We start from the raw sequence: 72,089 nt of genomic DNA on the forward strand, positions 1-72,089 counted from the left end.
AAGCAAAGATTTACCAGTGGTAAGTGGAGTGGCCCCTTGGGCATGGGCTTGTGCACTTCCAGTGGAAAATGTATTATTTCAGTATTTCTGCCCCTTACTCCCATGGGGGGCAGTTGGGAAAATACCCTGATCTGCCCTCCTAGGGGAGGGGCAGAAAACCCACTAAACACAAGGGTTTTGTTTTCCTATAAAAAAAGTATAGAGGTGGGCACTGCCCATCATGGGCACGGCCATGCCACCAGCCCAAGTAAATGGGCAACAGCCCTTAACCCCCTGGGGGCAGATGGGGTAATTACCCCTAATATGCCAAATGGAAGGGCAAAAGCCCTAAGGACTCCTGAGATTTTTTTAAATAAAAATATTGGGAAGCAGCTTTCCAGAATGGGAATAGTGATGCCGCTACCCAAAGTAAATGGGACAACAGTCTTTCAGCCATGGGGGCAGATGTGGATTGTTTTTTAAATATAGGTGTGGGGGCTACTAAGCATGGGCATTGCTATGCCCCCACCCAAATAAAATAGGGCAACACTCTTTCTGTCCAGGTTGGGGGCATATGGGGTAATTCCCCCCATCTATCTCACAGGGGGACAGAAAGCCCACTAGACACCAGGGATTGTTTTTTAAGTAAAGGGGTGGGGGCTACCCAGCATGGGCATGGCTATGCTACCACCCCAACCCAACCCAATGGGGCAACAGTCTCTCTGCCCCATGTGAGGACAGATGGGTCTGAATTAATGCAATATTTTTTGTGGCGGAGGCCCCCCCTCTCGGAGAAGGGCCCATGCTCCCCCCAACCAACTTGATACAAGGGATTTCAAACAGAACCAAAAAAAAAAGAATGAGGCAGCATCACTTTGGCATTGATGTGCACCAGTGAGATCAATAGTGTGTTTCTGCCCTCTGAAGGCAGATAGGATGCTTGTCCTAATAGGGTATGTTGCCCCACAGTTGCTCCCTGGGAAGGAAGAAAAACCGCCTGACACCAGAGATTTTGCCTCTGTGGCAAAAGAAAGTTGTGTAAGTGTTAAACTCTGGCAGTGGCCATACCCCACCCCACCCCACCCCAAAAGGGAGACACTGGTTTTTTTTCCTGCCAGGGGCAGACAGGAAGTGTGCCTCCAATTTGCCCCTTTGGGGCTAAAAAGCCCACTAAAATATTAAGATGGGTCTTGCTCATCCAAAAATCATCACCCTCACCCCTAAAACCACAACAGTCTTTCTGCTCCCCTGCGGACTAAAGCATCCCATCCTAATGGCAAGCAAGAGGACATTTGATGTGTTGGGTGTTCTTTTTACATACAGGCAAGGAGACTGTGGCTGACTACCATTATCATCCCACTTGCAATGGTGGATGGCTACACTTTTTGCGCTTGGGTAGGTTGCCACCTGAAAAAACCTAACAAACTCAGACAGTTCTGAAATCTAGACATCCGGGGAAGACCAGGGTGGTGTACTCTGCATGAATCACACAAAATGTTCTTACCCACAATGCTGGGCAAACTTTAAACTTGAAGAAAAATCTGTGTGTAGCAAACCACCCTGTACTCCCCAGATGTATATTTTTAAAAAATGTGCAGGTTATTTAGGTTTCCCTAGGTTCTGCCTGAGCTAGGGTCCAAAATCCACAGCTACCCACTTTGCAAAAGACAGGTCTACTTTTAGTGGGAAAATGTGATTTATTCATGTTGCGTTTTGGGCCGTTTCCTGTCACAGGCACTACGCCTACCCACAGAAATTAAGTACCATTTTTATTGGAAGACTTAGGGGAATGTTGGGTGGAAGTAAGTTTGTGGTTCCCCACAGATTCCAGTACTTTCATTCACAGAAATGTGGGGAAAATGTGTTTTTTTGTCTATGTTTGATATTTGCAAGAGCTTCTGGGTAATAAACCTGGTGAGAGCCACACAAGTCACTGCACCCTTGATTCCCCCATGTGTCTAGTTTTCAAAAATGTACAGGTCCTCTAGGTTTCCCTAGGTATTAGCCGAGCTAGAGACCAAAATCCACAGCTACCCAATTTGTAAAAAAGGGCAGTTTTGAGATAAAAAAGTGTCATGTATCCATGTTGAGTTTGGCCCGTTTCGTGTTGCGAGCATTAGGCCTACACACACAAGTGAGGTACAATTTTTATCGGACGACCTAGGGGAACACTGGGTGGAAGGAAGTTTGTGACTCTCCAAAGATTTCAGAGCTTTCCTTCACAGAAATGTGAGGAAGAAAATGTGTTTTTAAGTGAAAGTTCATGGTTCGTAAGGATTCTGAAAACATGGTGAGAGCCATGCAAGTCACCCCACCTTGGATTCCCCTATTTGTCTAGTTTTGAACAATGTACAGGTTTCTAGGTTTTGCTAGATGCTGGCTCATCTAGGCCTAAAAATGCACTGCTACTCACTTTGCAAACAAAGGGTCAGTCTTTAGTGGAAAACTATGATGTATCCATGTTGAGTTTTGGGCCTTTTTCTGTCGCAGGCACTAAACCTACCCACACAAGTGATGTACCATATTTATCGTAAGACTTGGGGGAATGCTGGGTGGAAGGATGTTTGTGGCTTCCTACCATTTCCAGAACTTTCCAACAATGAAATGTGAGGAAAATTGAGGTTTGCAAGGAATTCTGGATAAATAACTGGTAAGGTCCCCACAAATCACCCCTCCCTGGATTCCCCGAGGTGTTTAGTTTTTAAAAATGTATAGGTCTGCTAGGTTTTCCTAGGTGCCGCCTGAGCTAGGGTCCAAAATCCACAGCTGTCCACATTGGAAAAAAGGGGCCAGTTTTCACTGAAAAAATGTGATGCGCCCATGTTATGTTGTGGCCCATTTCCTGTCACAGGAAGTAGGCCTACCCAAATAATTGAGGTGCCATCAGAAGACATGTGGGAGCACAGAATAGTAGAACAAACTGAAAATAGGTTGAGAGCACAAAAATGGGAATAATGGGTTACCTCTTGAAAAATGCCAAAACTGTGGTAAACCAAATAGGTTTTGTTAGAAATTGGGTTACTGGTTGACTGGGGTGTGAGCTCTGGTCAAGTACCAACCACAAGCCTAGTCAGGGTAAGACACAAGCAACCCCCAAATTAACCTGTGCTCAACCCCCTGGTAAGTTGGCACAGAGCAGTCAGGCTTTACTTAGAGGCAATGTGTAAAGTATTTGTGCAATACTTTCAAAAGTAAAACAGTGAAAACACCACACAAAATGAACCCACACCAGGTTAGAAAAATAAAGCCTAATTTAATCATTAAAACAAGACCAAAAAGAGAGAAAGCCAATCAGTAAAACCAGAGATATTGAGTTTGAAACCTTTTTAGCAAAGATTAGTGCCTAAAGGTGTAAAGTGGCAACTGTAGATCTGGTTGTTCTGGACTGGGGCAAAGTCAGATGATCAAACTGGCCGTGATGGAGTGCGGGCCAGCTATAGGGTCCCAGTTAGGCCAGCTGAACAGAGTACCCTAAACCCTGGGTTGCAAAGTGTTACGTGGAACTGCGTCAAAGATGCATTGCACAGCAGAGACGATATGTCAGTTCTGAGATGCGGGAGGCTGCAGTGTGAGATCCTGTTGTGTTGACATTAAGAATTTCATCAACGGGGTTTACAGTACGAAGCTGAGGATGTAACGTGCAGTCAGGGAAAGGTGTTGGTTCCAAAGAGCCATAACATCGGCGTTGAGGCTCCCGTTGATGAGAAATGTGAGGGCCTACTCCCAGGATAAGTTTATTGGTGATTCCAAAGGTAATGCGGGCTGCAGTGGTGATGTGGATCTTTGTAGCAGGTCCAGTACACGCAGCAGTGGAGATGCATCAGTTCTGCGCAGGGTTGCACCTCACAGCAGAGGTGATACGTCAGTTCTGCTGGATCCACAGAGGCTGACAAAGCACCTTAAGCCCATTTCCTAAGGTCCAGGACTGGGGTGGCACCTCTTGGCAGGGTAGACTCACAGACTGCAGAGTCCAGGTGCAGATGCAAAGTTGTTGGAGGTTTGCTGTGAACCTTAGGATTCAGATCAGGAGGCCAGTGAAGTAATCCTTGGAGTCACTCTGGATTCTAGGTTCAAGTAATGCAGGTCCGGTCCTTCTCACCCAGGCAAGAGGGCATCAGGCAGCAGATCGGCACCGCAGAACAACAGATCCTTAAGAGCAGCAGTCCAGCAGAGTGGCAGTCCTTGTAGCAACACAGCAGTCCCTCATCCTGGCAGAGGATCCACAGGTCCAGAAGTGTACTGAAGTGAAGGTGTCTGAGGTCCTTTTTTTATACACAGATATGCTTTTGAACAGGGGAGAAGCTTCTAGAGGTATGACTTTGAAGTGCACAGATGCCCTGCCTCCAGACTAACTACTGGAAGTATGCAGCCCTTTGTGTAGAGACAGGAGACAGTCTACTCAGGTGTAATTGAGGCTAGGCGCAGTCCCTCCCTCTCATCGTTGTGGTGATGGCCCATCCAGTTACACCTAAGCTCCCATTGTGTGTGGCTATCTAGGAGGAAGCCACAAAGACCCACTGCCACCAACACCCAGTCATGTGACCAGAGAAAGGCTGCAGGCACCAAATGGCTAAAGCAAGAAAATGCCAACTTTTTAAAAGTGACATTTTCAGAATTGTAATTTAAAACCTAACTTCACGATAAGTTAGGATAGTAAATTAGGATTTCAGATGCAACAAATATAAACCAGTTGTGTCATCCTATTTGGAAATTACACTTATAAAATGGAATGAGGCACCTCCAATATTATCCTATAGAAGAGATCGGCCTTGAAGAAGTGAAAAACAAATGTTATGTAAAACTTAAAAGTACACGTCTAACTTTTTAAATACACTGCATCTTGCATGTGGGGCTGGCCAGGGCCTACCTTGGAGGTGACTAATATGTATAAAAAAGGAATGTTTGAGCCTGGCAAAAGGTTTATTGTGCATGGCTCTACTGGCAGTTTAAACTGCACACACAAGCTCTGCAGGGGCTACTTAAATGGGTGACACAATAAGTGCTGCAGGCCCAGTAGTAGCATTTAATTTACAGACCCTGGGCACATATAGTGCCACTTTACTAGAGACTTAGAAGAAAATTTAAAATGTCAATTGGGTATAAGTCAATGTTACCATGTTTTAAGTAGAGAGCACAAGCACCTTGAAACTGGTTAGTGGTGATAAAGCGTTCAGAGCCCTTAGGCTAGCAAAAACTAAGTCAGCAATTAAACAGATGATCTGAATGCAAAACGTTAGGGGGAAACCACGCCAAGAATCCCAGGTCTAACACATTTTTTATTCAGCTCTGTATGTTCCTGAAAGCTTGGAAGGTGGTGACTTTACCACAGCAAACTGTTAGTTGATGCCATTTTTAGGAAAACACTTTTATCCAGAGCACCTTTTTCCTATTTTTTCCCCCAAAACTCAAAATGTAGCTATATTTTGCCTATTTTCCCAGTCCCCTGCAGGGTAATCGACAACCCCTGGGTACCTTTAGAATCCACAGAATGTTGGAAGAAATTGATGCAAATTTGGCGTGGATACTTAATGCGGAAAAAAGGCTTTGGAACCCTAAGCACAAACTACACCAAATAATCAAAAATGGGTTCAGCACTATGGGGTGGGAGGGGGTGAGTAAAACCCAGTCATTCATCAAAAAAGGTTTGTGAGTAGGGTACAAATTGTGTATCTTATTATATGTGTATGCATACTATAACCAACCACCTGTAGCAGTCTGAGCCTAATATACTCTAGTTGCCCTTCTATATAAAAATAATGCAGACCATGGAAAATAATCGCCACAGATACTTTGCACAGCCTGGTACTTTTGAGGAGTGATAGCAAAAGAACTCTTCACAAATTAACATCAAGATGAAATTTAAATCTTTCAGTCTGTCTGTTGGAAAGTGAATTATTCGTAGGGGAAAATGTAGGTCTACCACTGGCACTAAGACCACTAACACATGATAGGACTCGGCATCGGTCTTAGAAAATTATTCCCATGCTCAACCCTTTGTAGCTTGATTGTGAGCAGGCAGGCTTAACTTCAAAGACAGGTATGTAAAGCATTCGAAAACACCAATTCAGTAAATAATTAGGACACAACACATATTAAAAATCCAACACCAATTAATAAAAATAGGAAATATTTATATCTTTAAAATGACACCAAAACGACAAAAATCCAATGTAGGGAACCGGAGATATGAATTTTCTAAAGATGTATCACTTTATAGCACTTAGAAACATAGAGCACCATGTTGGGATATCTGGTTGCGATAGACCGGCTCAAAGTCAAAGTTTCAGGCCGACCACGATGGAGCCCTGAGTGGCTAACCCTCGTGGTAGGTCCCGGTCACAGTTTTTACCTTCAGACTTAAAAACTTTTCTGGAGCTGTTTCTCGCAGGGTCTCTCGATGCTCTTCACCAGGCCGGATTCGGTGAGGGTTCCCCGGCCTCGGATTTCAGCCAGGTCGCTGTTGAATGTAGGCGGCTTGACTAGCCAGGTTGAGTCAGTCCCCCTGTGTAGCTGTTTTCCAAAGTTGCTCCAAAGTTCTCCAAACTTCTGGAACTACTTCCTGAAGTTCTCCAAAGGGTCCCAAAGTATCTCAAACTCACTCCAAGGGTCTAGAAGCTCCAAGATGGTCCTTGAAAGTTGAGGACTTCAGTTCCCAAAATGTACTTGGACAAAACCATTACAAATCCACTGGTAATTCTCCAGGTTGAGGATCCTTGGTGGTGATGTTCCAGTTGAGCTCTGTTAACCTGTAGCTTGCAGAGAGTCCACTCTCTGCAAGACCTGCTGACCTTCAGTAGTGCGCTTTACAAATGATATGATTGATTGATTGATTGATTGATTGATTGATTGATTGATTGATTTAAAGCAAGGTAATCCACAGGGCTGTAGTTTCAGCTGGTGCAGTCTTCAGAGGGCAGGCCTTAGAATTTGCACCCCAACTTCTCAGGATGGCAATATCTTGCTTTATTAAGTTTCAAGCAGCAGATCTGAGAGACTCTGGCCCTCTCAGATACTTATTCCAAGTACTCTGGGTCAAGCAGGAGGTCACTCCTGACCAATGGGAGCAGGGCAACTCCCCAAGGTTATGACCACATTCTCTAGAGTGTGGCATTATTTTTTCCCAGAGTGCACCAAATCCTCCAAACTCATAATGGCTGATTTTCCAGCAGGGAGGTAAGAGCTGGCTAAACACACCCCTAGGGTCGCTACGTTAGACTCTCCCCCTTGCATCTGTGCATTCTTTTCCTAAGCCTAGCTCTGGCTGAGGTGAAAAGTTTAGAGTTGTAAATGACACTGGTTTCTTCCCTCCTCTTTGAAGTCCATGGTTTACGACTCGTCCCCCTGCCCTGGCATTCATGGTTAGCAGCACACTGGCCTCCCAGAAGAGCTGGTTATCCCCAGGGGGTCTTTATCACCTCTTCAAAGCAGCCTGGCTAATCCACTTAACTCTGAACAATCAGGACAGACCACTGGAAGGCTGAATCTGGACTTACAAACAAGAAAGTCTTATATCTTCTTGTCTGTACGTTTTAGGAGAAATTTGACAATATCATATTGTTGGATTTAAAACTACCATTCCGTGAAGTCTTTGAATGGAAGTTCTATCATTCTCCTATCAGGAGTTATTAGTTAATAACCTATTGCCATGTTAACCTATGTGGCATGGGATTTGCAATGGGAAAAATGACTTAGGCCATTTTTCCAGCACCAGGACTTACAAAAACATATTTTATAAGTACTTCGCTTATATCTACAGGACCTCCACCCCATGGTACAACTAGGGGAGACTTTAAGGGCTCTGAATCTGTAGAAATATTGCAGATCCTCCCTCCACAGTGCTCCTAGCATCAAAGTCTAATTTGGGCAGCACTTTATCACAATGTGGGGGAGTGAAATGTGAAATTTCACAACCCAGGGCATCTATAACTCATTTTATAAGGGTCCACCTTATAAATACCTGACCCCCTACCCATGGGACACCTAGGGGAGGCCCTGGGGGTTCCTAATTTGCCAAAACATTGTAGGTTATCCATTTATAAGTGCCCTAAACACAAAAGTTGAATTGGGGCACAATTTACTTTTTAAAAGAGGTCATGGAACCCAGGGCCGCTTTTAAACTGACCTCAGGCTTCAGCAGTGCACACATGCAAGTGCAGAAAAGGCTGCTGGCCTCTAAACTGCCATGCCCTACTATGTACTAGGGAATGATAGGTAGTTTCAATCCCCCTGCCCTATTATGTACTAGGTCCCTGATAGGGTAGGTAATGCCAATCACAGGGGTACCCCATCCCATAGTGTATCCTAGTGTATGTAGGTGTTTTCACTGTATTATAAGTGTTTTCAGCATAGCACTGGCCCTAGGCATGGTTAGGCAAAGCCCAAGGTCAGTGAGAGTCAGTTACCACCAGTACCACCCAGCAAAAAGTTGGGGGGAGCCCAGGGCACAGGCTGACTTTGCAACACTGTCCATTCTCAGAAATGTTAATTACAGCTCAAGACAAAATTACCATCAGAAGACGTCCATAAAATCACATTCTTCTCCATGGCATCTTGTTGGGTATTTTTAGTGCATCCCTGAGTCTGTATATAAACTTCAGTATGTCAGAAATACCTTTATGTAACTACAGCATTGAATTTTTAAAGAAGAAATCATAAAAAAATAAACTCTTTCCTATTCAAGGTCAATTTTACTTTGGGTGGAAAATAAATATTTATTTCTACTAAAGAAAGTGTGAGTCAGAAAGGATCCAACACAGTGTTCGACTTTTAAATGTTTTATCAGGTAGATATTGTCTTTTATAAAATGCAAACAGAAAAAAACCAGCAGAGGAATGATTCTGAAGTAGTCCAATTAGCCTTTGAAAAGCGCACTATTTCACTATCGCATAATAAATATTACATCTTACAACATTCCAAAATTATTCTGACATATGTTTGCCGCTACTTTGAGTGTAGGAGTCATGGACTCAGGCATGTTTCTTTTGACAAATTGCTGCTGGATTGAAGCACACAGTTTTATTTAAAATATATATATATATATAGAGACGAATGAGCTGCTACAATGTTGACGCACTTATCTGCACTTGGGTAAAGTGTTGTTAAAAGTCAAATTATTTAGCCTATCATTGAGAATATGGTGGAATGAATTACAGGGTATGGTGGTAGGATCCTTGAGGTCAAATGAGCAACCATGGACTGCCAAATGTGACATTGATGGTGTTGCAGTGCCAGGGCACGAGGTACTCAGACTGTGACAGAAAGGTGACCCCTCCCTCCCCCAAGTCTCCTTGACTTTCAGAGAACACGTGGATAAGAAGTCAATTTTAAATTCAAGGAAGATAGCATAAGGTTGATCAGGCTGAAGAACAAACCAACAGTAAAACTATAGTAATAGCAGTATTATGAATAAAAATACTTAGGTGTCTATCATGATGTAGGGTGGATCGCCACCGCCCGGATGGAGGTGGCAATCTGCCCTACACCTTACCCCACCTGCCACCCATTTCCCCCATGCCATATTAGTATGGCAGGGGGGACCCCAGCGGACGGAAAGACCGTCCACCGGTTTTCTGCCGTTCGACCAGTCAACCAGGTGGAAAAGGGTCTGGATATGGTAGCGGTGTCTGCTAGACACCACCATCCATATTAGCATGGAAGCGGGAAGCAGCCTTTCTGTGGCGGCGTTGCTGCCATGGAAAGGCATGCGGATTTTGCTTTTAGGGGCCCATTGCGGGCCCCCGGGGTATTGGGGAGGTGTGCATGGGGGTTACCTATGGTACCCCCCTACATTGTCAGGGACAAGGTGGCAAGCACCACGCGGTGCCTGTCACCTTGTGCATGACAATGCACAACGTACATTCCCAGCATTGTAGCAGCCAGTGCTGTGAGCCTCGCCTGCTACAATGCTGGTGGTGGCATCCTAATTGCAGGTGCGGGACCGCCACACCACTGGCGGCCGGTCCCAGCACTGCTAGGGTGGCGGGCGGACTAAAGTCTGCCCGCCATCCTAATAGGCCCCTTAATATTACCACAAGTAGTAGTTGTTTTAGTACTGATGTGGCATTTTTATTTGTAATAGTAGTATTCATAGTAGTATTACTAGCAGCATTATCATTAGTGTCATTGTGCTTACTGTAATAAAAATAGTAATAATAGCAGTAGTAATAGTAATAACAACAACAACCACAATAATAATGATAATAATATTAATAATGATAATAATTATTATTATTATAATGAGAGTTATGATCATAATAGTAATAATAACAACCGCAAGTCTGTAATCTTTTGCACAACCAGTTAAAAAAAAATATTGTATGGATAGCTTTAGTTCAAGACTGTAAAGTAAATATTGACTTTAAAAACGTTTGAGTTGTGAGTTGGGTAAATGAACCTGTTTTAAAATGCACTCAAGACTGTTATAGCATGCAGAGACATTTTAAGGCATTGGCCATACAGCCCTTGCTTCTAAAATATCCCCACATGAAGTGATTAGACAGTAAGTAGACTTGATTTTCCCTTTCTCTATCACAACCTTCTCTCTCTCTCTCTAGTTCTGCCTCTGACCCCACCTGATCATCTTTCATCTCTTTCTCACTCTACTTTGCTTACCCCTCTTTACTTCTCTCTACTTCTACCTCTCCCTAATGTACTCTCTGACTACCTCTCTCTATTTTGTTTCTCTTTCTACCCCTCCCTGCTTAAACTAGAGACATATCCCCCCCTTGCACTGTATCATTTCAACCCTTTGTAGTTTGGCACAGAGCAGTCAGGCTTAACTTAGAGGTATTGTGTAAAGTATTTGTGCAACACTTCAAACAGTAAACCAGTTAGAACACCGCACAAAAAAGGATCCCACACCAACTTGGAGAATTAGAGCTGAAATTAATAAATAAAATAAGAAAATAATGACAAAATTCCAATCAGTAGAGTTATGAATTTTAAAAGAATTTAGTTAAGAAAGCTTCAAAAAGCACAAAATGCCAACATGGGCTAACTGGTCACGCTGGACCAGGTCAAAGTCACACCTTCAGGCCGACCGTGATGGAGTGCAGGTTGGATGCAGTGTCAAAATAATTCTTAGGCAACTCATCATTCACAACACATAAAATACATCATAACATTACTGAGGGGACATAATTCAGTGACCAGAGGGCCATATGTATAGATACAAAATTAGCTATGTTTATTATTCAAGAACATAGTAGTCTATATATACTTTAAAATTATATATATAACTCTTATGTCATCTAAAATACATCACAACACTGCTTGTCCTAGTCATTTCAATCATCCCATCTTTCATACCCTTAAATCCATCCACAACATACAACATAACCAAAGCAAAAAATGTATATATTTAAATGACATAACTAATCTGACAATCCCAGAAAATACATATACTATATAATATGTGCAAAAAGGAAGAAATCTCTAACAACTTTTCTTGCTAAATATTTCAGCAAAGCTAGTTGTTCATGCAGTTCTCAAGCAGTGGCTAATGAATAAAATATTTTTTTTGGATTGGATACAATCACCAGGTTACTCCTGCTAAAATTTACCTTCTCAAGTTTTGTGCCAAGAGTCCCATTCATATTGAGGAGGAACGCAAGGAGCTGGGAGATGTTCGCGGGAGGCTGTTGGCGAAGAGTGAGTAGCCAGCTGGTGTCACAGGCATGCACTGCTGGAGCTTCGCATTGGAGGCTCCTGTGAGTGATCGATACGGATAGAGCTTCATGCTGGTATGTGGTGTGAGTGATGAGTTCTTGGTGCGAACGTGCCTGCTTACAGTCACAAAAAGCCGAAAAGCTTGATTTCAGTGCCCTTGAGCCACACCAGACGTCCAGGATCTGAGAGGCACCACTTGGAGGTCAGGAACTCCCTCCAGATGGGTCTATGGTCTGGTGTAGGATGTTGGGGAGCCTTTTATGTCCATGAGGCTTATATTTGGAGGTCAGTAGACTAGCTCTTGGAGTCACTCTGGGGTCCTGGGTTCAAGATGGAGTTGCCGGACCAATTCTTCTTTCCTAGTCAAGAGGGCAGCAGCCAGTAAGTCTGCATAGCAGGGCCATAGTTCCTATAGATCAGCAGTCCAGCAGACTGGCAGTCCTTGAAGCAGCACAGCAGTCCTTCTTCCTGGTATAGTATCCACAGGTCCAGAAGTGTACTCAAGAGGTAGTGTCTAAGGTCCAGTATTTATACACATATTTTTAAAGTGGGGAGTAGCTTCTAGAGGCATGCCTTTGAAGTGCACAAATACAGTGCCTTCCTAGCTATGGCTCCAGACTAACTACAGGGGGTTTGCAGCCTAGTGTGAGGAGACAGGACACAGCCTATTCAAGTATAAGTGGTACTGGGCCCTGCTCCTCTCACCCCTCCTGCCAGTGATGGCCCAACCAGACAACACAAGTTCGACCACACTGTATTGATTTCATGTACCTTTGAATTCTGTGAGGACTGTATACGATTGTCTTATTGAGTTCTGGAATTTCAGCATGTGCATAGGCTTGCCATAATCTTTTGTTGACCTTAGGGTCTGTTTTGGAGGGCTTAGGGGTTCTCCCTCACCTGTTTGCACCACTTTATTTGCATCTGACAAACTCTACGTACACTTGATTGGCGCCATCTCATGCCACACATAAGAAACCCCTTTTTTTGTATTTGCTCCTGCCAGTGATGGCCCAACCAGTCACACCTAAGCTCCCTATTGTGTGTGGTGGTCTAGGAGGAATACACAAAGCCCAACTGTGAGTTTGACACAGTCATGTGACTCAGAGATAGGCTGCAGTAACCAAATGGCTAAGGCAGGAAAATGGCAACTTTCTAACAGTGGTATTTTCAGAATTCCAATTTAAAATCCGAATTCACCATACTTAGGACTTTCAATTGTGATCCTAGAGACACCAAACATGAACTGGCTAACTAATCCCATTTGGAAATGACAATTATAAAATGTAATAAGGTAACTCCAATGTTATCCTATGGGAGAGGTAGGCCCTGCTGTTGTGAAAAACATTTTACTGTCTTTCACTACCAGGACATGTTAAACTTAAAAGTACATGCCTACTTTAAATACATTCCACCCTGCCCCGTGGGATGTCCTGGGCCTACCCTAGGGGTACCTTATATGTATTAAAAAGGAAGGTTTGGGTCTGGCAAAAAGATTATTTAGCCAGGTTGAAATGGCAGTTTAAAACTGCACACACACAGTCTACAATGATAGGCCTGAGACATGTGTACAGAGCTACTTAAGTGGGTGGCACAATCAATGCTGCATGCCCACTGCTAGCATTTAATTTACAGGCTCTGGGTACATAAAGTACCACTTTACTAGGGATATATAAGCCAATTGGGTATAAGCCAATATTTCCATGTTTTAAGGAGAGAGCGCAGGCATTTTAGCACTGGTTAGCAGTCCAAGAGTTCTACAGCCAACAAAAACTAATTCAGCAAAAGGTGGAGAGCAAAGACAAAAACGTTTGGGGTTGACCCTGCAGAAAGGGCCAAGTCCAACAATGTTACTCCTGGAAATTGACCAATGTGTCATGTGTGATGCTGCTGCCAGTTGTGGATTATTATCTGCAAACATTGCGTTCTATGACTTTTTGTTTTGCTTCAGCATTATAGGTAAATGCAAATGCTAATTTGTTTTTACCTGCGCTGGTCGTCAGCTATCCAATCCCCCAGGGGGCTCTGATTGAGCAGAGATAGCTGAAGCAATTGTTTTTTTTTCACTTCCTGCTGCCATGACTTTTGTGCAGTTGGTGGTCTAGTTCCTAACTCCACTTATGTTTGTAATCACATGCAGGTGCAGACGCGCAGTGGATAGTTATCGCTGGCAAGTTCTGCTGCACATGCTGTACCTGTTTCAATGAACATTAATCTGGTAATTACCACATTTTAAATTGGTTTTACCTGTGCCGGTCTTCAGCTATCTGGTCAGCCTCGGGGCTCCGATTGAGGGGAGATAGCTGAAGCAATTGTTTTTATTCTCTTCCTGCTCCACGACCTCTGTGCAGTTGGCAGTCTAGTTGCTAACTCCAATTAAATATTTAATCATATGTAGGCGCTGACACGCAGAGGACATGCACAGCAGGTGCACCGCTAGTTTGCCAAAGGCAGACCTAAGGTAAATCTATTCGTGCCCGACCATCGCCAGGAGCCCTGCTCATTCTACCCCAGAGGTTAGTCATTCATTCTGCTCAAATCTCTTATTCCTCAGATACTCTGCACAGCCTCAAGGATTTGCTTAGGACCACCTGTCACAGAGTGTCACAGTGCACCTGTTACTGCCCACATCTTTCAGAAGGCCCAGTAGCCTGTCGAGATTGCAAGTTCCAATGCCCTTTCATCTCACCTAGTGGGGCTACTCCCATATCAGCTGATTCCCACACGAATATCCACAGAATAAACCTTCCTTTTGTATCTCCTCCTGCCACTAATTGCCTTAACAACTTTCTATGTAATACCGGATCTGTGCCAAAGCATGTAGTGGAAATATGGAATTTGCTGTCATCATCTTTACCCGAGATCGGGTTTCTAACTGAAACCTGCCTCAGTGCCACCAATTCACCAGGAATCACATTGGAACATTATCACATACTAAGATGCGATAGAGAAGGCAGGACGGGTGGTGGCATTGCCACTGTGTTTAAGAACTCAGTTAAAGTCTCTATCATAGATAGCCTCAGTACTGATTGGGTGCAGCGATGTATCTTTAAACTTCTCCAAGGACTGCTGGAAAGATGCTTTAGTATACTGTCCTATAAGTTCGAAGAAAGATTTTAGCCATCGCCTCATGGAATATATTGCAGCCCATGTCCTGTCATCCCAGCAGTTTTTCCTACTAGGTGTTTTTAATTATCATGGGGAAGATCTAGCCGATACGGACGTTTCTCAACTCCTCTATGATTCAGAAGCACTTGGGCTGTACTAAAAAATTAAGGGTCCCACCCATGTAGCTGGACATATGCTTGATCAACTTTTCACTAACTCTGTAACCCTGAGCTGTCAATTTCCTCTACCTTTGGTCTGGACTGATCATTCTCAGACAACCTTCTTGATTTACATGACCAAAAAGACCAGAAATTCAACAATAGCAAATGGAAGAAGGTAACTCCTAACTACTTTTTTACAGAGTTTGAGAACTCGACGATCACTAAGGACTTGGGAGTCAACTTAGTGCTAGCAGAGTATCATGAAGCCTTAAATACCGCCTTTGACAGCATTGCCCCCTTTAAACTTGGTGGGAAAAACAAGCATGGTTTCCATGCGCCTTGGTATACTACCGTCTTATGCCAAGAGAAAGCCTTTTGTAAAAAACTAGAGAGACATTGGCGCGTGCCTTATAACTCAACCGATAAACAGCCTTACACATCTGCCCTTACCAGTTATCACCAGAACATCAAAGTTGCTCAGAAAACCTGTATCTCCAACCAAATTGACCAGGCCATTAACTCATCGAAGGAGCTATTTAAAGCACTCAACACCTTTATTAATCCAGGTGCCTGCTCCCAAGACATTAAGACTTTGTGAGAACTATGCGACCCTCTAGCAGATTATTTTGAAGACAAAAACAGTGCAATCTATCGTAATTTCTCTGACTCTCTCAATCAGACATATGAGGAGTTATTCGCAAACTCTCCCTCTTCCAAGGGTGTATGCAGCTTGGGAGAGGTTAAGGATTTCTTGCCTGAGAGCATTCAGAGGTCTTTGGAAATAGCCAAGTCAGGCTCCCTTCTTGAAATCTGTCCCTCTAGGATTACAGCATAACTTTCCAAACAGATTGCCCCTGCAATTTGTTTTTTGTTTAACCTATCAGTAAATATTGGGAAAATCCCTCTGGTGTGGAAAGCTGCTCAGGTAACACCAATTCAAAAGAATATGGCGCCCACCAACCTTACAAATCATCGGCCTATCTCATTACATCTTCTACTTGACAAATTGTTGGAGGGACAAATAAGTAACCAACTCACTGAGCATCTCAAAGACAGGATAATTCCGGACCCATCTCAATCGTGGTACAAGGCATCACATAGTACAAAGGCAGCCTTGGTGACTGTCATGGACCACATAAGACTCTCTCTGGATGCCGATATGCCCATCCATGCTGGTGCTACTGGACATAAGCGCAGCTTTTGATATGGTGTCCCATCCCAGGCTTCTCCAAAGGCTTCTGGAGATCGGAATCCAAGGACAGCCTTGCAATGGTTCAGTGATTTCTTAACCAACATTACTCAAGCTATCTCTATAGAGATCTATAAATCGTGTACCATGTTAATTGACAAGGAGGTTCAACACATCTCATGTTTAAGCCCCATGTTGTTCAACATTTATGTTGCACCCCTGGCTAAAATTGACAAATCTTTCGAATTCGTATTACTGTATTACTGTCCTATGCAGATGACATGCAGTTGGTCTTCTCCTTTGTTGAAGATCTGGCCAAAGTAAAAGAACGGTTCTTTATGCTGATGACTGCCATTGCTACCTGGATTAGCAATAACTGCCTTCAGCTGACTGCAGAAAAAACTAAAATCATACTGTTTCAGAAGGCCCAACAACTCAGGTCCCCAGATTCGTGGCCTCTGGAACTAGGTTCTGCTGCTGCAGGTAGTCAAGAACTTGGGCATTCGTTTGGACCAAGCCTTGACTATGGAAGAGCAGGTCCTTGTCACTATGGGCACCTGTTACCATGTTATGCATCTGCTGAGGAAAGCCCTTCCTTTCCTTCATTTCTTGGCAAGGAAGACTCTGGCCCAAACACTTATAATGAGCAGATTGGATTACAGCAACGTGTTACTCGCCTCTGCTAATAAGACACTGCTTGCCAAATTGCAAGTTGCCCAGAATACAGCTGCAGTTCTCATCCGCAACCTTCCTTCGGGCTACGCTTCTACACCCTTACTAAGATCTTTACATTGACTGCCTGTCAAGAAAATAAATATTCGTAAAATCTTTGTTATCTTACTCACTAGGGACTGTTGGGCAAAGGCCCTCTCTGCCTAATCTCTAAGCTAAATTTTTAGTGACCAGCTAGGCGCCTTAGATCAAGTGACAAAGCTTTGCTCGCTGTACAGTGCATCAGAAATTCTAGGACAGGAGGAAGGTCTTTTTCCTACTTAGCCCCTCTGTATTGGAACACGTTACCTTACCGCATGTGCACATACTCTGATCATCTGAAATTCAGGAAACTGCTCAAGACATAGTTGTTTCGATCTGGTGTTTGCTTTGCCTGTGATCCTTCTGTGCGCTGAGATTCCCCTCTCGGGGTGATTCACGAGCTATATAAACTAAATTGACAATAACAATTTCAGCCCCAAACGTTAATCCTATCAGTGAACCTCACCCTTAACTAAATTGATATGCCTTTTCTAATCTTAAATAAACTTCAGCAAATGAAACAAACCCTAGTCTATGTGTAATGCTAAACCTACTCATTATCTTCAATTACATTAATTTAAAATTAAATGAACATTAACTCGGCTCATAGCCCTAGATTAAATTACCTTTAAATAATATAAAATTAATTAATTTTTAATTCCATTTAATCACCTTGATTGTATTAAATTAAATGGTACCCTCGCCAAACTAGAACAAAAGTAAATCAAACTGGCAAAAATAACTACTGCTTATGTCAATTTTTAATGCTAATTTTCCTTAAAAGATGAAGTCCACTGCTTTAATTTAAGTAAATATATGTCTCAGTAATAGCAGTGAAATCAGCAGAGTAATTTAAGTAAGCTGGCAAGTTAGGTCTTGGAGTTAAACACTTCCTATTGAGTTATGCAATGTTCTGCAGGTCTTAAGTTCGATTCTGAGCAAGAAAGACTCATGCTTGCATTGAGTACTAATACTTGCAATTTACAATGGTTAGAAGTGGCCGAAGTCTTATAGAGATACACGTTATTATTAACTTCACTCAGCACTGATGAGGAAAATTGTAAAGTGGCAAGCAGCAATAAGGAAGAGTGTGAAAATTGTGGTACTGAAAATTCTGGACCCGTGTTATAAACATCGTCGTATCATGACGATTTTGGTATCAGCAGACCGAGAATGATCAGAATACTATGCACAAGCATTTTCGTCATATTCGGGTGACGAAATCACCCTGAAATCAGAGTTTCCGTCCTGAACCCTCGGTTTCCATTGAACGGCAGCCATTTTGTGGTTGCCCTCACATAGGCCAATGACTAAGGCCAAAAATGAGTCTGAAGGACATATGCACCTTTGCTGACTCCTCTGTGACCTGGGCAAGCTGACTCCACTGCCTGAAGCCAAACCTGTTTGGCCAGTTCCTTTCCCAGTGGCCGAATGAGATTAGTAGTATCAAGGCACAACATATCATAAAACCTTTCATCACACACAAACCATGCCTAATCTTACACACACTTGTCCCTGTTTCTCTCTTTATGACTTGCTTTACGAGGAGGAGGTGCCCGTTTTTATTAGGGGTCCGTCGATATCTGATGAAAGTACTGAGCCTTGCCAGATAATTGATTGAGGGCTGGACAAACTGAAATATGGGCTTGTCATCATGACTCTGCTTTTTCTTTGTAGTGAAAATATGTGAATAGTCAACTGTAAAATAAGGAATGTTTGCCTAAAGCATAATATTTTGTATAAAAAGAGAAGGCTGGCTTTGTAAGTTGAGCAGTCTCCTGAGAATATACATCGTGTTGTACTTCTAGGATACCTGTTACTGGCTGCAGCCAATAAATACGATCTTTGACTTCACCAAGAAGACTCTGTGTTTCTGTAGTCTGAAACACGAAGGACTCGAAGTCATAGGGTGTGTTCCCTGGCACCGCTGGATTCTGAAAAACCCAGTACTTCAAAATGATGCAGAAGTTCTAATAATGTCCATGGGTGAACAAGACTGGGTTATGCCCGACATGGTGGGGGGAGTGGCGAACTGGCTGGATAGGACAGAAGCGCTATCTAACAACAACGTTAGCAGTAGAGACCACACAAACAGTGTCCCTTCGATCGCAGAAGGTGGGAATCAAAGTACTGATTTTGTCAACCAAGATAACCACAATGAAGCAAACCTAATACCTTAATAAGCAAGAACGTCAGGGGATCATATCAAATCTGCATTGGCCTGGATTGTGAAAAGTGATAAGATAGTAAAGGCAGCTCAAATTATAAACAATTTTTGCAATACATCAAAGACAGTTACAGATTGTGTAATAACGGATGTCTCACCTGTAGTAAGGCCTAAAGTTTGCATTCTTTAGCTATGGTGCATTAAATATTCAAATCAGGGAAGACACAAGACCAGCACAAATATTAATTGTTGGTCAAAATCACCTATGCCAATGAATAAGGAAAATGGGCAAATCATATCTATCCCTAGTCTTACCTTATAACTAATCAAGAATACTAATACAAAGAAGAACGAGAAAATGCTAAAAGCCAGAATTTTAACAGCAGTGATGTTGACGGTCTCAATAGTCCCCAATAAGTGAAGGTTAGAACGTGAAACAGATTCGCTGTACAACCTCCATATTGTCTGTTTATTTGAAACTCACCTTGCCTATTAAGACAGAAAGGTCCTTATGCAACTGAGTGTCAATTTAATTGCATGTACATCCCAGCAGATGTCAATTCAAGGGGGTTAACTGTTCTGGCTAACAGAAAAACTGGAATACACCTGTTTAAAATTTGGACTGATTCCCTTGGGAAATGAGCTGTCTCTCAGATATTGGTTAATAATAATATTATCATTATTTGAGTAGGTTATGGGACACATGTGGATGGACAATTTTTTGGCAGTAGAGTTGGCTGATATTTACTTAATTGTTCATTTTACTTACATTATGGACTACAGATTAGACTCTACCAGTAGATCATCTACCGCTAGAAAGAACAGCATTTGCAGTGTGATTTGACAGTTTATACAAATATATTGTTTAAGAGACATATGGCGAATTTTGAAAACTGATCAAACTGGCTTTAGCGATTATTTGCCAGTGCACAGACAATCTACATCTGTGTCTATTGATACATGCCTCGTGATTCTATCTGATTATAATTCTTTACTATTACAGAATGCAATGGGTCATGAAGAGCGTTAGACTTTGTATCCTTGACGTGGTGTACCCTGATTTTTGCCTCTACTTCCTGCACTTTTGACTGTGTACTGGATTTTGCTTTTGCTGGTTTAGATGCTTTGGGCACTTTGCCACTACCGATCAGTGTCAAAGTGCAAGTGCTCCCTGTGCAATTGTGATTATAATTGTTTATCCATAATTGGCATATATTGATTTACCAGTAAGTCCCTTGTAAAGTGCACTGAGGGTGCCAGGGACTGTAAATCAAATGCTACTAGTGGGCTTGCAGCACAGGCTGTGCTACCCATATATGTAGCCCTGAATATGTTTATCAGACCTGCCACTGCAGTGTCTGCATGCTCTGTTTTAAACTGACATTTTGACCTGGTAAGTGCAACCACTTGCAGGCCCTAACCTCCCATTTTATTACATGTAAGGCACCCCACCAGTAGGCCCAAGGTGCCCCCATGGGCAGTGTGCAGTGAATTTGAAAGGAAGGACATGTGCCGGTGTGTTTTACTTGTCCTGATAGTTAAACACTGTGCATTTCTTTTTTCACTATTGAAAGGCTGTCTGTCCCATAGGTTAACATTGAAGCTGCCTTGTAGCTATCCTACTAGTGTAACTTGCCTTTGGGACTTTGATAGAGAAATTGAATTTAGGTTCTATGAACTCAGAATGTAATAACACACCTTTTAGTAAAGGTGGTTTTTAAATCATGTGTTTGAAAATGCCACTTTTAGAAAGCGGGCATTTTCTTTTTTAACCATTCTGTGTGCCTCTGCCTGTTTGTGTATTCACAGTCTGGTTTTGGAGTGACAGGAGCTGGGATTTGCATTCAATCTAGGCAGTCACAAGGGGGTTGAGGTGTGTCCTGCCTTGCCTGGGTGACTCATCCCTAGGCTGAATAGATCTGGCCTGCATTTAGAGTACCACCTGAATAGGCTGTGTCTCCTTTGCATAATGCTGTCTCCACACCCTGTGGTCAAGCTGGATCAGGGAGGACAGAAATGGTTTGTACTGAGCTCAGAGACTTTGAAGCAAAGTGAAAAATGAGAACATGGGGTATAAGTATGAGACTTTAAACCCCCGGACTTTAGATCACTTCTGGAAACAAGAGGGCCCTGCCAAGAAGAAAAGCTGTGCAAGAAGCGCTACCTTTTCTGTGTATCAGGAGTGGGTTGACCTGCAGTTACTACTTCTGTCTGTGGCGGAGGAAAAGGACTGACTCTTTTTGCCCTGCTGTAGTATCCTGCTTGTGAAGACTCTCCAAGGGTGTGTGTGTTCTTGCCTCCTATTTTTGGAAGACTCAAGGACATCAAAGTCCTCCTTATGCTTTACGAATGACTCTCCAGCATTGCCAGGCAACTAACGCGGCTGTTTGGAGTTCCCGGCGTCACCCAGCAACACCCCCAGAAGCGCTGCAGTGCCTGGGAAGAAGGCGCGGCGTCAGCAGCTGGCCGCACAGTAAATAAACCAGCACCACTGAGAAGAGTCCCCAATATGAGATGGAGCATGATGCTCTCCATGTGACAGGAGCAGGAGCGTCGCCCTCGCTGTGCCAGCGGCAGGGGAACAACGTGCTTGTGCACCACTAAAAGGAGCACCGCCTCCCGTTTCTGGAAACCAGGGAGAGCATCCTGTGAGTCAGATGTCGTTCCGCTCCCAACCCCTTTGGTATACCGTTGGTGGCATTTTGTCCTTTTTTGGCCGCACTTGCTCTGGGCAATGGCCAGGCAGCCTGATAAACCTGCAGAACCAGCAGAGCACAAGAATGCCGTGCTCGGGGGTTATTGGAACCAAGGAGCCAATAAAAATGTGGTAATCCAGGTATTTTCCCTCACTGAACGTCTTGCTTGATGATAGTGATATATGTTATTTTCCTGTTTCTGTAGACTATATGACAAGTGTCCATTTTGCAGGACCGGTCTAGTGTGTGCAGTAAAAGTGATAGGGATTTTATGGCACAAGCAAACTTGAAGTGTTTACCTGTGATGTTTATAACATCTGCCTAGTTGGCAAACCGGTTGTGATTTATGTGATTGTGGTCTATGTGTTTATATACAATATAAGTGATATTTTTTATTTAACCTGGCATGGAGTCTCTTTTGTGGTGTATTTAGTGTGTCACTGGTGTGTGCGTGTGTTGAGCAAACGCTTTACACATTGCCTCTTGGATAAGCCTGACTGCTCTGCCAAGCTACCAAGGGGGTGAGCAAGGGTTATCTTGGGTGTGTAACTCCCTTGCCCTGACTAGAGTGATGGGTTCTGCCTGGCTTAGGTGCATACCCTAGCCAACCAGAAACCCCATTTCTAACAAAGAAGTAAATTTTTAAGATGGATTTTTGGTAGGACTTTGCCTAAAGGCCAGTCCTATTGTCATTATGTGATGTCCTTGATCCCGGAAATGTTCTTCATAGTGCATCAATATTTGTGGTATGAGGATGCTCCAAGGGCATATGTTCATGGGATCACTATACAGTACTTGCTGTCTGAACAATGTTATTAGTAATGAAGAAGGGATATTGCAAATAGATATTAAAACGTTTAGGCACTTATGAACAAAAAGTGCTGCCGCGTATTCAGCTAATCAAGGGCTGGAGATCGAGTACGGTGAAGTAACTGCACAGATTGTTGCTCATAAAATCAAAGAAAAAGGAAATTATGCAGAGAAAGATGCGATCAAGGGTGAATTAGCTTCTGCTCTTCGCGACACAGGGTCTGATATAGCTGAATTCAAAGAAATGTATCAGAAATTATTTAAGCAGGACAATTGACTTGGTATATCAGCCATGCATACATTTATAAACCAAACAGAGCTACCACAATCAGAACAGAGTCTGATGCAGAGAAACTCGATGCACCAATTAATTTGAAGGTTAATTGATGCTGTACAGGCTCTACCCTCTGTCTGTTGTAGCACGAATTATCTTTACACTGGGGGATCAACCTCTGTGGAATTCAAACCATTCATTTTTACACCGCATTTTGGGCACGTATAATGTCACCGGCCTATTTGTTCACATGTTTACAGGTACCTGATTATTTACGCAGAAATAACGGGGTTAATTCCTAACTTGAAAGAATTGAATTTTTTGAAGCAATCAAACAAGAATATTACAATTGGTGAGCTTTACACCACGTTTCTTGTTATCCTCGTGGATGGCTGGAGCGCCAAAAGGCCAGATAAACTTTGATTCTATATTAGGAAAAAATGACATTTTGAAGGCTAGTGATACAGGGTATTAAACAATGAAGGATGCTAATTTACAGCTTTGTCAATTTAAGTTCAAAAACATGATGTATTCTACTCTTATAAAGTTGATCAAATAGAAGTAGACACAATTTCATTTAGTATTACCTCCCAAAGGGGTTCTGCTTGCTCCCAAAGCGACTGTACCTGGCAAATATGAATGTGTTGTGTTCAACGCAATTGTCATTGTCGGAATATGTGCAGCTTTAGATTGGATTTGCCCTTTATCACCGAGTACTGACAAAATAGTGAAACGTGTTATATTACACGTATGAACGTGAGGTGACATTTCAGTTGTTTAAAAGCCTGGGGCTACAAGCTTCTGCTAAGAACTGGGGTCCACTTGAAATGTTTCTTGTTAAATATGGATGCCATCTAATCATTGGCGGATGCATAACAGGATTTTCCGGATTCTTAAGTGTAATTGCTTCACTTTACATTTGTTAGGATTCTATTTTGATGTTATAATATTTATGTAAAGTGCATTGAGGAATGAAAATGTGTGTTCACTCATTATCTTCTCTAAGAATTAAAATAAAGAGTAAGTGATAGCAAGGAAGTAATGGCCAAATGAAGCGAGGTTGCAGTAATAGTCGGACGCCCTTAGATCTAAGCATTGACCTTTGGTTCCTATGTAATACATCTCCCATTAAAACGAGAGCAGGTGTGAGACCAACCGGCCGACCATCTCCTTGTGCCAAAGCGCTTCAAAGAAAACATGAGTCATGCACTGCCCCCTGAGTGCATAGAAGGATGTCAACATAGTACGCACACGCCTTCCTTGAAGCCGAAGATGACATACAATTCTACATTGCACCCTGGTATTATAGCCAGCTGAGAAAAGTGTCCTCAATTACCGCACAGAACCTGCGTTTTAAACTTTCTTTCTTTAGATTTGACATCACACAGTGGCGGGTAAGTTTTATTAGATGTTCCATGCAGGGCAGTAAGTGGGATGAAAACACTGTGTGGGTCTCTCCAAGGGGCGTGGCAAATGTAATTAAGGGCGTGGCTTAAAACACTTGAGATAAAAATCTGTGCTTCGAATAGTGTGCAGCTCCGACTGGTATTTTGCTGCCTCTGTCATTGACTCCAGATATATAATACAACAAGCACCATTACACCTACAACAAGAGAGGACTATTGGTTTTGTCAATGGTTGTTAGTTGCGTAAGATAAATAAGCAAAAACTATTGCTTCGTTACATATAATATTAAAAATGTCCCAGTTCTGATATTATCAGACTGTGAAAGAACTATATCAGTCCCTGAAGTTACCTCAAAGGTAGTGATGGGTGGTTCTGCCGCAGAGTTAAGATTTTTTTAATCAGCCTGAGGGTGAGGGCAAAAATGTAGAGCCTGAGAGAGACCCGCCTCAGCCTCTGCTTTTTAGAACTGCCTGGAGGGGCAGCTCCTCTGCTATGATGAAGGAGCGTCGCCCCACTGCTTTTAAGCAGTGAGAAGCATGAAATGATAACTAAAACTATATTACTTAGAGTTATTGTCATGTTATGTTTCCTGTCCTGCTGCTTTGCGGCAGGTGGGTGGGCGGGGCTACTCTCCGAGCAGGGCAAGGGAGGAATGGTTTGCCCACTCCTAAGTGCACAATGACTGTTTGGTCGGCCCAGTCATCCGTATTTCCCGGCTCTCTATGCAGGCTGCATTATAGCCTGCATGGAGAATATGCCCACCCCTCCAGCCCCTGGCTGAGCGCGTGTCATGGCACTCAGACCAATCCCAATGCTGCGCTGTGATTGGGTTAGGGGAGGGAGACTGGCTGCCTGCTTCCTGTTCCTGTTGGAGGCAGGAGAGGAGAAGACGCGGGACCCAGCCACGAGGTAAGTTTTTTTTAATTGATGTTTTTTAATTCCAATCCACTCACAGCCCCCGACGCATCACACTCCCCCCTGCGCCGGCCCCACCACCCGTGAGCCATGCAGGCAGTGAGTACCCGGCCTACATAAAGGCCTGGGTCCATGTATTTTTTGTACTTAAACGGTTTGAGTTTCCCTTTCTCACTCGCTCTAAGAGGCATATTTACAACCCACATGAGCTGCCGACGCGTCACTTTTAACATGGGAAACAGTGGAGTAAAGGCAACCCAAGGGGCATGTAAATAAGCCCCTAATAAGCCCCTAAGCGTGTTGATTCATTTCCAGAGCAGCATGCAGTTTTCCCCGTTCTTTCCATGAGATGTCTGTCACCAGCATTTGCGATGAAATAGATGAGATCTGACAAAGATAGCAATGTTGACAAGGCACCAGCCCATAAGCTGCCCCCCAGCCGCCGGCCATGTTTTTATGCGCATCTTGAAGATCTCGTTCTCTGCGAGGTTATTGCGCTCGAAGAGCCCAGCCTTTGTCTTTTCAGACTCTGGGCTCCACAATTTAAAAAGAGAAACACACACACAGCACCAGTGCTCACAGAAGCTGGGCATCGTGTGGCACACCGCCTCTTTTCGAAACACCTGGGTCACCGTGATTCTGAAACTAAAGAAATAAAGTTTAAAGCGTTCTCAAAGATGTAAAAGCGCTTTTGAAGTGAGAGCTGCAAAGGGTTCTAGACAAAAAAGTATTTTTCTCAGCAGGATATGAGACCATGCTGAGAAACAGCATCGTGACTTTTACCTTCAACAAGGAGAAGCAAAACCTTTTTAGCCACTTATCCTGATGGCATTGCGTCTCTGAAACATGCCTTACAAAATTATGCAGCACAAAAACATCTAAAAGAAACTAGTGCATGGTGAGAAAATGACGTCCCAATTGATTTTGCATTCTTCTATTTTATATTTCACAAAGTATGAAGTTCTTTAACAGTGTATTGTAAGATGAAACTGTTAATGCCCCTAGTTTTCATTCTGGCTGTGTTTCTGTTTTTGCTAAGACTGTCTTCCTTAACCATGCCAGTAGTTTGATAGCAGCGCATTGTCTTTTTTAGACTGTCTCTCAAGAACATATTTCATTTTATTGCAGTAATGGAAGATTCTATTTTACAATACATCTATTGACTGGTTGAGCGAGATGCAAATAAAACCAGCTTTAACAAAACCAATAGATCTGGGTGTTTTGTTTGGGAGAGGGTTTGTTTATTGGTCTTTGTGTGTGTATGGTTATGCAGATTGTAGAAAGGATACATGAAAAAATGATTCAAAAGGTAAATAGGTAGATGGATGAGTGAGTCAATGCATGAATCAGTGAGTAATTGGGTGTATCGATGAGAGTATAAAAATGGATGCGTACGTGAGTGGGTAGATGGACAGAATGATTACGTCTGAGTGCTTGTCTGGCCACAGTCAGCAGGAGGCCCTTTGCCACATTTGTCATTGCTTCTCACTTACCCATGCACTCACTCATTCATCTGTCTGTAATCAACCTCTCACATAACCGCCACGTTCAATGGTGTGCTATCAGACGCTATAAGGAGACCACAGGGCAGGAAGGGGCAATTGGGCCACAGGTATTGTGCCTAGGATTGTTTGACTTGGCTGTCCAGGGGCTTTTTGCTGCTATGACTCTGGATACTGGGCCAAGTACATCCTTTCCGCACAGGGAGCCAGATACACGAAGCCTTAATTCAGCGCCATTTGTGACCACAAAAATGCTTTTTCCGATGTATCAAACCCAAATTGCGATGCAATGACCGATTCAATATTTGAAAGGAGAGTGTTTACTGTGTCCCTTCCAAATACCGAATCAGAATGGTGTGTCTTAATGGTTTGTGACAGAATTTCAGTCTCAGAAGATTAATCTTTTACCACCTCCTCAAAGGAGTAAGTCATTTGCAAACGGGAAGGGTTTCCCAAGGGACACATTTTTTAAACACATTTCACTTTTCTTTAAGGAAAATGAACTGCATTAAAAAAAAAGATTGCTTTATTTAAAAGCAGTCACACACATGATGGTATGCTGCCCCCAGCAGACCACCATCCCTGTGATGCCTGCGACTCCTAAGGTATTCCAAACTGCGACCTACCTTATAAATGTTGATCAGGTCAGTTGATTCGCGGCCCCCTAGGAATCAGCAATTTAAAAATAAAATATACATTAGGGATAACGATTTCCCAAATGCGATTCAGAACATTGCAATTTAGAAATTGCTATCCCAATTTTAGTACATCTGGCTCTTAACGCTAAGGGTAGCGAGGGCAAGTAGGCAGAGGCTACCCAGGCAGGGAGTGTTGGGGGTCAGAGATGAAGAACTCTAAGAGTCCTCCCCAAATTCCTTTTTCACTGTGGCAAGGTCCACTATCCCATAGGAAAAAACTAGGTTACATTGTACCAACTTATGATGCTTAATTTCAGTTTGAGACTGCTTTAATTTTGAGACTAGCAAGAAAATGGAATCAAAGACTTTTCTTTTGTTAATAATATTTCTTTATAAGCATTTCAAGTGGCACTACAGCAAACATTGCAGTGTAATGTTTGGTCGCCATTGGTCCTCAGACTATCTTATTCACCCCCACACTGGGCTGAACAGAAACATCAGTCAAATTGTTACCCAGTGGATAATAGAAAATATTTGTCCCATGTTCAAGTATGCAGAGTTCAAACCTACAGCCCCCCAATATTTCAGTGATGAGCCACTGCACAGCACTCCAGTAAAGAAATGTCAGGGTATGAGAGTTAGCAACCAAAACAGGAACAGGTCTCAATAAGCAGCTGGCTTTATCACCCTCCCTATACCACCATAGTCTCCCTGTGCTTCAGGTGTGTTTCTCCAGTTGGTCCCACAGTTCACATACCTTATGTTGCTGCCTGTACCACTCCCTGTAAATCTCAGGGTTGTCCGACAGTTGTCTCTCCAGGGCCACCAGAGCTGCCGCTTGTCGATCCAGATCTCCCTCCAGCATTTGACATATGCCAACAATGGTAGCCATGCATACCCCACAAAGTACTACCTTCATGGCATCCCACTCAGATGCCCTGCTATCTGCCTTTTCCAGTTGTGCTCAAAATACCATGTTAGGGCCTCAGACAGTGTGCCTGATCTGAGCTATTAATGTGTCCACATTTAGTCACAATAGTGGCACCCTTGGTGTCTGCCATTCCAGGAAATTCGTAATCAGCAGCAGTGAGTAGTCGGATGTGTACCTAGCCAGGTAGTATGCGTCCAGCACTCTGTGTGCACAAGCCACAGGAACAAAGAAATAATTCAAATGGCTATACTTGCCTGCCATCTGGGTGAAGCAAGAATACGCAAGTGTGTGTGAATGTCGCGTGCGTCAAACATCAGTAAGGCCCAGGGTTGCTTGTGTCTGTGCATGCTCAGTGAACATGCAGCGCTTAGTGCATTGCCGGGGAGCATATCTAACTAGTAGGCCATCGAGGACACAGTTGAAGTCACCCACCATGATGACATCTGCTGTAAGGGGGACCTGGGAGGCTGCCAGTATGTTGCCCTTGAAAGCTCCATCACCAGTGTTGGGTGCATAGACTTTATTAAGACACTTGGCACTTCATGGGTGGCAAGTGTGCCTTCCTGTATAACATGTCTCCCATCCTCGTCTATGATTACACCTGTGTCTAAACAAGACCCCCAAGACCACCCACATAATGTCCCCTCAGGCATATCCTGAATAGGATGTGGCATAAATGTGTCCCCTCCACCTCTTTTTCAAGACCCTAATGCAATCCCCTTACATTTGTGTCTCTTGTAGGAATGCCGCTGCTATGCCGTACCTCTAGAGGTATGCGTGCACCCTGTTCCACCTGACAGGACAATTCAAACCCTGCATATTCTAGGTCAGAAGCTTATACTTTGTACCCAGGCCTGCCATGTGAAATTTCGAATTGTGTCTGGTCCACTCACACCAGCAATGAGATACAGGATCCAGCGCCCGTTATTCATGGAAGCACCCCCCCTGGTCAATCTTAATCGAAACAAGGTGATCGATAAGAACAAAAAGAAAGAATTCCCACCCTTCTTACATCTGTCAAGCAGAATCCACAGTCCCTCCCGACACAACCCATGCTGAAAAGGATTGTAAACCCCGTCCCAGACACCCTCCCCACCTAACTTAATCCAACTAAAGTTCTAGAAAGGCACTATCTGTAGAATCAGTTCAGGATACCAGATCCCTCATGCAGCGCGAGCCCTGATATCAATGGTCTGTGCTGTTATAGTCCATAAACTGTTCCAACCAAGAAGCAGTTTAATACAAAACTAGGTCTGCAATTCATAAAAAGTACCATGGGCCCCAGAGGGCCACAAAATGTTCATGTCCATCAGCTAAACCAGGCCACCAGCAAAAGGCATTTTACCTGGGTCATCTCTCAAAATTACGTAGGCCACCAGGCTTTTCCTTTTTTTATATGTTCAGCCCACTTCAGTATCATCGCTCTGGGTCTTCTGGATGAGGGACAATGGGGATAATGAGGTCTGCATCTACAGGGGCAGAATCTTGGCTTGTATGGTGCAATACGAGCATACCAAGACCCATTCTCTCCTCGCCTCCACCTACAGTATGGCTGGTTTATCGGCAAGCGACTTCACACTTGATGGCGCCTCAGTTCTCACCATTCCATCTCCTGCTCCCCCTACCTCAGGCCCAATGAGTCCAACCAGTCCACCACCTTGCATGGTGATCCATAGAAGTGGACCTTCCCCACTGTGTTGGATGCATAGCCTGGCCAGGAATGTCAAGATGTACTTTATGTTATGTTCCTTCATCCATCTGTTGACTTGCAAGAAGGATTTTCTGAATTCTTAAACCCTCCATGTTTAGTCAGGGAAAATTTGAACATTTGTATCTCTATCGCGTGAGCGCCTGTGGTTTTGAACATGTTGGTGGATTGCATCTCTGTCTCTATAATTGTTTATACGATCTATGAGAGCTCTGGGTAGCACACTAGGGTGTGGCGGAGGCACCAGCGCTCTGTGAGCACTTTCTATGGAGAATTTTAGAGAGAAGTTTAGGTTTAAGTGCTGTTGCAATCCATTCTTCGAGAAAGAGTTCCATAGAGGGACCTGCTTCCCATTTCAGGAACCCAAGAAAGCGTAAGTCTGAAGTGCCCATCTGCCTCTTTCAGATGGTCTTCCATTTCCATCGTGCTGCACTTCATGCCTTCCATCGTAGCCTGGAGGTCCTTCACATCTTGATGAAGGGTAGTGACTTCCTCTTCAGTGCTTGTGATGCGTTCAAAAACCTTATGCACCTCCAGGGGCAAGTGATTTATGTCCATGGCCATCGTGTCCATTTTTTACTCCAGTGCTATTCTGGTTCCCTGTATTGCAGCTAGAATCTGCACGGTGCCTTGTGCTGATACCACAGGTTTCTTACTCACTTGGCCTCCCTGCCTCATCTCCAGAGGGGCTGGGAAAGGCATGATTCCTTGGACGACTTTATTGGATTGCACTCACTTCTGGCTTTTGTCTTTCACCATGTTTGAGGCTCCAACTGAAGGACTAGGCAGCTGGAAAGCCCTCAGTCCCCAGCAGGAGCCATAGCCCCAGACCAGCCCCAGCACCTCAGACACAGTTATCGTACAGTTATCTGGTGTCTTAATGGCAGTGGTGGCTAGGGAACGTTGACATTACAACTGACCATGTGAAGTACCCATAGAACCTACAGACAGGCAGCTGGTGCAGCACCCCAACCACGGTGTGCCAGCAGGTTCTCTCCCACATCCACTGGCTCAGGCAGTCAACCTTCAGGGCGTCCATTCAGTTGTTCGAAACAGTCCGAAATGGGGGGATGTCCTGCCCCCCCGCCCCCCTCAGCCTGTGCACAGCCATTGAGGCCCAGTGTGACAGCCTCCAGCTCACGAAGGGCTATGTATCTGGGCCACCACATGCATCTGCATCCCCTAAGATGAGTAGCCCATGGTCTGTTGGTGGGAGCATCACTCACCACAGGCTGCCTCCCAGCTTCTCTGTTCTCCTCTGGAGAGTTCTGCTGGTGCTCAACTGCATTCCCCATAGCCAAGGAGGGGAAGTGGCTGTGTCCCCCAAGTCGGCCCCCCCGGACTAGGCCTTGTAAGCTCAGTATCATATTTGTGGGAATTCACTGCATGTGCTCGGGAGTAGATTGTGGCAGTATAATATGGAATACAGTATATAGTTTCTTTATTTCAACAGGCAGGGGAACCCCTCAATGCATGCAGGCCTCATGGGACCCACCGCTTCTCAAGAGGACACATCCAGGCTCGGAGCAGGAGCTCACCGCCCAAGGCTCTGCAGCATCCATGGTGGTCTCTAGACTTTATACCTAAGGGCTGTGGGCATTTGCTCCACTCACCAGCTTTGGCGCCACCCTGCAGCCATGGAAAGCACATCAGTTCCCTGGCTCTCCCATGCAGGGGTCAGGCTCCGCAGACCCAGAGCCACCACAACCAAGGTAAGGCTGTGACAACGGCCTGACAGGCTTGCATGGCCCAGCCCCGGGGGCCATCAGAAGCTTTTACATGGGCTAGGCTGCCCGCCCCTGCTGTCTCTGTCAGGTCCCACCAGCCGCATGCTGGCTCTCCTCGTTTATGACCTAGAGGCTCCATGGCCACAAATTCTCACCTTCAGGGCCTCAGTTTTCCCTCCCACCTCAGCCTGGCTCTAGCAAGCGGTTCGCTCTGCTTCTCAACCACATCATCTGCTGGGAGTTCCCCAGCAAGGAAGGCCGCACTGTATCCGAGCCAGCCCAGAAGACTCACCCCTCTCCGAAACAATGGCTTGTTGTTTAGAGCCCCCCAGAGGTCCCAGTCACTGGGGTTTACAATCTTGCAGGTTTTATGGTTGCCCCAACCCAGATGTGGCAAGATCATGCTCTCCTTGGTGGGAGCTACTTCAGGGTATGTATAACCGGCCATCTTGCTTGGCCATACCCCATTCAAGAACCCATTCTAATAGTAATTTAAAATCCAACCTAATTGTCAAATAGGAATTTATATAACTAGTTTAGAAATTTCACTTTTAGAAAGTTATATTTTCTCTGCTTCAGCCAAAAGGATCTTCATGCCAGTGTCACCAGACTGCTGAATGTCTCCCCTGTGGTAAGATTCGCATTTCAGCTAGACAGTGGACAAAAGGTTTGGGTGTGAAGAGGTGTTTCTCCTTTTTAAGCAGGAGGGCCTGCAGTGCTCTGACCAACTCCTCCCTGAGCTTCAAAAGATGCCTACCCTGTCACTGCTAGGTATAGCTCACACATAAGCCTGCCTCCCTTTGTCTTCCTAGTCAGTTTGTCTCTGAACCCAGTAGGCATTGGGATCTGCCCCAAAACTGGGTTGAAGTGACAAGGGTTTGCCCATTTACATAGTTGCATCAGTGGGTGGGCACAGGGAGCTTTGACCAGAGGAAGAAGTGTTCTGCTATGTTGGTTTTAGGCAAAGAGGGGTGCTATGGCATAGATTACAGGAAAACACAGAGGAAGTGTTTCAAAAGTGGATAGGGTCACCCCTGGGAACCTTTACTCAGTTGGCTAGGGAATGGCCAAAAGTTCCAACCACCCACAGACTAGCCCTGAGCATACATTTGGCAACCTCAGTATGCTCTTCAGAACACTCCTGGCTCTGTGAAGAATGAGAAGAAGGATATCCCCTACTGTCTGAAGAACCTGGAGGAAGACTGGGCCTGCTTGCCTTGAACCTAGGGCCCAAGAAGTGGCTCCACTTGTCAGTTGGCTGACCTGTTTTGGCTACATGGGCACAACAAACTTCCAGAGGACTTTCTCTCTACAACTGCCCAATTGACCAGTCCCCATGGACCTGCCCTAGACTCTGCCTATTACCTCTGTTGGAGTGAGTCCTTAACCCCAAGTGGGCCACCCAGGTCTTGGGCCCATAACTGGTTTTAGAGAGTGCTCCTCCTGATTAAACTACAAAAGCTGGGACTTAGAAACTTTTTGCCTACCTTTTCCCCGGAGAACCAGTATGAGATCAGGATGGGTGTCAATCTGAAGCCGTTGACGTTAAATTTCCAATTGGATTCAATTTGCAAATTTGGCCTACTAAAGGAGATCGGACTTCCAGAACAGTTTTTAAGTCAGAACACAGAGAACTTTATCAAGACCGACAGTGAGCAGCAACATATTGGACATCAAGACTTCCTGGGCACAGACTTCGGACTTCACCCACTTAGTGCTTTCCTACCTTAATCGATGACCGCACAGGGATACCGTTCTCTAGCAACCCATTGCTGACAAGCGCATTTGCTACTTGCCCCCATCATGACCACATTTTTTTCAGAAACATTTCCAAGTCAGAAGGTAAACTTTCTAATTGTATGAACCGGGTTCCTGTATCCTAGTGGTTCTCCATCGCGGTGGGCATAAACCTTTGACTGTGTCCTGGTCTAGCACGACCAGAAAACCCCAGTCGGCGATTTGTGCCTTTTTGAACTATTTTTAATTCAAATAAATAAAAAATCACATCTCCAGTTCTACCTATTGGATTTTTGTTGTTTCAGTGTCATTGTATTCATTAAAATATTTTCTATTATTCTAAATATGCTTGGGATTTTTACTCCATTACTGTTAGAGTAGTGCATAAATATGTTACATATTTCCTCTAGGTTAAGCCTGACAAGCTGCCTGAGAGTTAAGCAAAAGTTTATGTAGTGACTTTTGTCAGAATTGTGATTATTGTTTGAGGTGAGTTCCAATTTCTTACATTCACTATGGCAATGATGTTTGCAAGTCACACAGCACATTGAGGCAGCAACGGAGCAAGTCCCTCAGGTCTCACTTCATGGATGCCAGTGTGCGCACTGTCCCTTGGGTTAAAAATGCTTCATACACTTCACATCATGAACCATGGAAGGAGTCGAACTGACCTCTCAAAGCTTGGGTTGTTCCTTCGTTACACTTATTGTATAATGCTGACTCTTCTGGGTGCTTCACACACCAGAAACACATCTGGGCTTCTCTTCCTGCAGAGTCAAGCACTTTCCTTCCCTCTCTGAGAAAGTAGTCTGGCTTATAAGCTTGAGGAAGACTCACAGCCTCTCTCACAAGTCGTGCAGACTTCATATGATGTCCCCTCACCTTCAACAGACTAGCTGTCAAGCAGACTTTATCCCTGGATCATGTCAGACCTTTGAGTATTCTGCAGAGCACTCCTTCCTTGGTCAAGAAGATCTTGGAACTGGAAGAAAGCAGAATCGTTTGGCTCGCATCTTTATACTCATTTTCCAGGCAGGAGTTGTGGATCCACTTCCAAAGTCCTGGAACTAGTTTAGGGTGGTTCCCTTTCCAATTCATTTTCTGTCTCCAGTGCAGACACTCCCCCTGGGAAAGATGATGGATCTCGCATCACTGTCCTGTACCTGTTCTATAAGTATTCCTCAAGTTTTCTGATTGCAGTCTGTTCCTTTTACAGGCCGGGAAGGGTATAGATTCAAGATCAGTGAATTCAACATTTCCATCTTCTGGGCATTGTTGTTGCATTGTATCAAAGCTTGTCTTTGTGAGCAAGCTTGTTTGGTGAATGTTTGGGATTTCTGCAGTTGTTCTTTTTTGGAAAGTATCTATTATTTTGGAATAATTTTAAATACACATTTTTTTTTTCTTTGGTGTGAGTTCTTCACTTTTTTAACACCAAGGGGCCGATTCCGATCCTGTATTTTTTTTTCCGTACGACTCGCATCTGTAATTTTTCCCGTACGAATCGTACAAATCCCATCCCACCCGTGAAGTACGATTTGTATGGGAAAAATACATATGGATCGGCCCGATCCGTACGAATTCGATCGGGAAAAGTTGTACGAGACGGAACAGGACACTTTATCGTACGAAGCCTAAAAATACAGTCCGACCGTACAAGTACCATCCGGACCGGCTTTCCGATTTAGGATTCGTATGGAAAACGTCCCGTACACGGGGAATGACTTTACCCGCTACAAAGCAAACTTTGTACGACTCGTATCCCGGGAAAAGTAGTTCCCGGGGTGCGTGTCGTACAGGCCCCCCATGCATATGTACGCACCTCACAACATCGCGTATGTACACACCTTAAAACAACATCATCGCATATGTACGGTGCGTACCCCAACATCACAACATCATCGCGTATGTACGGTAAGTAACCCAACATCGCGTATGTACGCACCCCACAACAACATCATCACGTATGTACGGTGCGTACACCAACATCGCGTATGTACACACCTTACAACAACATCATCGCGTATGTACGGTGCGTACCCCAACATCACAACATCATCGCGTATGTACGGTGCGTACACCAACATCGCGTATGTACGCACCTCACAACAACATCATCGCATATGTATGGTGCGTACCCCAACATCGCATATGTACGCACCTCACAACAACATCTTCACGTATGTACGGTGCGCACCCCAACATCACATATGTACGCACCCCACAACAACATCCTCACGTATGTACGCACCTCACAACATCATCACGTATGTACGGTGCGTACCCCAACATCTCGTATGTACGCACCCCACAACAACATCATCGCGTATGTATGATGTGTACCCCAACATCGCGTATGTACGCACCCCACAACAACATCATCGCGTATGTACGGTGCGTACCCCAACATCGCGTATGTACGCACCCTACAACAACATCCTCACGTATGTACGGTGCGTACTCCAACATCGCATATGTACGCACCCCACAACAACATCCTCACGTATGTACGCACCTCACAACAATATCATCGCGTATGTACGGTGCATACCCCAACATCACGTATGTACGCACCCCACAACAACATCATCGCGTATGTACGGTGCGTACCCCAACATCGCGTATGTACGCACCCCACAACAACATCATCGCATATGTACGGTGCGTACCCCAACATCGTGTATGTACGCACCCTACAACAACATCCTCACGTATGTACGGTGCGTACCCCAACATCGCATATGTACGCACCCCACAACAACATCCTCACATATGTACGCACCTCACAACAACATCATCGCGTATGTACGGTGCGTACCCCAACATCGCGTATATACGCACCCCACAACAACATCCTCACGTATGTACGCACCTCACAACAACATCATCACGTATGTACGGTGCGTACCCCAACATCGCGTATGTACGCACCCCACAACAACATCATCACGTATGTACGCACCTCACAACAACATCATCGCGTATGTACGGTGCGTACCCCATCATCGCGTATGTACGCACCTCACAACAACATCGCGTATGTACGCACCGTACATAGGCAATGTAAAACAGCACAAGGAGGGTCTATTCGACTCGCACAACACCACAAAACACGTCTACAGTGCACAAAACATGGAAATGACTGACCTGGCCACATCCAAACAGGCAAACAGAGGGGCAAACTCACAACCACCCCTTATAACACATCCACCAAAAATTCAAACTGAGGCCCACCCACAAATGGACCAATAAAAAGGGCCCACACACACAAACCATGAGCCTTTGCAACAGACTCACTGCAGCTAGAGAGCACACACCAACAGCTGCACCCATCCACCTTAACATATACACCTTCACACAACCTCCTTCACACATACCCCCTCTTCACATTCAGACCCACAACTTCACATTCACACCCACACACCCACAACCATCCACACCCTCACCCCACACCATGCCCACAGACAAGAATCCAAAGTTCACAAGGGATCCTTGTCAATGAAGTCATCAGAGTCAAGCCACAGCTGTTTGGAACATTGGTCAGACAGACCAGCATAGCCGAAAAATCACGCCTGTGGCAGAGGATCGTCGATAGGGTGAATGCTGTTGCACCCATCAGAAGGACCAGGACTGAATGCCAAGCCAGGTGGCACGATCTGCGGAGGGCGGTCAAGCGAAAAATGAATGACGACTACGCCCAGAGCAACATCACTGGAGGGGGTGGGCCCCGCAGACCAGTACATTTCCATCCCTGGGAGGAGAAGGTGATGGCCCTGCTTCCGCCGGTGGGAGTACATGGACTTCAAGGACTTCCAGAGCCTGGTAAGTACACAAACAACTTACGTAACATGGGGGTAATGGCATCCACACCCCAACTACACAAAATGCACGCAACTACCCCCAAGCCCTCACCGGCCACAACCACAGTCAAAAACAACTCTAATGCCAATAACATGTGTATGCCCCATTGAGAAAGCAAGGCCATGCTATGTCCCATGCTACATGAAGCACCAACCCAAGAATGGATGTCCTGTATGCTGGGAGGGTGGGTGTCACAAAACGCATTGTTGAACTCCAAATCATACACAATTGCCCTCATCCCATATGGCCCAGGTACATACCCATGCACCATGCGCAATGCACAGGGATTGGGAAAGTACTGACAAGATAGCTGACACTTGGCCCGGGTGTAGGCAGCACAATGCCCTCCTGTGACCAGTGCAAACACAAACACCAAGACAACAAGGTCAGATATCTAGGACAGGAACTCACACTCTCTGTCATGCCAGCATGCTCCATGGGGGGACAGCTACATCACCTGGGAGCCCCACTGCCAAATCACACTACACCCACCAGCAGGCTATGTCACACACACCCCTTACACAAGCAGACACCCCCGGGACAGGCAATGGATTTACCCACTGTCACAATGGACATGTAACACAACAACACCAATACATAGCTGAAGAAGCATCCAAGCCAAAAATCTACATGTCAAAGACTCAGGAGAACATGTCAATCTGTCCCCCGCAACATACTCATCCACAAGTGAACATTGAGGAGAATGCTAGGAACATACAACTACTTGGAGGAACAGTGCCAACTTGAATGTGTATGAAACATGGATGTTGCATGAAACAGCATTAACATTGTCTGTCTCTCACATAGGCCTGGGCGGCAAATTCCGTTCCGTTCGCGGAATTTGGTTAATTTCGCATTCCGCAGAGAACGCGAAATTGCCCAAAATTCCGCTTTCTGCGACTTCGTGAAATTTTTGCTTGTTCGCGTTCTCAAAATGCGTGTTCGCGAGATATTTCTCTCCGAGCACGCAAACAGCGATTGTGAACAGGAAAAAAGCATCGCGAACAAGCAATTCCGCGTGTTCGCGGAATTTCTGCGTGTTCGGGAGATTTTTTACCGTTTCGCGGAGATTTGCGTAACGCGATTACGCAAATACCGCCCACCCGTACTCTCACACACAGGGCAACGTGATGATTCTCCCCCCAACAATGGGGGTGGACAATCACAGTCCCAGGCTCAGGAGGAACCTGATCCCACCAGCAGCGACGCCTCTCAACACTCCGCGGAAGACCCCGACCGACCTGGACCCTCTGGTTTCCAAGCCCCTGTACACCTGGTTCAGGAACATCTGTGCCAATCACCACCCCATTCCTGCCACATCCCAGGAGACACCGAGGAGACCTGCCCGCAGTGAACACCTGAGCCAGTCTGACCAGGCGGGACAAGGTGCGCCGGGCACCCAGGAGGAGGCAGACAACACTGCCACTGCCATCCCTCAGGGGTCCCGTAGACCCGATGTGCCCACAACGGCAGCCCAGGCTCATGTGGGCAGGGGTGGTGGGAGTGGAGGCAGGCGGAGGCGAGAACCTGACCAGCCAGCTGAAGGGACCGGTAAGTCACACATAGACAACATCATGGACGCATACCGGCATGACACCAGGGAGTTCAGCCAGGTAGTGGTGACCCTCACAGAGATGAAGAACCAGCAGGCCGAGCAACACGCCAGTCAACAAGAACACCAAGGACGGATGGAGGCAAGACTGGCTGAGCTCCTGGCGGTGCAAAGGGACATAAGCCATTCACTCCGTCGGATCGCCGACAACATGGGCAACCCTCCCTGTGCCACCAGGCGAAGACCACCACCAGCCACAGGGAGGGAGGAGGAGGAGGATTCGTCTGACGGAGCGTCCCAAGCATCGTCAAGGCCTGCATCTGAGGGTCCCCGGAGTATGGTTGGGTCATCCACGGAAAAGACTGTGAGAGGCAGCGGACCATCCACATCTCCCAGGTCACCTGGCATGGCACCTGGCCTCCATGTGCGACAGCATCACCTCATTGACTGACATCATCTGCCACATGGACTTGCTGGTCACAGTCTGACCAATGATGCCAAACACTGTGGCCTGGACTCTGATGACTTCAAATGCCAAGGATCCCATCTCCCCCTGTGAACTTTGGATTCTATGGTCCCTGTATTGAACCTTTTTCTGTGCACAAATCACGCCCCAGACCTATAATAAAAAAAATTATATTTGTAATTTTATGTTGCAGTCATTTAGCATGAGTCCACAACATACGTGTGGGGATATGTCAAAGTATGCCTGAATGTGGAACTAACTCCAGCCATCCATACACTTGGATCTGAGTCCGGTCGAGGACACACATGGGTCACAATGTATCACCAAATACAGACATGGAGCCCAATCCTCACCCGTGATGGCCTCAAGATGCTGAGGGGGGGCGTGCAATACTGCTCAGACAGACCAATTTGCCCGAGTATCATGAAGGTGTAGAGGTCATGGGTCATGTTGAGGTGCCCGGGGAGGGAGTCCCAGGTCTGTTTTGCGAGGTGGGAGAATTATCTCCTGCATGCATTTGTTCTGTGGATGTGATGAATGGTGGCCAGGGCAAGGTGGGCTGCACGGAGTTGGGCCAACAGGGTGTTGGATGACAGACGTCCAAGGTCGGTTTTGGGTCTGGGGTTGTGGACTGCCTCCTGAGTGTGGTTCAGGAGTCTGAAGGTGATCCTGCAGCAGACAGTGAGCCATTCTAGCTATCTCAGGTGGACGGTGATGTGGCTGGGGCGGGGGATGTTGAAGATGAGGTGTGCGGATGCACCCTGGATGTGGACAACTTCTCCTGCAGTTTTGCTGTTGTTCCTCCGTAGAGGGCGTTGCTGTAGTTGACCCGGCTGGTTTTGTGGACCTGGGGGACGGTCTGTCTTGCCTTGGAGTGGATCTATCTGTGGATCATTTGCAGCATGCGGAGGGTGTTGCAGCATGAGGTACAGATGGTGTTGAGTTGCATGGTAATTGTGAGCGATGAGTCCATGATGAACACCAGCTGCGTGCGTTGCCGCTGGGTGCGTGGCCACTGGGTGCTGGTGCCCCAGGCCACTGGGACACAACGAGTTGACACATCTGTAAGGGGACAATCCTCAGATGATGACCTCAGTCCTGTCCAAGTCCAGCCTCAGGTGGCTGATGGTCAGCCATTCGTCAACGGATCTCATGCCTTCTTGAAGGTTGGATCTGGCAATGGCTGGGTCTTTGGTGAGGTTGAGGAGCAGCTGGGTGTCAATGGCATACGAGATGACGATGAGGTCATGTGCGCATGTGATGGTGGAGAGGGGGGTCATGCAGACATTGAAGATCATCACGCTGAGAGATTAGCCCTGGGGCATGGGCCACATGACCCCAGTGTACTACATGCTGCAGGGTGGAGGCCGACTCCCTGGGCCTTGCTGGTGAGCTACTTGGTGATTTAATCCTGGGCCCTCCTCTGGATACCACTGTTGGAGATGTGTGAGCTGACAGTGTGGTAGCACATGGTGTACAATGCCGTTGAGAGGTTAAGGGGGGTGGTCTCACCATTGTTGAGTAGGGCTAAGTTGTCGTTGGTGGTGGCAATGATAACGGTTGCAGTGGTGTGATTACTGTGGAAGATGTTCTGGTGCCGGTTGCCTGGAGCTGTTTGCGCGGAGGAAGTTTGTCAGTCGCTCGTTGAGTGTCTTCCTGATGACATTTGCTGGGTAGGGAAGCAGGATGATGTTCCAGGAGATCCTGCGGTACTGCCATCCGTTTTTGAAGAAGGGCCTGGGTCTCTGCATGCCTCCAGCTCCCATGGAATGTGGCAAACTCAACTGATAATGCAATACGTTAAGCCAAGTTTACTCCAAAATTTATTCAAAGTTCATCACGGTATCCAAGATTTTTCCATAGTCACTTATGAGACGTCTTACTTTCAGCACTGTAACCTCAAACGCTACAGACATGCCGAAGCCTTAATCGGTAGCTAGGAGTGCATGTAAGTGATCTTCATTAATCCAACAGTAACCCAATGCATTTCGGGCCTTCTCATGGCCCTTCGTCAGGGGTATTCTACAATTAAAAAACAACATTACAATACAAGAAATTTCCAAATCGATGTTCCCATGTGCATGCTAAAGCGTTTTTCCAGTGATTATCTCATAACCCATTCATATATCAACCTTTTCCCGCTAATTGTGACCGTGAACCGCCACAAATGTATTAATGTTCAAATCGCTATCCCTCTATCTTACTAGTTCTCTTTGTGTGATTATCGTAAGTGCACAAGTTACAACATGGTGTTTTGGTGAATCTAAGATAAACACCATGTTGTAACTTGTGCACATGGGAACATCGATTTGGAAATTTCTTGTATTGAAATGTTGTTTTTTAATTGTAGAAATGTCTGTAGCATTTGAGGTTACAGTGCTGAAAGTAAGACCTCTCATAAGTGACTATGGAAAAATCTTGGATACCGTGATGAACTTTGAATACATTTTGGAGTAAACTTGGCTTAACGTATTGCATTATTGGTATGCACGTATTCATCGCAGTGCGTCCAGAAATGGGGTGAGAGGTCACCCCGTTGTCTTTAATGTTTTTCATATATGTGGCTTCGGGCAGACCACGATTCTGGGCCAGCACGCGAACAAACGCAAGACTGAGAAACTTTTGAAAAAACTGGTGTGCACTCTGTCACTCTTTTTGGCAAACTCAACTGAGACATTCAGGACGCCCTGGACATGGGCTTCAAGGATGGGGAATGATGTGGTTGAGATGTTGTGTGGGAAGGGGCCTGATGGAGAGCCAGAGTGGATGGTGCACATGAGCCATGTGGTGTATTTGTTGCTGACGGGAGTCCAGAACCTGAGGGGGGTTTGTCACGTGGATAATAATGCTGTCTGCCTCTGTGTGCCAAGGCTGTTGTGTATGGCCATGAGCTTGCAGTGGTAGAAAGTTGCAAGGGATTTGATCTGCCTTGCAAGGGCGGGGTGTAATTTGGATGATGATGTGCTGTCAGTTCACTCACAATGCTGATGAGCTCCTTGATGTTGTGTGTTTTGGTGCCTCGGCCCTATCTGAAGGATCTCCACTTGTCCTTGCTGATGATATGGTGATGGCTGTGTGTGGCGTTTTCCAGGGCTGTAAGGTAAATGAAGGTACTTTGTGTTGGAAGGTTTGCACAAGAGTCCGGCTCGATCTGTATGAGTCCAGTAGGTCTGCCTTGTCCCAGATGGCTTAACTGTAGTTGTGCTTCACAGGAAAGTCCGTCAATGTGGCAAGATTGTTGGATCAGTAGCTGATCCAGTGTGTGAGGTTGCAGGGTGTGGCGGTGGAGTTGGTTAGAGTGTCCCACACAGCTTGTCTGTGGTGACTTACATCAATCATCTTTGGGGGATCGGTAGCGGGGTGTGGGGCAGTGTGTTACTTGTCGGAGACGTGGATGCAAATGTTGATGGACCAATGTTGGATAGTGGTGTGATTCTCCTCCAGCAAGAAGTTACTGGCCCCCAGCCACATGTAGCCTGTGGAGGTGAGGGCGTGCGTGCAGATGTACGTGTTGATGGCTTTGCGGAATTGTGGATCTAGGCCTGGAGATCTGTAGATGAGTGTTACTCTGAGGGTGGCCAGGTGGTTGGAGCAAAACCGGATTTGTGACTCTGAGGGTGTACTTGGGAATAAATTGCAATTCATCCTCCGGGATTGTTGTTGCCATCCCTGCGGGTGATCTTGTATCCATCTGAGATGGCAATGAAGAAGTTGTGTGCTAAGGATGCTTTTGACCAGGTTACTGTCATGAAGGTGATGTGGGGGCCGTTGTGTTGAGGAGGTAACAGAGTCCAATGGCGTGCTTGTGGATGGAGCGGGTGTGGAGTAGGAGGCACATGACCTGGTTGTTCTGACAGGGTCTGGTAGGCGGGGCAGCGCTGTGTAGGCAGTTGGAGTTGCACACTCAGCATGCAAAGGTGTTGTGTGTGCGCTTAGGGGTTGCCTGATAGCAGGCGGTTGATTGTCTGGAGGACATTGCTTGGAGGGTGGCTGCAGCATGAGCCTGTTGTGTGATGTGGGTCATGCAAGGACCAGAGGGTCGTGCACTGTGCACATTGCAGGCGCAGACGGTCCTGCCTTTGGCACGGCGTTGGCGCAACAATGGCACAGACAAGCTGCTGGCTGCATTTAGAATGGGTGGAGGGGGAAGGGAGGAGCATTTTGTAGGCGTGTGGGTTGCCGAATCAGGGCATTCGGTGGGGCGGTGCCGCAGGTGAGGCAGCAGCAGGCGGAAGGGGTGAGAAACTAGGCAAAAAGATGCACACAAAGACAAGGAGGTCAGAAAGGCACAATGCAACAGGTGTATGTAAAGGAAGGAGTGTCAGGTTACTCATGGGTCACTCCGAGAAAATGTATGAAGAATCAACAAAAATGACAGCCACAGGATCAGGCAACAAAATGCGGAGCTGCGCACAGGAGACACACCGTCAGCAGGCGTTGACGTCCCGTCGTGGGGAGCAACCTGCACAAATACATACACAACCAGGTACTTCATGCACAATAGAGATTATTAGCCATGAAGAAATGCATGCATGTTGCCGAAGTACACATACACTCATATGCTCAATCTTTGACAATTATGCCATAGATGACGCATGCAAACTGGCAAGAGATATGCAGTGACAGAGATGAGGCACTTTGGATTGTGCAGAACACCTTTATTGCACAAACTCACACTAAGGGAAATGCATCCGTACGAACAGACTCACAGGTCAGTTGACAGAACATGTGGGACACACGCTGGACCCCCCCTTCACAACACAGATGTTGTAAATCTCAATGAACTAGCACACAATTCAAGGGGATGAGCCAAACACATCCTGCTGCACACGGAGATGCTGCAAATCACCATAGAGCCAGTTGTTTTGATGTCCCACACTATGTCCACCGTAGCATCAGCAATGTTTCAGAGGCAAGAATACGCACATTGATGCCTTCTTCAGACTCCATACTCCACTACAGATGACTGTCAAGAAGGGTGACCATCATGTCATGGGAGATATGCGACATGTTATATTCTTCATGGTGAGAAGACATGTATGCATGGTACCACAACATGCACAGAAGCAGTCCCCACACATTCCCAACCCGTACCACCACCAAAAAGCCCAAACTGACATTTCCACATGTCCCTGCATGGAACGTTGATTCAGCACACGTTGCAATCCTCATGAGGAATAGCAGGAGGACAACAGGCGCAAAAACCTGGGAATGACAGACACACAAGAAGTCACCTAAAACAAATCTCACCGCACACATGGTCAGTTACGAAACATGAACAATGTTGGACACATGCAAATTTCAAAGAAAGTCTCTCCGCAAAACTGTGTGGCATGAAATCATCACTCGAGTGACACATCAGTACACACATCAAAGTCACTTTGCATTCAGTCAGCTGGACACACACATTGCGACACATGCCACTCAATGCTACAAGCTTGCACACTCATACCCAGTGACTCACCATTGTGAGAAGAAGTTGCGTATGAGCTGACTCCGGATATCATCCTCCTCCTCCTCATCACTTGCCTCGTGACCAAGCCCTGGATCCTCCACGGGTGGGTGTTGCTCCTCATCAGGATCAAGGATGAGTGGCACTGCCTTCTCAACAGCCATGTTGTGCAGCATACAGCACACAATGAATATTTTGCACACCTTCTCTGGTGCATATGGGAGGGACCCGCCTGTCTTGTCAAGGCACCGGAATCGGCTCTTCAGGAGGCCAAACGTCCTCTCAATCACTCGCCTGGTCTGCCCGTGTACATTGTTGCACCTGTGATCTGCAGCTGTTCTTGGGTTGCGGAGAGGTGTCATAAGCCATGACATGTTGGGATATCCAGAGTCCCCTACATGGAAACATCATGTAAATAAGTGGGTCAGAAGATGCCGTAAGAGCCAAAGATACCGCAACACACAGGACCAACAGAGGATACCCACCAACAAGACATGCTTGTTCATTGTGCAGCCGCAGCATCATTTGTGGCACCCTGCTATGCCTCATGATGTAGGCATCGTGTGCTGATCCCGGAAAACGTGGGAAATCAGCATGTTAGCAAGACACACCACAAGGGCATTTATTGAGTGGTAATGTTTACGGTTGCGATAGGCTTGCTCCTGTGCCTGTGGTGGTACCAAAGCCACATGAGTCCCATCAATGGACCCAATGACATAGGGCATCCCTCCCAGGGCATAGAAATCACCCTACACATCTGTCAACTCCTCAGGAGTAGAAATTTTGATGAATTCATCAAGGTGCTCCAACATGGCTGCCAAAACATCACGCAGGACACGGCTGAACATTGTCTGTGACATCCCACCAACATCAGCTATGGTCAATTGAAACGTAACTGTGGCAAAAAAATGTAGGGCTGCCATCACCTTCATCTTTGGGGTCAGCGCAGTAAGATATCTGTGTCGCGGTTGGAGGTGTGGTGCCAGCCTGTCGGTCAAGTCCTCAATCAACTGTTGAGTGAATCTGTAATGTCGGATGCAGGCACGTTCCCTCATGGCAGCCAAGTCATTGTTAGGAATCATGAAGATTGAGAGTCTGCCAACATCAATGTCAATGAACATAGCACATGCTAAACTGCTACTACACATCAGGTAACTATGGAGTCTGATGTGTGCAATACATTCAGGACACATATGCCACCTTGATGGCACTCCTACGAAAAGCCAGATACACCTGTTGATTGTCAAGTCTATATGACAGGCCCTGAAATGAGCTGGGGGCAAGTCTGAGTGAACAGCCAGAGATATCACCGGAGTGACACACATCCACATAGCTGCATTGGAAGGATGTCATCTCATCCAGACAGTTGACTGCAAGGCACACGCACAGGTCACATGGAATGTCAAATGTACATATGACACACATTGCGATGAAGGAGTACATGTGACAGCAATTAAACACAGCCATTGAGACAACGCAGACATGTATGCCTGGGAAAATATGATGCCCGATGCACACAGACCCTACAGCCGTGGGAATCCACATGTGGCATGGTGTGCGTAGATGTGTGCCATGCCCATCTCCACACAGACCCATGTTGGATGCACCAACAGCAGATGCAGTTGACGGAACACTAACAGCAAGCCCATGGGAACACATGACACACACCTGACATAGTCACATAGGGGCATGCTGATCGTGACATGTCAGTTGAGAGAGTGTTCCTGTCCCTGGCATCAGGAGACAGGTGCGGGTGGTGATGACTGTGCCATCCCACTGCTGCTGTGCATGACACAGTTGGACTACAGACACACATGTGGCAAGTGTCAAGGTGATGTGTGCCACATAGTGCCCCATCACACATGACATGTGTACACAGGTCATCACACATCAATTGTGCAACTAGATGAGATGACATGTGCAATATCACTGGCTGACACACCTAGGGCCTGCACATGAAAGTATGCAATGACAAGCACTTGATGGACATCCTTGTGCGACTCGTAGCCCTCCATTCCTGGCATGTGTATGCCTGTATTACCATTGTAAGCATGTGAAACGCACTGTACACCCGCAATCATCGGGTGTGTACGCTTTGTTTCACTATTGTACTTGTGCCGTAGGGGTACCTGTGAAATGTACCGTACACCAGCAATCATCGCGTGTGTACGCTTTGTTTCATTATTGTACTTGTGCCGTAGGTGTATGTGTGAAACGCACCGTACACCCGCAATCATCGCGTGTGTACGCTTCGTTTCACCATTGTACTTGTGCCGTAGGGGCACGTGTGAAACGCACCGTACCTGTGTGTGGATTTCAAATTTACATAGGGGACACATAAGGGACAAGTATTAGGCCCTAAATGCATGCTGGTTGTCATGGATTCTGAGTTTTCAGTTGAAATGTGTCCATCAGGTCTCCTGGAACAGTCAGTTGGCTACAAAATACAATGTTGCAAAGTGGTTGTTGACTTGACATGATGCTCAAAATTTGACCAATGCGAATGCGTGTCATAGGTGTATGTTTAAAGGGATTGGAGTAAACGTACGATGCAAATGTGTCTGACCAATCACTATGTACTCCTCAAAATGAATGCCCCTCAGCAAGACAGATATAAGGCAGCCAGAACCAATGAGAGGGCACTTGCCTGCACAACTTTCCAGTCGACCACACTGCTGCTGTCTCTGCTTCCTATGGACCATGTCACGTACTGTGGAGAGGGCCCAGCCATTCACCCTGGAGGAGAATGGGGCGTTGCTGGACGTCCTCCTCCCACAGTACCCCAAGCTGTATGGGAGACCAGGGGAGCAGGTGAGTGCTAACTCCACTACCTTTCCCTATGCACCTGTTGTGTGACTGTCACTTCTGGCATTGTGTCCAGGTGTGACAGACATGCAATGTTGTTTAGAGTGGGTCCCGGGGGGGGGGACATGCTTATGTCTCTCATGCAGAGCATAAGGTAGTTCCTGTGTGCACTCCTCACTTTCTTTGTTTTTTACTGTGACATTCACTGCATAGTGCATGACACATTCAGCCGGGGAAATCCTTGGTGGCTTTTTTTCCTATTGTCCTGAGGTGATTCAGTGGTCCCCCCGGTGTGACAGGTGACTGTACCCACAGATGTGTATGAGTTGAGTGGACCTGTGGTGAGAGTGTCCAAATGATGTGTACGACCTCATGGACATTGAAGTGTGTGAATGTTCCTTGTCATGTGGGTGAGTGTCTATGTGAAGTGTTGCACCACAGCTGCATGGAGGAGGCAACAAATCTACCCATCTGATGTGACAAGTAAGCCGTGCTGTGTGTCTGGCTTGCAGAGCTGGCATGACACCTGTGACACCCCACTGGCAAGTGGCACATGTGCAGAGTGAGGGTTGTATCCACTGTTGTGACTGACAGGCGAGTGATCTGTGCCTGGGTGTGTCTGTCTAGTCTGCTGATGGTGCGTCAGTGGAGTGGGACATGTGGCTGCTTGACACATGCTGGCCATCAGCCTGCTGTTGCATGTGCTGCACAGTGTGTGCCATGATCAGTGAGTGTGTCGCACCCCTCATGCCACCTGTTGACTTTCAATGCCATGTAGTGCATTGGGGCTTGCACACAGGCCAATTTCTTATTGTGAATGATGCAATTCCTGTCAGCATCCTATGCCCTGTTCAACATTTTAAAGATGTTCAAATGTGTGTCTCTGGGACATAGAGCTGTCACTTTGTCATCCTGACAGGTAACTGCCTGCGAGAAGGGGTGATCTGGAGGGAAATCGTCAGGGCCGTGAGATCTGCGGGGGAGCCTGCCCCAGGTCCGCAAACGGTGGCAGGACATCCGGTGCTGGAGCCGGCGGATTGCCCGGGTCCAGCTGGGGATCGACTCTCCTCGCCCCCACGGCGGGCGCCGATGCCTGACCCCCCCACATGAGCCGTGTCCTGGCGGTGGTATTCCCTGACCTCGATAGGCAGTTACAGGAGAGACTGCAGCAACGAGGGGGTAGGTACATGGCTGTTTGTTGTGTTATGTGTTACCAGCTTTTGGAAGTGCTCTGTAGCCTGCATTCACTCCCAGAGTTGATATGTGCAGTGCATTTTCTGTTCCCCAATGTCACCTGGTGCACTTTTTCATCCCTTCCCCTCCTTGACATGTGTCCCCTGGTCTGTGTGTAATCACATTTGCACATGGTCATCTAAGGTTCCAGTAAATCTAAGGGCACATAGCTTTCTGCATCATGTGGGAGGGTGGTCTGTGACTTGTGTTGGTACCTTGCCTGTGCCATGACCTGTTCACTATGTTGGGGGTCCATATTTGTTGGCACTGATGATGATTCTCAACATAGGAGTGTGAGGTTTCAAATGATCACCCTTGCAGCATGCATGACCAATGTTGTGGCCTCAGACATGATGTGCATGAGTGTGAGATATGCATAGTGCCATGCCGGTTGCTCATTGTACAGTCAGATCATTCCAGGAACACGGAGCAGTGTGCCCACTACAGCCCCCTGAGACACCCTGGCCTCCTAATCATGTGTGTCATCCAACACTGTGCACATTCTCTGTGGGTTCAGCATAGGTCTGCCTCTGTGGCATTGGTCCCTGGCCTAGTTTGTATTTTTCTAATGTGTGTTACATGTGTCCACTGGACAGGGATACACCATTTTGCTTGTGCATACTCACACTGGGCAGTGCCTGTGTGGCTATTCACAAAAATCTGTTGCTGGTTGTCACAAATATGTGTTGCTAGCCCCAGGAGGTGATGTTGTGTAAATCTAGCATTTTTTGCTGCACAGTTTTTGTTACCCTGAATAAGAGGTGTCACTTCTTGATCTGTATCAATCACATTGACTCAGGTATGGGTGGTTGTGCGGGAGAGGCCTACATGGGCACCCCTGATTTCTCCTTGCCAGGTCTGACCTGTGTGTGAGAATTGGCTGTACACAGAATTACCGTGCAGTGCCCCTGTGATGCTGGCCAGTGCTTAATGTTCGTGCTTTGCAGCCTGTGTCATTTTTTCTAAAACATGATTCCTGCTCATACATTTTTGGCACAGTGTGTGGTTCAGATGCAACGCAGTTTGGACTTTGTGTGCTGACATATGTGTGGACATTCTGGCTTGCCATGAGGGTGTCTCCACAATACAGCTATGCTTTTTAACAACCCATTTGCAGGCCCAGTAGCTTATGCATTGTCCTGGGTGTGGACATTGGTGCCACTACAGTTGACAGGCAGTAGGTCATATGTGTAGCCAACTTTGTAATCAGGTGACGGATGGCCATGTGACAACTGACATAATTCAAGTTGTTACTCTAAAAAAATTGTACCTTGGCACTCACAGCACTTGTCAACAGTTCTTCATGTTTTAAATGTGGTAATTTTATGATTTGTGTTGAGAACACTGATGTGCCTGCATGAAAGATGTCTCCCAAGGAAGTGCACACCAAACGACATTTCCACTTTCATGGAACACGCTGGCACCTTTGCAAAGAAGCCACTGTTAGAATTAAATGGTGTTGCAGATTCTCCATGTACATGTTCCCACAGTGGTCTGGATTTTGTGAGACTCCTTTGTTGTTGGTGATACAAACTATTCAGACCTCCGTGGGCCCATGTATATGTACTTTCTGCAACACCATTGATTTCTAACAGTGGCTTCTTAGAAAAGGTGCCAGCTTCTTCAATGACAGTGTAAATGTAGTTTTGTGTGCACTGCCTTGTGAGACATATTTCATGCAGGCACATGAGTGTTCTTTTCGCAAAATGGCGAATTGGCACATTCCAAACATGTCGATTGTGTAAAGTATTGTGAGTCCCAAGGTACCAACATTGTTTCGTTTTGTGTTCCAAAGTACTTACAGGTCTCTGAGTGTGGTGACACCTTGAGTATTGAGGTGAGTCAGTTTACGTTGGGTGCACCACTACTGTTTCTTTCAGGGTAAACAAGAGGTGGCATGGCTTCATTGTATTGCTGTGCTCACCGGTTCACAGACACTAGCTTCTCAGTGTATTTCTCATTCAAGTTGTGGCCTGGTGTGTTCTTTTTTTCTTTGTGTCCAAGTGGCATAGTGGGTCTACCAACTGGGCAGTACCGGGCTTACATATGTGCGGAGTAATCTAGCTGTTACTCATGATGCATTGCCTTATATGAACTGTGACCAATTGTTTTTGTGCTCATGTGTCAGATGTATACAGGTGACTGATGCATTTCGGTTTCTTCTCCTTGCCCACAGCATCATCATCCGCAACGGAGGGAGACACCTGCACAGACCTGGAGGAGGGACCCAGCGACAGTGCCACCAGTGCTGTAGAGTCAGGAGGAGCCAGTGGCACGGAGGGTGAGGGGAGTCAGTCAGGAGACCTGTCTGGACACGATACCAGCTACGACGCTGACGGGTCTGACGCTGACCTCCTGGGGGAGGCGGAGGCTGCAACACCACCTGGCAGCATCCCCACTTCTGTCCCCGCCTCCTCCGTTACCATCTCCACCCTTCCAGTTGCTCCCGTCCCTTCTGTCCGTGCAGAGGCCCACCAGGTCTCCTTCGGCCCAGGCACCGCACCCCCTGCCCCTGTCACCCCTGCTGCCCTCAGTGAAGAGTCTGTGGACATACTGCGGCAGTTGCAGGTTGGGCAGGCATCGGTGCTGAATGTCCTCCATGGACACACTAAACTGCTCACACAGATGGTGTCGTACTTGGAGGGCATGTCAGCAACGATGTCTGACCAACGCAGGATTCTGCGGTCCGTGGGCTCTTCCCTGACGGCAGCAGTTAGTCTACTGCAGCGCTCTGTCCCCCCCCTACCCCAGACCCATCCACACTTCCCTCTCCCATGCCTGTCCAACACACACCCAGACAGTCATGGGCACGCACCCCACCAGACACAGCCAGCACACCCCCAAGTAAGGCAAAGCGCACACCTCCTGGCATGCACACTCAGGGGGATGTAGGCACACCCACAGGGTCTGGGGACAGACGACATACACGCAGCCACAGTCGCAGTCTTCACAACTCTGTTCCTCCAAAACCACTCCCCTTGGCTCCCCTGCCAAACTCTCACCCAATGAGATCTTTATGGGTGAGCTGGACCTCACCCCCACTGAGCGACCACCCCACAAGCGGGTGAGGAATTCCCAGGGCACGGGAGTTGAGTCCCCCACCAGGTCGACCCCCTCCCCCAAGAGTGCTGCACCCCATCCCTCACCCACCACACCCTCTGTTGACCCTGGGGAATCCTCAGGTTCAGGGGTTCGGATGGAGGCACTGGCAGCGGTGTGCAGCGCCGAGCTCGCCTCCACCTTCGGCGCTGCCTCACCCCCTGTGGTGGAGACATTCCCCCCCTGCACCCTCAACACCTACCCTTCCCCCTCCTGTCCCTGCGGTGCCTGGTACTGCCACAGATGATGCCCCCGCCGGTCAACAAATCTTGAGGTTCCTTTGTGCAGGCAAGCTAGGGGTAGACGCGGTCCCCTACATCCCTCCTTGGACTTGAAATATGGACTGGCCATTGGCCTCTGTACATAGTCTATTTTTTCGGGGTTTTTTGATGCTGAAAAAAGCCTTTATTTTTTACTTTCAACACTATTGCATTTCAGGTACTTGATGCTGAGGCTCCTGGAGTTGGTGTTCTGGTAATGTGTTAGGGTTCAGAGACATGTTTTTGTATGATGGTCATGAGGTGGACCATGGTATCTGTGTGCCATCACAATGTCTCTGCAAAGAATCATTGGTAGTGTGTGTTAATTTTGTTTAGAGACATTGTCCCAAGGAGTGTTCCTTCTTCTGTGGCACCTGACATCTTCCCTGCAAGCAGTTGCACAATTGTTGTGCTGACCTGTGTCAACATTTCCTTTGTTGGTGACGGATCCGTTCAACAATGGCCATGCCTGCTCACCGATGTCTCCTGCTGAATCGTCTGTGCCAACCTTGCTAGTCACTGTACTTGTGTTTTGAGTATGTTTAAATGTCTTCATGGACAAATTCCCCCTTTTCAGCACTATGCATGTGTGTAATCACGGCCTACCACACAAATGGTACTTGTTATGCAGGGTATTTGGGCACCTGACTGACAATTGTGGGCATTGTATCTAGGGGACTTCCACCCTATTCCTTCCATGAGAGACAACATCTTGGTGGCTGGACCAGCACCTGGAAATTCCTATCAGTCCTGGGATTTGCGTGACAGTGTGTGTTCCCTTTGGCTATCTTAGTTTTGTAGGCAGTTACATGACTATACAGTCTTGTGGCATGATATCAGGGTGTGTATTGTGCTGCATCCGCCATGGGTGGGTATGCATGTGTTATATGTCCTCACACCCACATGTGGTGTGTCATGCAGTGTGTGAAATACATCCATCCTCCTGGGAGTGGGACACTGCTGTCAGTGATGTGTTGTCAAAGCACTATCATCATAGTCCAAGTTAGGGATGCGTTCATACCACCATGTAGGTGTGGTCATCTGATATGGATGTACACCCCCCCCATATCTCTGTCCACTGCTGGGAGTCCTCTGCGCCCACCCCCATGTCTCTGTCCACTGCTGGGAGTCCTCTGCGCCCACCCCCATATGTCTGCACACTGCTGGTATTCATCTGCACACACCCCTCATATTGCAGGCCACTGCTGGGAGTCCTGTGCACCCACCCCCCATATGTATGGACACTGCTGGTATTCATCTGCACACACACCTCATATTGCAGGCAACTGCTGGGAGTCCTCTGTGCCCACCCCCATGTCTCTGTCCACTGCTGGGAGTCCTGTGCACCCACCCCCATATGTCTGGACACTGCTGGCATTCATCTGCACACACCTCATATTGCAGGCAACTGCTGGGAGTCCTCTGCGCCCACCCCCATGTCTCTGTCCACTGCTGGGAGTCCTGTGCACCCACCCCCATATGTCTGGACACTGCTGGTATTCATCTGCACACACACCTCATATTGCAGGCCACTGCTGGGAGTCCTGTGCACCCACCCCCATATGTCTGGACACTGCTGGTATTCATCTGCACACACCCCTCATATTGCAGCCCACTGCTGGGAGTCCTGTGCACCCACCCTCATATGTCTGGACACTGCTGGTATTCATCTGCACACACACCTCATATTGCAGGAAACTGCTGGGAGTCCTCTGCACCCACCCCCATGTCTCAGTCCACTGCTGGGAATCCTCTGCACCCACCCCCATGTCTCTGTCCACTGATGGGAGTCATCTGCACCCACCCCCATGTCTCTGTCCACTACTGGGAGTCCTGTGCACCCACCCCCATATGTCTGGACACTGCTGGTATTCATCTGCACCCACCCCCATTTCTCTGTCCACTGCTGGGAGTCTTCTGCGCCCACCCCCATGTCTCTGTCCACTGCTGGGAGTCCTGTGCACCCACCCCCATATGTCTGGACACTGCTGGTATTCATCTGCACACACCCCTAATATTGCAGCCCACTGCTGGGAGTCCTCTGCACACACACCCATATGTCTGGACACTGCTGGTATTCATCTGCACACACCCCTCATATTGCAGGCCACTGCTGGGAGTCCTGTGCACCCACCCCCATATGTCTGGACACTGCTGGTATTCATCTGCACACACACCTCATATTGCAGGCAACTGCTGGGAGTCCTCTGCACCCACCCCCATGTTCTGTCCACTGCTGGTATTATTCTGCACCCACCCCTATATGTGTGGCCACTGCTGGGAATCCTCTGCACCCAGCCCCCTTGGAGCAGTACACTGCTGGCCTGGACCTACACATACACCAATATGAAGGTAACATGCAGGGCCAGTCCGTAAGCCCACATTCCTGGCGTGTGTACGCCACATATCCCAAATGTACTGGTGCCGTAGGGGTATATGTGAAACGCACCGTACCCACGCATTCATTGCGTGTGTACGGTCCGTATGACTGTTCTACTGGTGCCGTAGGGGTACGTGTGGAACGCACCGTACCCACGCATTCATTGCGTGTGTACGGTCCGTATGACTGTTCTACTGGTGCCGTAGGGGTACGTGTGGAAAGCACCGTACCCACGCATTCATTGCATGTTTACGGTCCATATGACTGTTCTACTGGTGCTACGGGTACGTGTGCAACGCACCGTACACGTCCACTTCCGTTGTTGCGGTACGCAGGGGTTGCTGGCCACGCCCCCCCAAGTGACCAGACCCTGGTGGTAATGTATGGGCTCTATATTATAGGTTTTGCTTTGGGTATGGGGTATGTTTCCTGCCCCTCACCCCCCTGGCCCCTGGGTGTTCTGCGGCGTGTGCGTCGGGTCTGGTGCACCAGGTCGTAGGCTAGGAGGACCGGGATGACACGTACGATGGGGTTCATGGCGTGTACGTCACGTACCGGGGCTCCGTTGCATAGCGGTTTACGTCGGACTCTGCTTTTACGGCTGTGTTTGGCTCCCGTAAAAGAAGAGCCGTACGGAGTGACATAGGGACGAATCGTACTTGCTGGGCCGGAAACCGCTGCTTGAATGCATCCGGAGGTCACGTACAAGCTGTTCCGGATCAGAATCGTTGTTTTTTTCTGTACGAATCATACTTCCTAGGTTGTACGGACAATTTACCGGGTACGAGTCGTACGGAGGAAACGCTCCATACAACGATTCATACAGCCTTTTCCCAGGATTGGAATCGGCCCCAAAGTGTTTAGCTTAGTATTCAGGTAGGTGGTAAGACTGGCTTTTTTTAAGACTGACCTTCACTGTGCAGATTGTATTGTCCTAGCACCAAAAACATGTTACATCATTTGTTGTATTTTCCCTTAGCCGTATGATTAAGCAAAGTGGTAAGTGAGTGATGCTCTGTAAACTGAAGCAGGAGTTATTTCCCAATAGTTAGAATTTTGCTGTCCATCTTTGCCTACATTTAAAATGCACTCATATATTTTGGGATACTTTTAGCGCATGATATTTTAGCTGAATAATTGCTAAAAAGGGTTTGAGTTCACCAAAGTAATTTAAACAACCTCCTGTATTTTCGTTTTTATGTAATATAAAGAACATCAAGTACACATTTTTAAAACACGCACACCCTTTGTCTAATTTAGCTTGCTTTGCGCCTGTATTTTAGCTTAATAATTGTTGAAAAAGGGTTTAAGTTGTTCAAAGTAATTTAAACAGCCTCCTATCTTTTGTTATATAATATAAGGAACACCAACTACACATTCTCAATGCATGCAAAGTGTAATTCTCAAGCATGCCCTAGGGTCATGATTTCAATGGTGCAGCAGGTTCAGTGGCACCAGGACTTATTATAACACATGCCTTGCAGGAAAATACAGTATTTGTTACAACATACGAATTTCAAAGTATATAGCACAATACTTGAAAGCGACACAGTGTACTGTTTAAATAAAGAACAATTGTAAACATGAGTAACACAATGCCCATGACAAGGCAAGTGCAAATATTTACTATCTGCTCATTATTGTTTCAGTTTATGTTCATGTTTAAGTTTTTTCACAATAATAAACAAACAAATGTGTAGTGCAAAATAAAAAAATTCTTTGGATGAGTAATCTGTAATTGAAAAAACTTGCCCATCTCAATAAAAAAAGAATCTCACTATCAGTGGATGTCCTTCACACACTGCTCAAATGCTGATTTAAAAAATGTAAAGTTATTTTTAATTTGTTTATCCTAATAATAGACAATAACCAAACAACACATTTTCATCTAGTTTTTGTTATCTTGTTTTTTGGGATTTGTAAAAACAGCACTTACGCTGTAGTTGTATGGTTTTTCAATTTTCATCCACTCTTTACCCCTATCTTACTTGCTGGTCGCACTGCCAGCCGCTGCCTCTCTGCCCCCTCCTCTCGTTGCAGGGGAAGCACCAGGCTTCCCAGGCTCTCTATGCCAGTGACAACGCTGCAATGCAGCATTGTAATTGGTTCCTCTAAGTTCCCCTAAGCCAATGACAATGCATTTCAGTGTTGTTATTAGTCTGAGCGCCATGGTTCGGTGCTCAGACGGGGACAGGGAGCCTCTGCATGTTCCCTACCAGGCTGTGTAATGCATCCTGGTGGTGAACATGCAAAGTCCACATGAATGTTTGGCTACCCAAAGAGGGCCTCTCCTGACCCTGCTCAGGCTAGCCCAGCCCCTGCTCATCATCAACTGTGTAGTCCATGCCATGCAGGTATGGGGTGCATGCACACAGGAGGGAACAACATATGCCCCCCTTGATGCACCATCCTGCACAGGGCCAAACAGAGCCACTTTTTCCCTCACCACCAGCAGTTTCATGGAGTAAGAACCTCCATGAGACTGCTGGCAGTGAGGAAAGTCGTAATATGCTTTGTGGTGGCGCAGGGCATCCTCAAAAAGCAACTGGCTAAACTACTGATGACGTCACATATTATATCATTCATGACATGGTCAGTGACATCACTGATGACATCATGCAGTGACTGTGTGTTTTTGTAAAGTTTGAATATGTTTTATATATATGCCAATGTGTATTGAAAAATGATTGGGTGTATCAGTGTCTGGATGGAGGATATAGTAGGTGCGTGACTGACTGTAAGTGAGTGATTAAATGTGTCTTACTGAATGCATGGGTTAGTGACTAAATAGTGTGAATGTCTGTATCAGTCTGTCTGTTGTTGTGTAAGCTGCTGCATGGGTTGGTCAGTAGCTACATGAGTGTCTATATGGGATATTGATTGGTTGCCCGAGTATTTGTATGGGAGACTGAGTGTTTGTGCGGCTGAGTGGGAGGTGTGTGGCTCTGTGCATAGATGTGTGTGGTTGATTCACTTGGTGTATGGGTTCAAGAGTGCATGTGGGTGAGTGTGTGTATGGGTATGTTGGTGAGTGAATGGATGTCTCAGTAGTACATGTCCAAGTAACTACATATGTAAAAGGCAGTGTATGTTAGAGTTGGAGTATATAAATGACTATACGTGAGAGTCAGTGGTTGTGAGAGTGGATGTATGGATGAGTGTGTACTTGTATCGGTGATTGTATAAGAGAGTAAGTATCCGTTAGTATCTGTATGAATAAGTGAGGTGGTGTGTGTATTATTTTATAGGTGAGTAAATGGTAGTGTGATTGATTCTTTGCATGACTGACTAGGTGTGTGAGTAACTTCATGGATGAGTGGCGGTGTGTGAGTGTCTGTATAGGTGTATGAGTGCATATGATAGTGTTGTATTGATGAGTGACTGTATGTATGAGTAATTGTATGGATGAGTGAGTGGATGTGTGTGTAGACCTAGAAATCAGTGAGTGTGTAGTAACTGGTATTGGTGTGTCGATGGTTTCAAAAATGGTAGTCTATATTTTACAGTGGGTGCATCAAAGGTTATATTAGAGTGTGAGGAGGTGCATTAGATTTTCACATGGATGATGTCATCAGTGTTTTCATCAGTGATGTCATTTGAGATGTCATCAGTGATGTCTCTGACCATGTCATGAATGATGTAATATGTGATGCCATCAGCAGTGCATTGTTGGGACACGAGTGATAGTTAGCTGAACTAACTATAACAGCGGAATTTCTCTGGTTTCGTACGCGTTAAATGTCAAACGAACTATTACGTCAATGAAACCTATGTTTTTTTCAGTGAATTTCTAAGGTTTTTTAAATGCTAATTTCTAACTATAACGTGCCTGAAACCTATGGGTCTTTCAGTGAATTTCAAAGGTTTTTTAAATGAAAATTTCTAACTATAAAGTCCCTGAAACCTGCGGTTTTTTTGTGAAAGTCAAAGGTTTTTTGAATGAACATTTGTACTTAAAACATCCCTGAAACCTCAGTGAATTTTAAAGGTTTTTTAATTGCTAATTTGTAAGTTTCATATTTTAAAACCTTTCTTTTTTTCTGTAAATGAATTTTTTGTGTGATATTTTGGAATTGTAATGTTGTTTCATTATATTTTAATTTTGCAAAATTATGCAATGTCGTTTGTGTTCTAAAGTTATTATATATATTTTTTTTTTCCTGAGGTAAAAGTGAAGTTGTGCACCCATCGTGTACCCTTCTTGGTGGGTGCGCTGATTCAAACCGCCATATTGCTAAAGTCGTGAAGGATGCACGTTTGGTGTGCAACGGGTGTGCGGTGTCTGACCCTGCATAATATCATATGCATATCGTTTCGCGTCAGGCGCGCGTTTAGTATGCGACGGGTGCGCGGTGCCTGGCCCCGCGTAACGTCATATACGTATGGGATCGTGCCAGGTGCGCGACTCCTGCAAATCTTTTTGATGATTTAAAACTATATATATTTAACTTTAATGTATATATGAGGGTAAGAGATTATCTAAACTAGTTATAAAAATAATATATTTGTACTTGTACTAAACTTATATTATTGTTAAATATGTTTTCGCAAATTTGCGTCGTTGGGTGCGCTGGTTGCGCGCCGGTTGCGCGGCTGCCATCTGATTTGAAAGGACAGCATTTCATTGGTTCATAAGATTTCCTATTCTAAAAGTTGAAGGATCCCACCCATTTTAGTCATTCTTGCTGCAGCTTCACAGGAGAGACACCTGTTGTGTTTTTGCAGCTAGCCTATGCATTTTTTGGAGGTTTTTGGAAAGGGTTCGAAATGGCTTCTTCCAATCCTCAACAAGAACATTCTTCTGAAAAAAAAGAGAAAGAAGAACCACCTGGAAATATTTCACCATCTCAGATGGTGAAAAGAGAGTCAACGCAAGGAAAGTCAGTTGTACTCTCTGTCCACGGATTTTGTCTAGAGGTAGTGACAAAAAATACTCTTGTGGCACGTCGAGCATGTACAAGCACCTCCAGACAATCCACCCCAGACATTTTGCACAGGAGCAGATGTGATGTGCACAACAAAATATGCAACAAAGTGACCAGGCAGCTGGTCCCAGTATTTCAGGAACATCATGTAGATCATCTCGAGGGCCGACATACGCTCAGAGTTTGAAAACTTAAAACAGCTATGCATAAAATGCAACGCCATCCTATGTTGTGGTGAACAATCTGTGGATGCTGTTTGATCTGCAGCAAGGAACCATAGCTGCTATTTTTTTTTTGTTGGAATGATTTTAGAATTCCAAAAGTTAAGACTTTAGCCTGTTGGTTTTTTTGATTTTCCCAAAACACCCAAAAAATTTACAAAATAGTTTAAAAAAACACCCAAAAAATTTAAAAAGAAAAAAAAGAGTTCTTTTCAGAACTACATTATCTGGTTTAAAAACAGAAATAACTGCATGCTAATGTTTGCATGATTGCTGGAGTATATGTGTTCAGCATGATTGATTCAAAAACTGCATGGGTAGCGCATGGTAATTGTATGAGTGCAGGAGTACTACCTACATGATTGTGCAAGTGTATCTGTAATCCATGAGTTATTGCATGAGTGGATGGATAATACGTGGGTGATTGCATTAGTATATAAGTGGTGGATGAGTGATTGAAAGAGTGTGAATGAGCAGTGTCTATGTGGTTACAGGACTGCATAGATAGTGCACATGTGATTGTAGCTGTGAAGTGTTACTGCCTGGGTCATTGCATGAGTACATGGGTAGTGACTCAATGATTAGAGTACTGCAAAGAGACTGCATGGACAATTTATAATTTCTTCGGTATTAGCGGAGTGATTGCATAAGTACATAGTGCTCGATGGGTGATTGGAGGAGTGCATGGGAAGTGATAGGGGGATTTTCTGACTACAAGGATAGTACTTGGGTAATTGGAGGAGTGAATCAGTAGTGTGTAGGTGGTTAGACATCTGCATGGGTAGTACACAGTTGATTGTAACAGTGCAAGTGTTAGTGTCTGGGTCATTGCCTGAGTACATTTTGTGATGCAGCGTGTGCAACAAAATTAGTTTTATGGATTTGTTTGTGTACTTACCTCTGTGCGGCCATATTCCACAGTTTACTATCCCCCACATTGCCCTTCCACCTCCCAACATCAGACCCCGGCAGCACTCCCACCGTGGGCCGCTACTGATGGGTAGTGCACAGGTGATTGTAGCAGTGCATGGGTAGTGCTTGGGTGACCTAATCTTACCTGTTTCGAAGTAGATATAAAACTGATTGAAATATTTTTGTCATCTCTTTTTTTGTAATGTAAACTTAAAATATTTTAAACTTTAGAATTAGAACCTGTAAAAGAGACGAAAAAAATCCTGTTATTAAATTTAATTTAATAGTTTTAGGAACACAACAATTTTTTACAATTACATAACATATTCAGTTTGCCTTTTTTGCTGGCTTTGGATTCTATTGAATTTCACCATACACAGTGATTTCAATTTTGATCATCCGTTGACAGCGGGCAAAAAAATACAATCTATAAGATTGTTAAAAAAAAACAAATCTGTGTTCAAAATATATACAAGAAAATCAACTATCTATTTACATTTTCACAAATGAACATCCTCATTAACATTGTTTATAATACGAAGATCAAATATATCAGCACCTTCTTTTGAACACAATTTTCCAAATGTAATGTCAAAGAACAAAACCAATAATTCAAAGCGTAATTCTCGACATCTTCACAATAGGCCGAATGATGTTTCTAAAAACATTTCCATTAAGGCTATCCAAGATAAACTTCTGAACTCATATTAACATCTTCCCAATATGCCGAATGATGTGTCTGAAATTATTTGCAGTGAAAATATCCTAAGTCATTTATTTTGACATCTTCTCAGAATTTTGCCATCAAAAATATTAGATATGAATTTGGTAATTCATTAAGCAACCAACATTTGAACTCTTAGGTGCCGATTACGATCCTGGAAAAACCAGGTACGAACCGTCGGACGGAGGCTTTTCTCCGTCTGACTCGTACCCGGTTGTAAAACTTCACAAACATGCAAGTACGATTCGCACGGAAGCACCATTTCCGTACGAGTCGTACAAAACACCGACCGACGAAAAAATACATACGAATGTGATCCGGGAATGCTCCGACGTGACGTCGGGACGCCTTCAGGCAGGGTTTCACGACCCAGGAAGTACGAATCGAACCGACAGCAGTCTGTGGTAAATATTTCATTACCGGTACTATTTTTTATGCGGTAAAGTCTAGTAAGAATAACTCAGTAAATATAAGAGGCAGAATCCGTGGTATTAGAGGTTCTAAAAGGCTTTATTCCTCTATAAAGGAAATACAATTCGAATTGCAGGCTTCACACTCCATCACCATGAGGGTTCAGGAAGGAAGGGCGTACATTATTGACAAGTAATGGTATTTATATGGAAAGCATTACATTAAGACAGATGCAAGAGGCGTAACAGCTGATAATACAGATATAATACACATACGTAATGAAAAAAAGGCGTAAACATGGGTGTAACTAAAATACGTCATTAAACATGATGTCACAAGTGGGTGGATCCATAAGAGAATCCTGCAATGTCAGCAGAAATACTTGGCAGAGATGCGCGCGCAGCCGCATGACGTGTGATTGACGTGCAACTAGAGGGTGAAGGGGACTTGACATTTAGCTCTACATGTGGAGACAGAAGTCTGAGGGGTCATGTCAACCTAATCCCAAATCATATCTAATATCTTATGTTTTAAAGAACTGTATTATCCAAAAGGAAAGGTCTCTCGGACGGAATCTTTTCTATACTGACTGTTAGTGCGTGTACAAGCGTCTAAGTGTCTACATGAGATGCGAGGGGGCAGGAATCTTCCATGGTAACAGGGGCTATGAATTACTTGCATGAGGACAGTGAGGCCTGGCCCTTTGCACGGTAGCTGGAAGAATGTTTACCTAAACTACTAGACAGGAATGCATCGGATGAGGAGCGGAGCAGATAATCTTGAAGGTGAAATACAGTTTTTTGGCAGGCAACAGGCTGGATCAGGCACCGTTAGCCGCGCAGGGAGTAGGACAAAGTTCATGGATACAGATGCATGCTTGGACTGGAGCTTTCAGAGGCAGAAGGCAGGAAAAGGCTTGATGGCAGAATCCAGGGCCTACTCGCCTGAATCTGTAAAATGTGGAAAGTGAACCACATAAAGTCGGTGGCCTTTCATACTTAGGAATGGAATATCTGACCCATTCATGGTGGATCTGAAAGAGGACATGTTGACGGTGGACGCACATGTATTTGCGTCTTCAAAACTGGAGCTGGAGGGAACATACATGTACTTATAACATGCACATGGAGCCGTTGGGGTCTACGATAGGGGACATAACTGATCACAAAATTCATATTTCCTCATTCCCTCCTTGTCCCCTACGGACCCTCAGGAGATATCAATCTTCATCAATCCATCGATCTGTTCATATAGCATCATTTGTTCTTCTTTCTTCTTCCGGGTTTTTGAACGAAAACTTGGAGGTGGGATGCACGATGTGGCACATAGGCCACAAATCGCTGGCCCACATTGTAGACATAAGCAGCAACTGAATAGTATGAGAAAGCCAATACCTAGGAAGGATAGGATCCTCCATCCCCAGGCTGACAACATGCTCCAGAACCAGCCGGACCAAGTCCAGGTGCCTGGGCTCTGGTGTATCTGGCTTATAATCTTATGAAGGCGGGTTATGGCTTTATATACTGACGGTGAATTTTCTGGTATGAAAATGCAGCAACTTGATCCGATGACCCTACAAGCTCCGCCCCTATCGGCCAGGATGACGTCAAGGACAAGACGATTTTGAAGCACAACAATCCGCATAGCAGACTGCTCTTCTGTTAAATTGCCTAAGGCGGAAGTAGTCTCGTTTACTACTGCTTCAAGGGTTCTAGTTAATCTACGTATCAGTTTACTATTAGTGACTGTTCCTATATAAGGAAAGAAACCTTTATTGAAATCTGTGTATTGCTCCCATGCCGTTTCAGTGTAATCGACAATCGGGAGATCTCTCTGCTGTCTATTGTGTACTAAATGGGTATTTCTGTGATAATCAGGAGGAGCTAGGAAAACTGGTGGCAGAAGGAATGCTATGTAACAGGTACCATCCCAATCTAGAGGTAGACGTATATATGCGGTCTGGCCACATATGAAGTAGGAATGACGGGAAGCTCTAAATGTAGATTTGCCTTGATCACTGAATTTTATTACAGTGGTGCATTTACTATGGCCCACGTGTATGGAACCATTCTTTCTTACACATAATTCCCCTTTAACTGGGAATACTGACATAGCGGGCAAGATTGGTGTGGCTTCGGATTCAACATTCAGGATCATGAGGTTAAGTGTAAAATTACCTAATCCATATACTTCATTTTCTAGATCAGTTCCTGTTCTTTTGGGAAGTCCCTTCTTGTTAGGGTAGCAGACTTTAAGCAAAACTAGGTTCAGGTTTCCCCATACCCAGTTGTCTTGATAAACTGCGGAATTTGAATCTAGGGAATTAATCAAACTAAACCATGCTCCACAGGAGCCATTGTGTGTGAACGGATACGGAAAGAGGGGCAAAACTCCCTTATAGTTCTGATAGGGAGGGAGTCGGCCACATATCCAACAATTAGTAGCATTGCTGGTCTGATGGGAATGATGTAACATACTAATGAATGTGTTGTTGCGCAGCGCAAATCTATAGGACAACTCATGCGGAGGTAATTCGCTAAAAGAATGTTCAGCAGTAACATTGTAAGCACGTTTAGAAATAGGGTAATACATATGCAGCAATATACTAAAAATGATGATCAGAAGACTGAGAGAAAACAAAATTAATAATGTTACTGTGCAGTGACTACGAAGTGATTTACAATACGCATGCTTTTTAAGCTGCATCTGTTGATTTCTTTCTCTATTCCGGTCTAGAGGATACATGTCAGAGACAAATTCAACCGATTCACCTTGGAGAGGACTTAAACAATCAAATTGTCTGACTTGCTAGACCGTAATTTCAGTTTATAAAGTTCTGTTTTCGAGGGTTCAACCAAGGGGAGCTTTGAGTCTGTCTGTGAGGAAATGCAGGGCTCAGTATCCACACTGGACGGTAGTCCATAAAATTTCTTGATATGACTCGAGTGCAACCACCCTTTACGTCCCTCGATCTTCACGGCTGTCCTTGTTGCTAGTAGAACAAGCTTTGGCGATTTCCACCTAGGCTCCAGTTGGGTCTTCCGGTCGAAATTCCGCACTAGGACCATATCACCTGGAACCACGTCATGGGGCTTTACCTCAGTGTTATCGGGAAAAGCTGCAGCTACCTGTGAACGACAAGATTGTAGTGCAGACATCAAGGAAGCCAGGTAATCTGTCAGCATATTACAGTCAACATCAGTGATTTTGCGAGGTATAGGCGTCCCCCACATATTTGGTGGTCTACCAAAGATCACCTCGTACGGGGATAGCCCTGTTCGAGAATGTGCTACCATTCTCATATAAAAGAGTGCAACTGGTAAGGCTACTATCCAATCGACACCTTTTTCTCTACATATTTTGGACAATCTAATTTTCAGAGTTTGATTATGACGTTCCACGAGACCTGCTGCCTCGGGATGTCGGACACAGTGGAATTTCCATTGGTAGCCTAACAAAAGTGAAACGTGTTTCATTAGTTCGGATGAGAATGGCTGGCCGTTATCTGAGTAGACAACACGTGGCAAACCATACCGTGGGAAGAATTCTCGAACTAACTGTTTGGCAGTAGTCGGGGCAGTGTAATCTGAAACCGGGTAGGCTTCTGTCCAACGGGAAAGAGCACAGACAACTACGAGAACATATTTGAATCCTCGACATCGTTCCATCTGGATATAATCCATCTGGAGGACTTCAAAAGCATGATCGGGAGGTTGAAATCCACCCTGCTCTACGGGGATGCTTTTACCTGGATTAAACTGACAACATATCATACAGGTACGTACTTTCTGTTTGGCTGCTGCTCGCAAGTGTTTGTTGAACCAAATGTTTTGAATGCTGTCTAGCATAGCTTTTTCTCCTAGGTGTGCTGGACTGTGTATTGTGTTAATGATGACTTGAACCATGGAATCGGGAAGAAACCATATAGATTTTTCCTTCGTCATCCATCCTTGATCCGTTTGGATCCCTCCTAATTCAGTCCATTTCTTTATTTCTTCTGGTGTAGCGTGTGTCTGTATGTCAATTATATCAAGGGCGGGATCCTTAACTGTCATGCAATGTGTTGGTGTCGGAACTATTGTCTTTGTCGCGTCAGTCGTATGAGTCTGGTTCTGAGCAGTCTGTTTAGCTGTTCTGTCAGCTAGGTCATTACCCTGGGAAATGATATCGGTAACTTTTGTATGAGCTTTGCATTTCATAATCGATATTGCAGTAGGTAAATGAATCGCATCTAATAGGGCTTGAATGAGGGGTCCGTGTTGGATGTGGGCACCGTGAGAAGTTAAATAACCTCTCTCTTGCCACAGCACGCCGAAGTCATGGACGACTCCGAATGCATAACGTGAATCTGTGAATCTGTGAATACAAGCTTGTGTCAGAGCGATGAGCTCTGCTGCTTGAGCTGACAAAATGTTAATACAATTTGTTTCAATGACTTCAGTGTCTGTTGTGACTGCGTAAGCGGCCACTAACTCTCCTGTACTTGTTCTCATACATGAACCATCTACATACAATGTCAAGTCTGGATCTAATAAAGGGATATCTGTCAAGTCTTGTCTGGGTTTTGTCGTGATAGTAATGACTTCAATACAATCATGTGCTAATGGATCTGTTCCATTTACTGGCAAAAGTGTGGCAGGATTTAACGTATTACAACGTCTGATTTCTATGTGTGGCTGAAACAATGTCAATTCGTAACCGGTGAGTCTCGCTATAGTCAAGTGTTGTGTTTGTGTGCGGTTCAAGAGAACCTCTACTGCGTGTGGTACTTGTACTGTCAATTGATGTCCTAACACTATGGCATCGCTTTGTCTGATTGCTAAAGCTGTTGCTGCCACTGATTTCAGGCACGCAGGAAGAGCCTGAGCTACTGGATCTAATGTACTAGAGAAATAAGCACATGGTTTGTGTGATCCTGCTTGTTCCTGAGTGAGTACTGACAAGGCAGTACCTTCGCGTTCTGTAACAAATAGTGTAAACAGTTTATTGTAACATGGTGTTGCTAAAACAGGTGCTTGGCATAAAGCTTTCTTTAAGTTTTCAAAAGCATGTGTATGTTCTTGAGTCCAAGGGAGGACAGTCGGTGTGGCGGCCTCCTGTGTTGTCAACTGGATGAGTGGTTTTGCTAGAAATGCATATTGAGGGATCCACTGCCTACAGTATGAAGTGAGGCCTATAAAAGCCCGCACCCCCTTTTGTGTCTTAGGTGGTGGCATGTTAGCAATTAACTGGATGCGATCGGGTGTAAGCTGTCTTCCCTCCTTGGACAGCGAGTGCCCAAGGTAGACAACTCGCGGGACACAGAATTGCAGCTTAGAAGGGGACACCTTGTGCCCCTTGTCGGCCAGAAATTTTAAAACCGTCAGTGACGCTGCTTCACATTCAGGTTCGCTTCGGGCGGTGATCAGCAGATCATCGACATATTGAAGCAAGGCAGTGTTAACTGGCATGTGGATACTGTCAAGTTCTCGTTTTAGTGCTTGGCTATAGATGCTGGGGCTTTCTGTAAATCCTTGAGGTGTGCGTGTGAATTTAAAACTTCGTCCATTCAAACTGAATCCGAACAAATATTGACTTTCCGGATCTATCGGGACGCTAAAGAAAGCATTCTTGAGATCAATTACCGTGAAGAACGTTGCTTCTGAATCAATAGCAGTTAGTAATGAAGAGATATCTGGGACCACAGGGTATTGTGGTACAATACACTTATTTAATTCGCGCAGGTCAATAACTAATCGATATACTGGTGACGCTTTTGGATCCGTTCTTTTAAGAATCGGAATTATCGGGGAATTGCATACATTGGAGTCAGTTTCGACAACCACTCCTTGTGCAATGAGTTCGTCAATGATTTGCAGTAAGGCCGCAACAGCATCTGGTGGTAACCTATATTGTCGCATTCGTGGTAGTACTACTCCTGTTTTTAGTGTGACTCGATATGGTGTAATGTTCATGCAACCAACATCAGTGGGGCCTTGTGCCCATAAATGCGTAGGTAAGCTCTGCAGCCGGTGATCCATGTCTCTGGACACGTAGTGACCTTTAAAATCTCGTAAAAATAATCGTACTCCTTCCGGAGAACAACATATTATAGCTCCTAGAGCTTTCAATGTTTTTATACCTAACAAGTTTTCTGGACATGATTTAGTAAGCAATAAATCTGTAGTTCGTGTCAATGGACCAACCGTAAGTGGAAGGGGCTGTGTTACGTCATTAATTATAGGTTTTCCTGAGAATCCAAGGGAAATATTTTGTGAGCCTGAGAGGGGTGCCCCTGGAACTTCACTGCGTCGTATAGTTGTTCTGCTTGCCCCTGTATCAAGTAAAAACTTTCTGTCTTCCCCTAATAGTTCACTATGTACATAAGGTCCCTCTTGATCTACAGGAACCTCAATAAGGGGTAAGCCAACTTCCCTCTCCAGGCTATTTCATGTGTATCGCTGATAATCAGGATAATCTGCTTGTGCATACTGGTACATCTGTTGCGTTATCACTTGTGTGGCAGCAATAGGCTGCGCTGGTGGTGGTGCTACGGTCTGTTGTGGAGCTGCCTGTTGCGGAGCTAGTTGTTGCGGAGCTGACCTATGTTGTGCATGCTGAGGAATTTGTTGTTGATTCTGATCCTGTCTAGGTGGACGTGGTCTTTCCTGAGTTCTACCCGTGGCGATATTATGTTTCAGAACTGGACAATCGTGTATATAATGACCTTGTTGTTTACAATAGTTACATGTCCCTTTAACTGGACCTGTTGAATCACCCTTTTGGTGACCATCAGCTGGAACTGACTGAGCAACAAGCATTTTCATTTTTGTATCTTTCATACGTCTTTGTTCGTGTTCTTGTTCTTCTCTAATTCTATTGTGGTGATATTGTAACATCTGTAACATCTGTGACGGGGTGTTACCCTGCCAGGTACTCTCAAATTTCAATACTCTATTCTTAACTTGTGGTAGGGAATTTTCAACTAATTTTGTCACAAACAAATGTGGATATGACTCGCTACTTGCTTTTATGCCACTATTTATACCAAAACATTTTTCAAATCGGGAATAGAAATCACTAGTGTCTTCATCTTGCTTTTGTTTACAGGCTGAGATTGCACCCCAGTCCTCCTTTTTCGTAGTTAATAAACGTGGCAGTACCTGCACTAGTAATCCTGGTAGTGCTGTAGTCTTTTCCCCAAGCCCTGCTCCTGCAGCTCGGGCCTTTTCTTCGTTTTCTAATGCTGTCCAATCTATCTTTTGGTCTCCCACCTCCCATTCCTTTTCTTTGAGTTTCTCGTAAATACCGGCAGGCATTAACACTTTCAGTATTTTCATAATGTCGGGGTAGGTATACTCTCCCATGAGTAGCATGTCTTTTATCTCACGGTGGAAACCTGCTGGATCCTTGTCATGGCTGGGTACTACTTTCTTCATTTCTAATAATTCGATTTTAGTTATAGGCGTGTACACAAACACGCGTGTAAAGTTATTACCTTCACCTCGGATTGGGTGTACTTCGCGTAACGGATTTAGTCTATCTATGTGATACATTTTTCTTCCCATAGTGGGAACTGGAACGTGTTCTGGGCACACGAAAGTTATATACTGGTTTCGAAATTCTAGAATTTCTTTAATCAAATCAGTACCTGAACCTCTCCATTTATTCGTGAGTAATTCGGTCAATATGTCAGGTAAGGGTCCAGGATCGGAGTGTTGACTTTTATATAATATAAGGAGGTGTTGAATCATATTTATACTAGCTAAACGCTGTTCGTCTGGGGCAAGATTCAGAAACGTGTGTGCTAGTGCATCATCACTGTATTTGTCGGGACAGTCAGCCCATTGTACTGCTGACCTGGCTAATTCTTGTTCATCCATGGAATCGAGCATATGGTACCCCCTTCGGTCTCGGAGTAGTTTATCAGCAGCTTGGAATAGGTGTTCAGGGGACCTTGTATTTAACATAGAGGTTTGAAAATGTCTATTACATTCTGGACGTATCGGACACATCGGATCATTGAGGCCTCTAGTATTATTATGGGGTCTTCCTCTACCTACGTAAGCTATCGTTTCTATTTGTTCTGATTCTTGCTCCTCCTCTCCCTCTGATTCAATTCTGTCTGCTTCTCTTCTTTCTTTATGTATTCGTTCTACTTCCTTGCGGATCTTTCGGCACATAACTACTATGCATGACTGTTTATCATGTTTCTCGTCTGATATGTTCTGACCCCATTTGGCAAGTCTTTGCATGGTATCATGATCTGCCCCATGCCTGTCTTGGTTCCTGATCACGCAGTTTATGAAAAAACGTAGTAGTTGTCTTTGTACATCCACTTTCTGGTATTCCATAGCTTCGTTAATACTTTCTGGGCCTCGCCCTGTTTGGACAAAGTGATATATATTGTCTAGGTGTTCAACCATTCCTGGTATCGTCATTAAATACAATGTAGCTCGTCTTATACGTAGTGATGATATTAGCAATCTGTCCTGTTTACCTGGCACTGGATCGTATCTACAATCCACAAGATGTTCTCTAAACATGTCGGATGTCACTAGATGGGGTGTACGTTGGAGTGCTAAATCTCTAAGGGTCTGTTTATTTCGTGGTGGTGTGGCAAACATGTCTGTCGTACCTCCTGTAGCACCGTCTGAGGTGCTAGGCACGAAAGGATTCGTTGGGCGTAAGATAGAAATTGTAGATGCGGGAAAAACAGTAGAGACGGACGGACCTGTTGGAACTAGTGCCGGAGTTTGTTGCTGCGGAGATACAGACGGATGCTCTTGGTGTTGAACACCATCGGCAAGCGGTGTGTGTGGTATGGTATTAGCATACTCGGGAGCTACGTCATCTAAATAGGAGGAAAGGAAAACATCCTTTGCTGTTTTAGGATGTGCTTTTATCGGGAGCAATGGAGGAGTCAAGTCTTTTGGTATTTCCGGGGTAGCCTTAGGTAATCCTTCGGCCAGAAGAGGATACATACCATTCATAAGAGTATTTCTTTGTCTATCTACTTGTTCTGTTTTTACTTGGGTACCTTCCTCTATTAATAAATTTTCTCGGGTTTTATTCGAATGCTCCCTACCTTTCTCTTCCTGTCTGAGTGCCTTTTCTGTACGTCTATATGATTCTTTACGCCATAATTCAATGGCATCTTTCTGTGACTGTCTGGCTTTCTTTTTCCATAATTCTTCTTCTACTCTCATGATGCAGTCTGCATCCCAGGTCCCCGCTGCGGGCCATCTTTGACTCTCTGGTAAATCCTTGGTGTAGTCCACCCATAAATCAAGAAATAACACGGCATCTAGGCCATGCTTATGATACATAAAGTACCCTGGAGTGTCCCTAGGTGGGATGGGAACAGCTTCTTCGAGTACCCCTTTTCTAGTTTTGATCTGTCTTAATTTCGAAAAGAACGGCATTTTTTTTGATCTGGTTACTTAATCTTAAACAACCTTAATACAAATAAACACAATAATGAACAGTCATTCACACCACAATATATAGAACGTATTAAAACATTTAATATTTAACATTTAACGAATAATGATGACTAATAAGAAACTAGTTACTGACATAATACTAACACTAAATAATACTTGATTGTATGCAAGACATACTAGATATACTGCTAAACAGTACAGATACACTGCTGAAACAGTGCGACCGGATTTGTGTACCCAAACCCGTCTTGACCGGCACAGACTATGTGCACGTTTAAATGCCTCCCCGGCAATGGTACTCACCGGGTAGCTCGGAACGGAAGGCCTCGGAACTGAACTGAAACTGGACCGGACTGGACTCGACTCGACTGGACTCGGAACTTCGGAACCTGGTGGGCCTCTGTATACCTCGGATCTTGCTCTCTCAGCTAGGCTCTGGTCGAGATACTTCACTCTTCTCACCGCCTCGTCTGGGTGTTGATCGCAGCCTCAGTCACCCCCGCTTGGCCGGAGGGAGATACAGGAAATCCTGCGGGTACGCGTTTTTGTCCGTTCAGCTGTGGCAGGAGACCGGGCCTGCAACGCACCGCCGGCGCGTGAGATGAGAAAGTGTCCCTGTTCGGGCGCCAATTTCTGTGGTAAATATTTCATTACCGGTACTATTTTTTATGCGGTAAAGTCTAGTAAGAATAACTCAGTAAATATAAGAGGCAGAATCCGTGGTATTAGAGGTTCTAAAAGGCTTTATTCCTCTATAAAGGAAATACAATTCGAATTGCAGGCTTCACACTCCATCACCATGAGGGTTCAGGAAGGAAGGGCGTACATTATTGACAAGTAATGGTATTTATATGGAAAGCATTACATTAAGACAGATGCAAGAGGCGTAACAGCTGATAATACAGATATAATACACATACGTAATGAAAAAAAGGCGTAAACATGGGTGTAACTAAAATACGTCATTAAACATGATGTCACAAGTGGGTGGATC

The sequence above is a fragment of the Triturus cristatus genome, chromosome 5_2, assembly GCF_964204655.1.
Source record: "Triturus cristatus chromosome 5_2, aTriCri1.1, whole genome shotgun sequence".
Classification (NCBI taxonomy): Eukaryota; Metazoa; Chordata; class Amphibia; order Caudata; family Salamandridae; genus Triturus; species Triturus cristatus.